The sequence below is a fragment of the Monodelphis domestica genome, chromosome 1 (assembly GCF_027887165.1).
Source record: "Monodelphis domestica isolate mMonDom1 chromosome 1, mMonDom1.pri, whole genome shotgun sequence".
In the NCBI taxonomy this organism is placed as follows: Eukaryota; Metazoa; Chordata; class Mammalia; order Didelphimorphia; family Didelphidae; genus Monodelphis; species Monodelphis domestica.
In genome coordinates, this window is record NC_077227.1 from 548,716,015 (window position 1) to 548,788,103 (window position 72,089).

The 72,089-nt window shown below is 36.7% G+C and overlaps 1 long non-coding RNA gene across 1 annotated transcript; it reads left to right on the forward strand.

Annotated features, from left to right (window-relative positions):
• The first annotated feature begins 7,630 nt into the window (after positions 1-7,630).
• Positions 7,631-30,314, forward strand: LOC103103679 (uncharacterized). The gene is made up of 4 exons (XR_008915512.1): positions 7,631-9,058; positions 27,335-27,523; positions 28,965-29,076; positions 30,217-30,314. It is a non-coding gene; the product is annotated as an uncharacterized LOC103103679 (long non-coding RNA).
• Positions 30,315-72,089: the final 41,775 nt, after the last annotated feature.

Below are 72,089 nucleotides of genomic sequence, written 5' to 3' on the forward strand. Positions count from 1 at the left end.
AATGGTAATAGTTAGCTTTATCTTGCATTTTAAGATATGCCAAGCACAGCATATGTTATTTCAGTTGATCCTCATTACAACTCTATGAGGTAGGTACTAATATCTCTATTTTACAGATGAAGAAACAAGGCAGAGAGAGATTAGGTAATTTGTCTAGAAAGATGAGAGAAATTATGTCTTGTCATATAGCTCTTAAATGTCTGACACAGGATTTGAACTCGGGCTCCCAGACTCTTACCTAGTGCACTGCCTAATTATTTTTTAGATGAATTTTGTTTTCTCTTTGTATAAGAGGGAAAGGTAAGAAGAAATGAAAATTTTGAATTTGACTAGCTTATTTCAGGAGAAGAGGAAAAGGAATCCCAGCTGACTTTGGGGGATGGTATGGAATTTTCTAGTCAGGCTCAAAAGGCAGTTGGGGGTAACCAAGAGCTGTTGTGAACATTGTAAACTAAAGGAATCAGAGGGGCCAGATTTGAAATCAATGCAATTGGCTATACAAAAAGGAGAAAAACCACCTTATTCAGATGTTGTGACAAAAGGGAGATATACAGCATGGAGCCTGAATCCAGAGTTGCTAAAGCAAGAGACTGTGTATGGGGGAAATGAATGGACTATTGTTAAAAAAGTTGGCTATGAAGATACATATTTCTCAATTCTTTTACCTGAGCAGCAGAAGATCTTATCTCTCAACTAGTGGCATCTTTAGGATAAAGACTCCTTTTTCCCTTAGGGGAACCCAGAGCTTATTTCTAATGAAGACTTCCTGGTTCAAACCCTCAAGATCTGTATAGGGAAAATAACTAGGAATTTCCTTATCCCCCTGTCCTTATTACCCTTCAACCCTTTATACCGAAATAAATAGACAAATCTTGATTTTAATAGAAATTTCAATCAGACTCAATGTGTTAGGAGGGGAACTTCAAAAATATCATTTCAAGAAGGAGGCTGAGGGTCCATTTCCTCTTCTCCTGAGATAGGTTTGTCAAATTCAAAATTTTCATTTCTTTTAACCTTTTTCTCTTATACAGCTTTCAAAAAAGCCTTGTTGATCTTCTCATCAGCAAACAGGTTGGGCAATAGCAGTAAAGATTTTAAGAATGTTTTTATAGTCATCATTATCTCTGACTTTGTTGCTTTAAGTTTAAAGAAAGTGAATTTTTTAATAAATTTCTAGGAATACCCACTGTGCTCCATACTCCAGCTTGAAACCTGTCCCTCCTTGTAACAAAGAAATGCAACTAAGCACAATACAGTGATTCCTCTATCATATAAAACTTTCTACCCTCATACTCTCCGATTTCTCTGCAGGTAGTTGTGGCTTGATAAATGCCCAACTGATGGACTGATTAATGCTCCAACATCTCTACTTCCTTTTAAAGTTGTGTTTTCATTTATGTTGTTGTATTCATTGTAGACATTGTTCCTTTGGTTCTGGTTAATTTATTCCTTATCAGCTCATATAAATCTTTCCATATTTCTCTGTATTTCTCAAACACCTAATTTCTTACTTAAAATGAGATTCCGTTTCATTCATGTGCCAGACTTCAGTCATTTGCCAGTTGATGGACATCCATTTTATTTCTAGTTTCTTATGTTTTCCGGCATGTTTCTATAAATATTTTGGCTTATATTAAGCCTTTGTTTTATATTTGATTTCCTTGGGGTATAAGCCCAATTGAGCTTGCTGGGTCAAAGGATTGGGATAGTTTAGTTACTTTTTTGGGGGCATAATTCCAAATTGGAGCCTAGAAGAATTGAACTAATTCTCAGTTCTACCAGTGGCATATTAGTGTCCCATCTGTTGCTCTTTAACAAAGGAGGTTGTTCAAAAGACCAATTAAAAATGTCTGTGCACTTAAAATTCAATTCAATAAACATTTATTAAGTGCCTGTTATGTGCCAGACACTGTGCTAAGTATTGGGGATACAAAAATAGAGAAAAGACAGTTTCTTCCCTCAGGGAGTTGATAATCTAATGAAGGAGACAACATTTAAACAAATATATAAACAGCAGGCCATATGCAGAATAAATAAGAAATAATTGATGAAGGAAAGGCACTGGGATTAAAAGGGCTGGGGAAGGTTTCCTATAGGAGATGGGAAGCCAAAGAGGTCCTTAGTCAGAGTGGAGGAGAAAGAGCCTTCTAGGCATAGGGTATAGCCAAAGAGAATTCTTAGAGGCAAGAGATGGGATATCTTATCCATGGACTAGCCAAATACAAAGAAAATTCATTCCATTTCCATAAATGATTGCCAGTTTGCCAGGTCTGAGTGGTTCATCCTATGATTCCCATTACCGTATGCTTATTTCTCCATCTTTGGATAAACTATGACACCTGTGGGAATAAAGGCATGTCCTGGCTTTTGTAGAACTGCAGCTGTCAATGAATAACATTTTTAGAAGCTCCATTTTTGGAAGAATCTAATAGGAAGCTTCGCTAGGTCCTCCAGTAGAAAATGATGCCAATAATTCACATTTTTAAGGCTTTAGTAATCCTAGAGTGAATTACATACAATAACCCTTTGAAATAAGTACTGTAAGAATTATCCCCATTTTATAGATGGAGAAACCAAGTCTCTAGGAGGTTGTGGATTTTTTTTCTTCACAGCTAGTAAATGTAAGCGCTAGGAAATGAACTTAGGTCTTCTGACTCCAAACAGTGCACAGATTTTTTTAAAGCTCTTCTATCTCAGAAATGATGACATTTTTTAATCTTTTAAAATTTCCCTTTCATATTGTTCCTAGCATTATTGTTACTTGCTATGCTTCTGATCTTACCTCCTTGACCACAAACTCTCTGAGCTCAGGAACTGTTTCCTAAGCATCTTTGTATCACCCCCAGCAGACAGCATCTAGTCTTTTACATTTCATGTTTGCAACAAATACTTAAGGATCTGACTTGAATGTTAAAAATGGTAAAAATTATTCAATAGTTTTGAGCCTTTGATATTCCCCTCCAGTTGAGCTCTTGGCTGAGATTCATTCTGGGGATTAAGGAGGGTTCCTTTTGTAGGCAGTTTTTGACAGGAGCTCATTGGAACTAGGAAAAAAAAAAAGATCTGATGGTAAGTTGCCACCAACGGTTCAGAAGAGTACAAGTTGGTGTGAAAAAGGTTTCCATCTCTTGTGGATCAATCTCATTGATTGATCTCCAGTTTAAAGAAGGACACATCAGAACTCCTATTGGGCCAGTGAAAGGGGCTTCAACTGAACTAAGAGTTATGATGCCTTCTCTTAAGGATATTATGGAGAGACAAGAGGAGGGCAGAGGAAAAAGACATAGCATCTACAAAAGTGAGAGGCAGCCTAGCAAAGTGGATGAAGTGCTGGACTTGGAATTAAGAAGACTTGAGGTTGAATTCTGCTTCCCACTCTAAGTTGCTTTGTGACCATGCTTTTGTTGTTTGGTCCTTTCCAACTCTTGGTGATCCCATTTGGGGTCTTCTTGATGGCAAAGATACTGGAGTGAGTGGTTTGCCATTTCCTTCTCCAGTTCATTTTACAGATAAAGAAACTAAGGCCAATGAGGTTAAATGACTTGCCTAGGGTCTCACAGCTAGTAAGTGTCTGAGGTCCGATTTCAACTCGGGAAGATGACTTTTCTGGACTTTCTGCCCTGTACTCTATCCATGATGCCACTTAGTTACCCCTTGTGACCACGAGGAAGTTGTTTAATTCTAAGTCTTAATTTCTTCATTTGAATAGTGGGGAAAATAAGATCTATTGTACCAATCCTGTAACAATTAAAATTCGTTTCTCTGCTAAAAGTATTATCTTTTTATGAGGTTTATTAAAGATTAAGAAATAAAGAAAATACAAAATAAGAAAGCACGTGCCTAGGAGGGCTGAAAAGCCCATTCACAGCCACTTATTCTACATCTTGAGAGACACGTGTGCTTAGAAGTGGAAGCAGGGAGAGAGGACCGAAGTAAGTGGAGAGTCAGTTTAAATACAAATTGTGTTCTTGCACTCAGGTGAAGACTCAGGGTGATATTATAGGGAATTCTGGGAACTACCATGGACTTCTGGGGTTCAAATCTTCATTTTACAATCCCAGGATTGTTGAGAGACTCAAATGAGCTCAGAGGATCATAGATCTTTTAATGGAACCTTAGAAGTCATCTAGTCCAATCCTATCATTTTGCAAATGATAAAAATGAAGTGACTTCACAGAGTTTCAGTTTTTAAAGGGTCCTATGCAATCATTTGGTCCAGTCTATATGAGAAAAGGAACCCTAGGCAAATGACCATCTGAACGCTACTTGTAGACCTCCAGAATAGAATAACTTGCTACATCTTGAAGCAACCAATTCCACATTTTGATAGCTTTAATTGTTAGGAACTATTTCCACCCTACCATCAAGCTTACAGTTGTTTCCTTGCAGCTTCCACAGATTAGTTCTTGTGTAATCCTCTGGAATCGATCAGAACAAATTTAATTTCTTTTCTACTTGCCAGAACTTAGATAAAAATTGCAAACTTTTCTTTTAATATTTACAAAGTGCTACGAATGTATTTCATTTACTACTCATGACAATCCAAAAGTAGGTACTATTTCCCTTCATTTTATAGATAAGGAAACTGAATCTGAAAGAATTTAGGAGATTTTCTTAGAGTCATAAGTACTGAAGGCAAGATTTGGATCCAGAATTTTTCTGACTCCAAGTTCAATTCTACTACACTATGTTGCATGTAGCCCATCAGTTTTTCTCAAGCTAATTAACTAACTGGGTTCCTCCAAACATGGGCTCAAGGTTCTTCATCAACATTTTTTTCCTTTTCTGAATGTTCTCCATCTTATATATAACCTTCATAAATTGTGGCACTCAGAATCAAACACAATAATCCAGTTTTGTTCTGACCAGAACAGAGCATAGAAGGATTATCATTTTATTCCTGTATGACCCTCCTAATGGCACCTAAGACTGTAATAGTTTTGATTTGGTCTTTGGTTTTTTACTACTATATCATACTACTGGCTCATTGTGACCTTGAATACACTATATCATTTTTAGATAAAGTGTTATCTAACCATACCTCTCCATTTTGTACTTTTGAAGTTGATTTCTTTAAGATCTACAACCTGGTCAGCTAGGTGGCACAATGGATAGAGCACTGGTTATGAAATCAAGAAGATCTGAGTTCAAATCCAGCCTCAGACACTATCTGTGTGACCCTGGGCAAGTCACTTAACCCTGTTTATCTTAGTTTCTTCATTTGTAAAATGAGCTGGAGAAGGAAATGACAAACCATTCCAGTATCCTTGCCAAGATAACTCCAAATGGGATTAGGAACAGACAGGACCAAGCAACTACAAATAAAATTTTAACATTTTTCTGCATTGAATTTTATCATATTAGATTTAGCCCGTTAAGATCTTTTTGTATATTCTTTTTGTAATTCAGTGAGTTGACCATTTCTTTCAGCTTTATATCATTCAAAAAACCTGAAAAACATTCCATCTATACTTTTATCCAAATCATCATAAATCATCATTTAAAACATTAAGGAGCACAGGGCCAGACATAGATCCTTGGGGGCACTTTGATACCTCTGGTCAAATTGGTATCACATCATTAATGACTAATCTCTAAGTCTGACTATTCATTCAACAGATTATGAATCCATCCAATTGACATTTCATTTAGTTCACATCTCTCTACTTTTTTTTCCATTAGGAAAATACTAATTTCCACTTAGCAAATATTTTGCCAAGATCTAGGTAAACTACATCTACCAGTGTGTCTCATATGTATCAATTTAGTAATCCTGGAAAAAGGAAATTTGATTATTCTGTCATGGTTTGTTCTTGAGGAACGTCATTGCTTCCTTTTCTATAATTTCACTACCTTTTAAATGATAATTTCTAGAATTTTGCCAAAAAATATCAAGGTCAAACTCAATAGTTTATAATTTGTAGACTATTTCTTTTCCTTTTCCTCAAAATGGCAACATTTGTTCTTCTCCAGGTGTTCAGTACCTTTTCTGATAGATTTGATTTTTGAAATATTTCTGAATTCTACCTCTCTAGACACTTGTTTTATAGCAACATCTCATGTCCTTACATTCCTCTTTTTGCTTTTGGTTTTAATCTGGTTATTTCCCTACTTCCATATATCTCTTAAAAATCCAAGTTGGTCACTGAATTCTCTGTGCATCCATATCAGTTTCTTTGAACACCTCCTACTTTTTCTTCCTCATCAGAATTCTCATTGTGTCTTTTGAATTTAATTTTTTAATTCACAAATAGAGTTTCCTCTCTTTTCTGGGCTGAATTCCTTTGGTGAATTTTAGATAATATAACTCAGATTATCCTTTCTTTGTACTTTTTGAAATATACTTTTTCCTAAATCTAGGATGAATGTAGTCAGGTAATATAGGTCCACCTTATCTCTCCTTCATCATCAAACTTTAGGAAGGAGTCAATCAATTAGCAAACTTTTATTAAGTTCATACTATCTGTCATATACTGTGCTAGGAACAGGGGATGCAAATACAAAGAATAATACCTGTTATCTTATTTATTTATTATTTTAATAAATTTCCACATACATTTTCTGAAGTTATATAATCATAGTTGTCTCTGTCCCTTCCCTGCCCCCTTCCCTCCCCCCCAAGCTGGCAAGCAATTCAGTGTCTGTTATACATGTATTATCACACAACCTATTTTCTTTTTTTTTTTTAATTACCCTTCCCTCTCCTCTCCACACCATGGAAGGCATCATCCAACAAACAGTTACTTATAGGTGGATTATGTCTTTCATGTTTCCATTTCTCAGTTCATCCTCTGGAGGTGAACGCTCACAAGTGATTCTTCAGATATTAAATCTGTGGTTGTATATAATGTTCTTTTGTTTCTACTCATTTCACTCTTCATTATCTCATGTAGTCCTTTCCAAGATTAAAAAAGATCAATCTGCTCATCATTTCTTATGGCACAATAATACCTATTTTCAAAGGGCTTACATTTTTAAAACATTTATTGTTTTTTTTCCAGATTACATTTTGATACAATTTTAAATATTTATTTTGTGATTTTTTTTTGCAATCTATGTTTTCTCCCTCCCTCCTAGACTCCCCCCCCCCCAAAGGGCTTACATTCTAATGGTTGAGCAACAAGTACATATATGAGAATAAAGAATAAGAGAATAAATACAATGTACCTAAATACAAGCTAGTTTGTATTTAAATACAAAATGGCTTAATTTAGAAGGGAGGGCCCTAGCAGTTGGAATTTTATGAAAGGCTTTATGCTGAAGGTGGCTTTTGAGCTACATCTGAAAGAAAGAGAGACATTTTATAAGGCAGAAGGGACAAGAGAGTGTATTTTAGGCAGGGGAGATGGCAGATGCAAAGACATGGAGACAGGAGATGGAGTGTTGTGTGTGAGTAAAATAGAGGTCATTTTGGCCAGATCACAGAGTGCAGGAGGTGGGGAAATGCCTAATGAGGCTAGAAAGATAGGTTGGGGCCAGATTGTGAAGGGCTTTAAAAGCTAAACAGAGGAGTGTATATTTTATCCTAGAGACATTAGGAAGCTAATGGAGTTTATTGAGTAGGGGAGTCATGTGGTCAGATCTGCACTTAAGGAAAATCATTTTGGCAGCTGTGTGGAGGCTGGACTGGAGTGGGGAAAGTCTTGAGGCATGAAGGCCAATTAGGCAGCTGTTGCAATAATATAAGCAAGAGGTAACAAGTGCCTGAATTAAAGTGGTGACTCTGGGAGAAGAGAAAAAGAAGGGTCAGAATCCAGAGATGGTATGGCGATAGAAACAGCAGAATTTGGCAATGTCGCAAATGTGGAGTAAGGGGAAAGGAGGAAGCTAGGATGATGGCATGAGGATACAAACCAAGGAGAGGGGAACAGTGGTGGTATTTTGATCAGAGGAAGGGAAGTTTGGAAGAGTACCAGGTTTGTGGGTAAAGACCCTGATTTCTGCTTTAGATCTTGTGAGGCTGAACTATCTGGCATTTTCATACTGAAGTGTTCATAATGTAATCCAGGATGTGGAAACTCAGGGAAGACCATGGGGCTGGATATACAGACCTGTGAATCTCCTGCATGAAGAAGCAGAAGCAAATGATTATGTGTCAGAGCTGATTAGAGAGAGTGGAGGAGGAGGGTTTAGAACAAAGCCTCGCAGAACACCTACAGTTGGGACCATGATAGTTGGATTATGAGCCAGCAAAGAAGACAGAAGTTAGACAGCTAGGAGAACTAAGGGGCAGTAGCATGTGTGTCTCTGTGCGTATTTGTGGGGGAGTCTCAACAGTGTCAAATATAGCAGACAGGTTGAGGAGGACTGAAAAAAGTACTATGGAGACATGGAAACATGAGGGTTGTTGGTAACTTTGGAGAGAGCATTTTAAATTGAGTGATAGATAGTCAGAAGCCAGATTGCAAATGGATGAGTGAGAGGAGAAGAAATAGAGATGATGAATATAGAAAACTTTTTTTCCAGGACTTTGGCTGAGGAAAAGGAGAAGAGATATTGGATATAGTGTGAGGGGATGAGGTCTAGATCACATTTTTAAAAGAGTGGGGCAAAGTTGGGCAATTCTGAAGGCAATACAGAAGGGAGCAAGAGATAGGGAGAGGTTCAGATTAGAGAGAGAGGAGAATGGTTGATGTAATCTGCCGGAGAAGTTGGGAGTATGTGGGAACATGGCTATGTGGAGAAAAGAAGCTGACCTTGGCAAGGTCAAAGACTATTTTGTGGTTAGAGACTAGGGGAAAGTGGGAGAGAGTTTGGGCTTGAGACAAGGAACTCTGAGATGAAAAGGAAGGAGCTCACAATATTTGACCTTCATTTTCTCAGTAAAGTAGGAGATAATATCCTCAGCTTAGAGAGAAGATAGAAGGGGAACTGTGGGAGACTTGAGAAAGGGAAAAAAAGGTTTTGAATAGCTTTTGTAGGGAACTAAAATCACTTAAAAAAGGAATAAAATTATTTCCTTATTACAGGGAGGGCCCAGTTGAAGCAAGATGATATGAATTTGCATGTTCACGGTTAATATGATCGTGGGACTTCCTCCAAAGGTGTTGACCAGCAGGTGAGCAAGGAGATGGTAAGAATAAGTCAGGGCTGAAGTTTGTTGAGGGAAAACAAAGCGACAAGAAATTCAAGTAGATGATAGCATGGAATTGAACTAAATATAGGGCCCATAGCCAATAGCAAGGGAGAACAATGATTCCAGACTAGGGGTAATGATCTGAGAAAGCACCTAGGGGTAGAAGGATTGGAAGTTGTGGGGGCACAGGGAGAGATAGAATGATAAGAAGTTACAGTTAGGTAGGGATTCTTTTTAAATTAAAGAAGTGAGATCTGGGTAGCTTTTAGCCTATTGCTTCCCTGGTATATCTATGGAAGGAACAGAAAAAGGTCACTTCCTCCCATAGTTCTCATTTCTACCTCAGTAGTCAGTTCTTTCATGTTGGTAAAAATCATATCCAGAAGAGAATTTTCCTTGTTGTTCTGCTGTTTTTTGAAAGATGAAATTTTTATTGTCATTAAAGAAAGGCAACAAGTTATTAATTTAACAGATGGAGAGAGACAGATGGAGAGAAATACACATGCACAGAGGCACACAGAAAAACAGACAAGGGACACAGAGAGAGGGAGAGAGAGACAGACAGACAGACTTTCTTCCAGCAGATGTCCAAATAATTGAGTTCTTTTACCCTGCCCCTCCCTTCCATCAATACTATATCCTAGATTTATACTTTATTATCTGTTTCTCAACTTCTCAGCTATTTCTGTTTTCTGCCTAAGTGGTCTGTAGTATATTTTTATGATAAAATTCCTGCTTCATAGGACTTGATTCAAATTCTCTTCCTTATTTGGTACCTGAATTTTTTTCACATGAATATACTTTCTTATTGTAAGAGGCCAGTGGAAAAGCCAGGCAGAACCCATGTCCTCTGATTCTAAATATCACTCTTTCTATTGCACCATTCTGATCCATTTAGGATGCATCAAAAGTCTTTGAAAGTTTTAGAGTTCTCAAAATACCAGTTATTAATAGTGGTATAACAATCTGGACAAAGTAATCTAGTTTCTACTTCTGATAGTACTGAAGATACATTTGGAATGACTTTCCATGAATAGCAGTGAGAAAGATATCCCAAAGATGCTACCTTTTTGACAACATTACATGCATAAAATTTATGATTCTTATTTGGGTTCTTTAAAACAGAAGAGCAGGGGTTAAATCATGTATAATACACACATATAAAAATGTACATATATTATTGCTGAGAGTCTGAGCACAGGGTCAGTCAGGCAATCATTTTGCAATCATTTCGTTTAATGAGAAAAAATAAACATGATCCTCTTGTCAGATGAATTCCTCCACCAGCAAACCCTCCCAAACATGTTATACACTGAATTGCTCATTTAATTCCAGACTTAAACAGTTCAGCAAATGATATAAAACCCCACAGAACATAGTGGAGGATTTCATATTTTAATTTTCTCTCCAAATAAGGGAGATATCATGGGGCTGAGTGGCTGACACCTCTGAGCATGATGGGAAAGTTAAAAGAGAGATCAAACAGGACTTCTTGTGTGGAGTTTGTACAAATTCTTATTGGAAAAGACAGATTTTTAAAGCAAAAGAGCCCTTATTTTCTATCTGAATATTTCCTCTCCTCTTTTAATGAACAAATATCTGAGGATATTCAATTACACTTGAGGGGAACAAATTATTTGGTGCCCAACAAAAGTTGAAAAAATGTCTACAGAATTGACTCTTGCTCTGGAGAGAGATCAAAGAAAAAGACACAAAGGTAACAACGTTGTCTATGAATCGTTACCCATCTTTCTGCATCAGGGGAATCTCTCTGAGGAAAACAGGGATTTATTCTGCAATTTAAGCTAATTTAATGTGAAGAGACTTTGTCATTTGCGTGTGTATCAGTTCCAAGTCAGAGCCCAAATGACACTGGATTGCTTGGGTAGCATGTGGCACTAGCAGGACATTGGTAGAAATATGGCCCCTCGATATTAGTTTACTGCTCTTGGCCTCCCTTGCAGTACATTATAAATTCATTCCATACAGTCTATGCTTCAGTCTTCTCAAATTCCAACAACAACCCTGCAGAGATCAAGCATCCTGGTTTTCTAAGGTGAAAAAAGAAATTCAAGATTATTAATATGTAGAAGACATAAACATGTTAAAGAAAAGGGGAGGGAATAAGATAGAGAAAAAAGGAGTGACTCCAGATTTCTTTGTTACTTTCCTTATTAAATGCTGAAGTAGAAACATTTTGGGTAAGATGAGGCACAGAATAATTTTTTTCCTCACCCCCTATATCTGTCTTGTTGGTTTACCTCTGTGATATCTCTCGTCTGCTTCATTTCCATTCATATGGAGACCATCTTAGGGAAGGCTGTCATTACTTCTCATCTGGACGATTACAACATCTTCTTTTTAAAAATAGTTTTTTTACTGTTGTAAACTTGAAAAATATCAACAAAATATGAAGCATTTCCTGAAATAAAGGAAAGGAGAACCTTATATAAAACCATAAATTGCAATTATCATAGTTGTTTTTGTAATAGTATATTTAAAATATAATATGTTCTAACACTGCCCTTCTTGTCTGGATTCTCTTCAATATTTTCTTCTGTTCTATTCTTTGTGTTTTAAAAATGGTTCATTGATCATCTTTTATTTTTGTTCCTTTTCTTTGGGTATTACTATTACTATTGTCCCCTTGTCTTTCCTTAACTCTTCCCACTCCTTCAAAAAATAAAAACTTTCCAAGCATAATTAGCAAAATAAATCAATACACTGACTTTGACTAGATGTGTATTTCTCACACTCTGTATCATTGGTCTATGACTCTGCCAAGAGATGGGAAATGTGATCAGTTTTTTAGAATCATGGTTTCATCATTGTTTTTATTTTAATTCTTAAATCTTTCAGAGTTGTTTTTCTTTATAATATTGAAGTCATTGTATCTGGGTTTTGTTCATTTCATTCTGAATCACTTTTTATACATTTCCCAGATTGTCCTGAATCTTTTCTTTTTATAATTAAAAAGTTAAATTAATTAATTTGTTACATTAAAATTCCCAGGCAACTGCCACCCTTCCTCTCTTCCTGCACTAGAGAAGGCATCATTTCTTGGTTGTGATCATTTCACTCTTCATACTTTCATGTAGGTCTTCCCATGTTTTTTTTAATTAACCAGCTCATCATTTCTCATAGCACCAGTAGAATTCCAACACAATCATATGCCACAACTTGTTTATCCATTCCCCAACTTATGAACATCCCTTCAACTTCTAATTCTTTGCCTCCACAAAGAGAGCTACTATAAATATTCTAGAATACATAGATGCTTTTCCTTTTCCCCCAATCACCTTAGGAAATAAACCTAATAATAGAATCATTATGTCAAAAGGTATATACATTTTATTTATCATCAGGTATAATTAATATTATATTACATTAAAATACCATCATTTGTTCAGTCATCTATCAAATGATAGGCACCTACTTTCTAGATCTTTGGTACACAAAAACTGTTGCTATAAATATTTTTGCACTATGGAATATAAACTTATTAATATTATTGCTGTGTCAAAGGGTTGAGTTTCTTTTTAGGCATTATTTCAAAGCATTTTCTAGAATGGTTGGACCATTTCAGAGTTCCACTATCAGTCAATTAATTTAGAGCACCTGTCCCTTTCCTCTCTCTAATAATGACCATTTTTGTTTTTGACATCTTTGTGAAAAGATGGAACTTTATAATTGTTTTCATTTGTATTTCTTTTATCAGTGATTTGGTGTTTTTTCTTCTATTGATCTTTTGAGAACTGTTTATATCCTTTAGCTATTCATTTGCCAAAGCCTCCTAATTGGCCTTCTGGCCTAATGGTTCTTTCCTCTCCAATCCATTTTCCACATAGCTGCCAAATTGATCCTGTACTTCTAAAGCACATGCTGAATCATTTCACAGTCCTAATCAAAAGGTTTTGTTGGTTCCTTATCATTTCTAGGACACAAGACCAACTTCTCTGGATGACATTTAAGACCCTTTACAATATAGTTCCAATTTGTTTTTCCAGACTGCTATGCTTTACATTTCAATCAAAATGACCTTTTTGCCTTTCTCTATAAGTGAAATTTCATTTCCCACCTCAATGACTTTGCATAAGTATGCCAGTATGCTCATACTTCTGTCTATTGAAATTTCTAGCTTAGCCCAAATTATACCTTATGCGGAAATCTTATTTGATCTTCTTTTTTACTGGCACTTTTGCTGGCTCCTGAGACCTCTCTTTGAGTGTATGGTTCTTTCTAGAACCTCCATTTAAGAAGGCACCCAGGCCATCCATGTCTTCATTTATCTCCAGGAACACTCTAGACTTTCCTCTTCCTTGCCTCAGCAGGGCAATAGGATACCTTTATTTTCCTGAAATTTCTTTCAATTTTTTTATGTGTTGTTTTTCCTCATTAGAATGTAAGCTCAGTTAAAGGAGGAATTGTCTTTCTATTTGTATTTGTATTTCCTCACCCAGAGTGAGTCTTAAAGGCTTGTTGACTGACAGACTGAATTGAATTGTAAATAGGGTTAGAGCTCATTCTTAAAAATGACTGGTAGGTCATATTTGTCTCTCTTTGGTTTTAATTAATTTTTCCTGGAATTTCAATTATTGATTATTTAATACCTGATGATAATTTAAATTGTAAGCATTGCTTTAGGACTATTGTACCTGATAATTATTTAAATTGTAATCATTGTTTCTGGGCTATTGATTAGAATGTATCTATGGGAAATAAGGTGGTTTTTGCCTACATGGATTCTATAAGAAATATGGGAAAAGCTCCCTTATTCCCAAATACTCCCTATGCCTACCTTAATACCTGATTTAATTTTTTTCTTATTAGTAGGTGCTTTATAATACTCTTTGATTTATTGTCACTGCAAAAATTCTATCAGATTTGCAACTAATGGATGTTGTTACACCTTTGTATGGAATTTAATTTTGTTTCTTTCCCTCCTTTACCATTCTTTGCTAAGGTCAGTGAATATAAATTTTGCAGTGAATATGGAATTATGAAAAAGAGGTAATTTTGGAATTTTGGAGTATAGGACAGGCTTGTGTGTGGTATTAGAATTCAATGCACAGTGCATTGTATTCCAATTAGTTGATGTTCAATAAATGTTTGATATATATATGAATAAAAGAATATCTTCCTTATTTATTCCCATTGATCAATTAGTGAACCAACAAGTTTTTAAAAAGCACCTACTAGTGTCAGACACTGTATTAAACTCAGGAGTGTATAACTCCTGGATAATAGGGTTTAGATTTGAAGTTACCTATTCCAACCTCCTAAAATGGTGTCTCTGCTTTTTGAGGCATAATGATAATCCATTAGAACAAAGATTTTAGGACTTCTTTCCCTTAAATACATTTCAGTGCCTAGAAGTTCTGCTGAAAATCTCAAAGACAAATATTGTGAACTATGAGAGACGGACACATATAGCTGGTTGAGGCAAGTTTGAAAGTATCAAATCATTTGAAATTCACTAGACCCAATATCTTGAGCAAAATATGGCAAAGCATGTTGGCCACTCTCTTCTAATAATTTGCTTCGAGGAATCTACCATTGTTTTTTAGTTTGACCATTTGCTTTGAGGGTGTTGAAGTGTAATGGTCACAACCTGGATGATATTTCTTTCCACAAATTCCTTAAGTTCAATGGAGGCAAATGCAGACTCATTACTAGAAACAATAGTGTCTAACAATCCATGTGTTGCAAGTAATTTCTGCAGGGCTGTTCTAATTGTAGCAGACATTTATGGGTCTAGAAATACTTTGATCATTCTAAGAAGGATTCAATTACAATTAAGCAGTTCTTTCCTTGGAATGGTTTTTGAAGAATCAGTACGGATTTTTGACCAAAATTTCTTGGTCACTCCCCATGGGAAAAGTGCATTACACTGAATAGCTTGGCATTTTACTGTATTCCTTTCCTCTCTTTTTCAGTATCAGAATCAATTCTACATGAGCAAACATAGCTTATAGCCCATGCTTCTGTGCAAAATATTCCCAGATGTTCTGAATGGAGTGGTCAAGAGAATTTGCTGACTAACTTTTAGAATAAAAAATGTTTTCTTTAGAAAAGATGTATTTTTATGGGTAGATAGCTCATATTGACAGCTTATAACAGGTCTGAGTTATTCAGATGGTTTTTCTTTTGTTTACCTTCTCTATATCTAGTTCAAGTCTGAGGTCAACCTAGTATCTCAAACAATTAATCTTGAGGTTTGATTAGTATCAAGATATCTCACAGGAATGGCTCTTAACATCAACATTTTCAGTGTTAGGAGCACAGCACAATCTGAAATCCGTAGTGACCTTTGGTTCAGCACTCAATATTGCTCTTCCCATGTTTTTAAACATGAGAAATTATAAGTTTAGAAAAGAAAATACCAGTGTTGAATCTGAGGTAACAATTAAGGTGATAAGTACTATCGAATCTGGATAGTTAGGTTATCTGGGAGTTAGGAAGACTTGAGTTCCTATCTTCTCTCTAATACATTATGATTATGCATCCTGGGTAAATCACTTAACTTATGTTTACCTCAATTTCCTCCAATGTGAAACCTTTTTGAAATAATAGTGTGAAAGGTAACACTGCTGATTTGGGATTCTCCTTTCTACTGGGTTCCCCTAAGCTCTTCCTTCTCTGATCTGTCCTGTCCAAACTGAGAGATGATGGTGGGGAAATATATTGACTGTGCTCTCACTGAAGAACCATATCTTTCATTTAGGTTATTCACCTTAGGATACATTATATTCTGACTAATCTTTGCTAGAGGTAACTAGGTGGCACAGAAGATAGAACACTGAGCCTGGAGCCCGGAAGACCCTCATGATTTCAAATATGACCTTATTACTTATTAGCTGTTTGACTTTGAGCAAGTCACATAATCTCTGTCTGTCTCCTTCAGTTTCCTCAACTGAAAAATGAGCATAACAATAACATTGACTTTCCAGGGTGGTTGTGGAGATCAGAAGAGTTTTTATTTATAAAACACTTAATAGAGTATCTGAAACATAACTCCTTCTTTCCTTCTTTCCTTCTTTCCTTCTTTCCTTCTTTCCTTCCTTCCTTCCTTCCTTCCTTCCTTCCTTCCTTCCTTCCTTCCTTCCTTCCTTCCTTCCTTCCTCTTCCTTCCTTCCTTCCTCTTCCTTCCTTCCTTCCTTCCTTCCTTCCTTCCTTCCTTCCTTCCTTCCTTCCTTCCTTCCTTCCTTCCTTCCTTCCTTCCTTCCTTCCTTCCTTCCTTCCTTCCTTCCTTCCTTCCTCCCTCCCTCCCTTCCTTCCTTCCTTCCTTCCTTCCTTCCTTCCTTCCTCCCTCCCTCCCTCCCTCCCTCCCTTCCTCCCTTCCTTCCTTCCTTCCTTCCTTCCTTCCTTCCTTCCTTCCTTCCTTCCTTCCTTCCTTCCTTCCTTCCTTCCTTCCTTCCTTCCTTCCTTCCTTCCTTCCTTCCTTCCTTCCTTCCTTCCTTCCTTCCTTCCTTCTTTTCTTTCTTCTTTCTTTCTTTCTTTCTTTCTTTCTTTCTTTCTTTCTTTCTTTCTTTCTTTCTTTCTTTCTTTCTTTCTTTCTTTCTTTCTTTCTTTCTTTCTTTCTTTCTTTCTTTCTTTCTTTCTTTCTTTCTTTCTTTCTTTCTTTCTTTCTTTCTTTCTTTCTTTCTTTCTTTCTTTCTTTCTTTCTTTCTTTCTTTCTTTCTTTCTTTCTTTCTTTCTTTCTTTCTTTCTTTCTTTCTTTCTTTCTTTCTTTCTTTCTTTCTTTCTTTCTTTCTCCCCAGCAGCTCTTTCTGCAGCTGCTCCTCTCAGAAACTTCAGCTTCCATGGGGGTTGCCAGGAGAATGATTTCAGGGATGTGGTAACGTCTGGTGTCTGGATTGTCTCCATGGGGCCAAGAAATGAGAGCATATGGTTTGGAGCATATGAGAGACAGGACAGTGCTGTACACCAGCACAGGGTGTCGCTTCCTCTGCACTGAAGATGTATCTTGTCAGGTGAAAAAAGTATATGTAAAAAGAAAAAAAAACCCTTAAAAATATATCCACAGAGTATTCTCTTCCAAAGACTGAAATTACATGGCTGAAAAAAAAATCATGGATTCTGTCAAATCAACCTAGTTATATTATTTCTGTAAGATATGTTTATTTTATATGCCTCATCCCTCATGAGTGCATGTGTATATGTGGAGCAGTATTTAGGAGAATAACGGCAGATGTCAGATGCAGAAGTGTCCATTTTACTAGCTGGTGTGTTTCATTGTCTGCTATAGAGCCAAACAAAGATCAACAGCTGTCAGCCTGTTTTATTTTTTATTTTTTATTCAGGATCTCACAGCCCAGGTTTTTCTGCCCATGTCCATCCATGGGCTCTGACTGGGAGACATGTGCAGTCATGCTCAAATTTTTTTAGCTTGAAGACCTTTGGCCCATGTATAGCAAGGGTAGGATGCTGAGTGGTGCCGGGCAGTCACAGGTTGGGATAGTTCTGTCAAACTTGGCCCTAATTGGGAACTGAAGTGAGTCCATTATCCAGCTCCATAACCCCGAAGGGAACAGTTTTGAGGAATGGTTGTTTGGCTGCTTTTCCTCCTGGCTGCATTTAGTGTAGGAATCCTAATATCCCTGCTTCTACAAGGCACCTGATTGCAGTTTAAAGGGTTGTGCTTTAGCAGTCCTGATCATCAGTGAGTCACCCTTTGTTTCAAATAAATCACATTCTGGGAACATAGAACATGGACCCCTGGCTTTTTCCCCTCTTCTATGCTGATAGCAATAAACAATTGATTTCCTGTCTAGGGTCTGGCAACCTATTAAAATTAGAAGAAAGCAAAATAATATTGTATTTGCAGGCATCATGGTAAGGGGTGGGAAGAGCTACATAAACAAAATTATTCCTAACCCAAGTTTTGGCTTGTGCTGTTCCCACTTACTCTGATGAACTGCTTAGTTCTATCAGACCCATTTTGATAAGATTCAGTCCAACTACCATTCTTACCTTTACCCTACCATTTTTCTCCCCTCTGAATTTTTAATAATTATATTTGTTCCTTGTACCCTACAGTTTCAATGTCTGATTATCATATATACTATTTGGTTCTCTGCTTGCTTCATAGACATAAATTTCCCAATGGATTTTAAGCATATTAATTGTTGTTCAGAAGTTTTCAGGACTGTTCAACTCTTCATGACCACTTTGGGGGTTTTCCTGGCTAATATCTGGGAATGGTTTTCTGTTTCCTTCTTTGGATCATTAAAAAAAATAACCTCAGAATCAATATTGTGTACTGGCTATAAGGCAGAAGGATGGTAAAGGCTAGGCAATGGGGATGAAGTGACATTTCCCAGGATTACAGAGCTAGGAAGTGTCTAAGGCCAGATTTGAATTGTAAACCTTCTGTCTCCAGGAATGGGTCTCTGTTCTTGGAACCATCTAACTACCCCTTCTCCAGGTCATTTTATAGAAGAGGAAACTAAGGCAGGCAGGGTTAAGTGACTTGTTCAGGGTCACACAGCCAGTAAGTGTCTGAGATTGGATTTTAACTTGGGTTTTCCTGACTCCAGTTCTGGCACTCTATCCTACCTGTCTCCAAATGCATTCATAGAAAATTGTATGTCTCTTTGGTTTCTTCCACAGGTTTGGAGAAGTCTTTGGGGTGAAATGGGAACATGATTGTTTTTCTAATATTCAAAAAATTACCTTAAGGAACAAGAATTAGGCTTGTTCAGTGTAGCTCTAGAGGCCTGAGCTGGTAGAGAGGAATTACCTGGAGATGATGACAGCAACTCATATTTATATGGCAATGTTTCCAAGGTACTTTCCTCCTGACTGTCTTGTGAGGGAGATACCGCAAGTATTAATATCCCGTTTTATAGGTCAGAAAAAGTGACTAAGAAAAAGGGAATGGATTGGTCCAAACTTGTTAAACTATAGAGTCATAAATGGACATGCTTTCACCTAGAGCAGAAACAATTAAAGAGGGGGAACACTGTCAGTGTACATGAACCAGAAGAAGATTCTATGTATCTCTTATCTCTATAAGAATTGGGGGAAAGCAGACTAGGGAGGGGAATATCATGGTGATGGAATCCTAGCACAAAAGAAAACCCTGAATGAGTGTTAATGGAGGCTTGATCGTGGGGTATGGTGGATGTGTCTGCACTGGTATGGGTTATAGGACTCTGGGTGTGGTGGTTGGGTTAGGAAGTAGCACAGGTAGGGGAGGAGGAGCAGGTGTGATGGTCTCAATGGGAAAGAGACTCACTCATCCTCTTTGTGGAGGTCCTATATCTCATTTTGTGTCTGTATTCAGAGCTAAAGCCCTGCTAACCCCATATACTTGCTAACCTAGAAAGCAATCAATCAATTCATCAACATTTATTAAACTCCTACTATGTGCTAGGCATTATGTTAAAGTTTGGGGTATACAAAAAAGGCCAAAAAATAACCCCTCTTCTCAAGGAGCTCACAATCTAATGGGGGAAACAAATATATATATATATATATATATATATATATATATATATATATATATATATACAGGATTAATAGGAAATTGGTTGGTTGGTTTGTTGTTGTCCTTTGTACTAGAGGAGGACCAAAAAGATATTATTGGTGAGGTCTTCTGACTTGCACATAAATTAGATTTAAGCAAGGCAGTTCTTTGATGTCTAATCAAGATTCTAAGTGCCCACTTCTGTTGCCTTCAGGGTTGTTGGAACAAATTGTTCTCATCTGTCCCTTCTGCCAGAGGAAGTTTTCACATGCTTGGTGTAAATAATCTTTAATTCAGTTGACAGTCTCATTGAGGTCACCAATAGGTAATAATTAACAGAAGGAAGGCACTAGAATTAAGTGGAGACGGGGAAGACATCCTGTAGAAAGTAAGTGTCAAGACCAAGCTCAAACCCAAGCCTTCTAAGACCAGTGTTCATTACCAGTGTACATACATCAAGAATGCCTCTGATATTTAGATTTTGGCTCAATAGAAGGGTCTTCCTCTCTATCTGTATATGCATATATTTTGTGGCCAACATCCTTGAGGTGCCAGTTGCTTTGTCCTCTATCATATCATGTTATAGGAGGCAATTAGGTGGCTCAGTGAATAGAGTAGTGGTCTGGAGTCAGGAAGACCTGAGTTCAAATCTATTCTTGGATACTTACTGGCTGTGTGATCCTTGGCAAGGAATTTACCTCTGTTTGACTCATTCCACTAGAAAAGGAAATGGCAAATCATTCCAGTACCTTTGCCAAGAAAATCCCATGGACAGATTTGACATGCTATGATCCACAAGATCATGACTGAACAACCAAATTTCCAATCAGTTCCTGCTCATCACTGTTACAGAATTATTGGCACAGTGAAATGGGAGGTATCACCATGACTGCTACCCAACCCCACTGCCTTGGTCCCCAAGCTGAGGAATAAAGTAGCTACCTTGGACCAGAAGCTTTCTAGATTCACCTGCAGCCTGCCACAAGCTTATAGTGAAGGGGTAGAAAAGAGGGAATAGAGGGAATAGGCTGAACCAGGTACATATTGTCTGGGATCAGTTGCTTTGAGACTGTCCTGACTCCTCTTGTCATTCATTCTCCTGTTGCCCACTCCGATTAACTGAATCCCTGATCACCAGGCAACTTGCTAATTGATTGACAAATTCTATCTTCTGCTCCCTTAATCTAGGTGGCTTGGTCAGTCAACAAACATTAATTAAGGCCTACTATGTGCCAAGTATTATACTAAGCACTGGAGTTTCTAGTTGTAGGGGATGACTCACACTCCTCTTACTAATATTTTCCATAATTTCATCCCAATCTTGGGCATCCATATCCATCCCTTGACCCTATTATTTTCTGCTCTTTCTTTCTACTTTGCATTCTATAAGCCCTGGTCAGTTGTTAACAAACTCTCCTTCATCCTAGAACTCTTCCTCTTATCCTCATTGCCTTGTGTTTATAAAAACTTGACTTTCTCTATGAGGTACCCTCAGCAGTGCTGGTTGTTCCTTCTATCATATCTCCTAATGTTTGAGGTTAGGAGGAAGGGTCAGCATGCTCCCCTCTCCTTATGGCTACTGTTAGACTTTCTCTATGCCTTCATCACATAGCCAGTTGTCCTACTTTGAGGTATATCATTTATCATATTCATACTGGAATCATCTTCTATGCTTCAGATTACCTTCCTCAAGGAATTCAGAATCTAGCTCATAGTCATCTCTCAGTCTAACTAGCCTCCATCCTGAGGGTTTGTAATATTTGTGTTGGTGTCCTCAAAAACATTCTAGTCTCCAGGTTCACTTGACATCTTTAACTCTGGGGACCTTTATCTCTACATTATCTCAGATAACAACAAGGATGATGCCACTGTGGGTCTTACCACCCCCCCCCCCCAAAACTATGTTGCCTCCAGGATTGAAATTCCCCTATATGATTGAAGGTTATTTACAAAATCATAAAATTACAGAGTTTGAAAAGATCTTAACAACCACCTAATCTAACCTATGCCCCCAAAAGAGCCCCCACTATAGTATATGATTTAATGATCATCCCCCAAAGAATCAGTCCTCTTTCTCTATCTTCCAAGGTAGAACACTTCATTTGGGGGATATCTATAATTATTAGGTATTTTTTATTGTCATGAAGCCAAAATTTGACTGGTTGTAACTTCCATCTATTGCTCCTGGTCCTACCCTGTTAGACTAAACATAACAATCCTAATCCTCTTCCAATAAACAAATAAACACTTTTAAAGTATCTATTTTTGTGCCAGACACTATGTTAAGTGCTGGAAGTACAAAGTGGCAAAAGACAGTCTTTGCCCTCAAGGAACTTACAGTCCAATGGTGGGGGAACAACATGCAAAAATTTTATATATATATATATATATATATATATATATATATATACATATGAAATATCTATCTACATACAAAACAAGCTATATACATAATGAATAGGGAATAATTAACAGAGGGAAGGTACTGGAACTAAGAGAGGTTGGGGAAAACTTTCTATAGAATGTAAGATTTTAGTTGATACTAAAAAGAAATGGGGGAAGAAAATAATCAGAGCAGAAGAGAGAGTATTCTAAGCATGGAGGATAGCCAGAGAGGATGCTCAGAATGTAGAAATGGAACATATTGTTTGTGGAATAGCCAGGAGGCCAGTGTCAGTAGTTAGAAGAGTACCTGTTGGGAAGTAAGGTGTAAGGTGAAGAATACATATTGGGGATTCAGAAGAGAAGAGGGGAGTGTGGTCAAGATGGTGGTGTAGAGGCAGCAAACATTCAGACCTCTGAAAATCCTTCCTTGTCAATTGCAAACTAAATGCTCCTAGGGGACTGAAAATAAAACATAACAAGACAGAGCCAAGGAACCCTCCTGATAGACTCAATTTAAAAGGTACTCCCCCAAAAGATGGAATTTGAGAATACTCCAGTTTAGGGGGAAGGAAGAAGGAAGGTCCCGGGACCCCTCCTCCACCTAGAGTGCAAAGTCCCTGGAGGCATCTGGAACCTCTGAGCAGGCAAAGGGACCGGTCTGGAGGGAGTACCTTGCAGGCAAAGCTGTGCCAGGCTCAGAGCATCCAACACAGGAGGCAGTGGGGAAGCAGACAAAGGTGAAATGCAGAGCAGAGAGTGGGAGGCATAGTTGTAGCAATGGAGAAGCTCCATATCACCCCCCCCCCACCCCATGAGGTTTGTCCTCAGGGCATATCCAGCAACCCAACCAGACCTAATCCCATCAAAGACTCCAGAGGACAAGGAAGCTCAAACTCCAAAACCCCTCCTCCACAGACTGCTGGACTTAATCCCATCAAAGCTTCCAGAGCGCAAAGAAGCTCAAACTCCAACACCCCTCCCCCACAGACTGCACTGAGAGATTTATTGACAAAACTCCAAGGGTGAAGGCAGAACAAAAAGCCCAAAAACACAAAAAAAAAATATGAGGAAAAAGAGCTCAGGCAACAGCAAGAAGTAAAGAAGGGGTAAATATGAGCAAATAACAGAAAAAGAAAAAAAGAAATTACAATCAACAGCTTCTATACAGGCAATGAACAGAGAGCAAATGGAAAACAGAAGGTTGAGGGAACTCCAAGCAAAACCATAAAACCCAGTGAATTGTATACAAGCACTGGAAGAACTCAAAATACAATTCAAAACACAATTAAGAGAGGCTGAAGACAACTGGGAAAAGAACTTAAAAACTAAGATAAGTCATCTGGAAACCAAGGCACTTGAACTAAAACAAGAAAATAGTGTCTTGAAAGCCAAAATTAATCAGCTTGCAAATGAGGCAAAGGAGATGAAATATGAGGAAAAGAAGATGAAATATGACCTCCAAAGAAAATCAGACCAGAAGAAGGATGGCCAAAATTCTAGGGATGAAATCCAGTCTTTAAGAAGCAGAATACAACAATGAGAAACAAGCAACTTCACAAGGCAGCAGGACACTATAAAACAAAATCAAAAGAATGAAAAAAATTGAGGTAAATATGAAGCATCTCATTCACAAAACAGAAGATTTAGAAAATCGTTCCAGGAGAGATAACTTAAGAATCATTGGTCTACTGGAAGACCATGACAAAAGAAAAAGCCTGGACAGAATACTACAGAAAATTATCCAAGAAAACTGCCCTGATATTCTAGAACAAGAGAGAAAAGTGGAGATTTGAAGAATCCACAGATCACCTCCTGTATTTAATCCCCAACTGACAACACCCAGGAATGTTATACTCAAATTCAAGAACTATCAGACCAAGGAAAACATATTACAATGTGTTAAGAAGAAGTCATTCAGATACCAAGGAACCTCAGTGAGTATAACACAGAATCTGGCTGCATCTACACTGAAGGACCAAAAGGCATGGAATATGATATTCTGGAATGCAAGGGAACTAGGTCTACAACCAAGAATCAATTACCCAGCAAAACTGACTATATTCTTATAGGGGAAAGTATGGTCATTTAACAAAATGGAAGAATTCCAAGCATTTGTAAAGAAAAGACCAGACCTGAACAGAAAATTTGATGTCCAAACACAGAACCCAAAAGAATCATCAAAATGTAATTAAGACAGAGGGAAAAAAGAAAAACAAAACAAAACAAAAAAACCCCAACTTTTTTAAAGAGACCTAATAACTTAAAATTATATGTATCCCTATATGATAAGAGGTCATTGGTAACTCTTAAAAATTGTAATTACCACCTGGGCAGCTGGAAGTATTACACTTAGAGGGAACAGTGACAAACTGTATAGGATGAAATACTAAGACATAAATATGCATATAGGAATATGTATGCATCATTATATACAACTAGAGCTAAAAAAAAGGTTAATACTAAAAGAAATGGGAAAAGAAACAAAAGGGGATAAATTTATATGTCACAAAGAAGCTCATGGTGGGAGGGGGGAGAACATTAATACACTGGAAGGGTAAAGAGGTTGGATATAGGAAATACTCAACTCTTACGTGCATTGAAAATTGACTCAAAGAGGGAAGAACAATCAAATACATTAGGGCAGAGAATTGAGTTGCACCCTATAGGGAAGTAGAAGGGTAACAAAGGATTAGTGGGGAGGGAAGCAGTACAAGGGAGGGAAAGGGTAGGGAGGTAGTTAAAGACGGTAAAGGGAATCAAAAGGAAGGGGGGTAGAAAGGAAAGTAAAATAAGGGTGGGTATTAGGGGGACTGATTAACAACAAATTAGTGGCATAGAAGGAAATAGTGAAAGAAGAAAAGGAAGGACTAAGAGTGGAGATAAAAATGCTAGGAAATACACAGCTGGTAATCATAACTCTGAATGTGAATGGAATGAACTCACCTATAAAACACAAGTGAATAGAATAGTAGATTAGAAATCAAAACCCTGCCATATGATATCTACAAGAAACACACATGAGGAAGATAGACATTAATAGGGTAAAAGTAAGAGGATGGAGCCAAATCTATTGGGCATCAACTGAGAAAAAGAAGGCAGGAGTCTCAATCATGATATCTGACTAAGCCAAAGTAAAAATAAATCTAGTTAAAAGAGATAGGGAAGGTAATTACATCCTGATAAAAGGCAGTATAGACAATGAGGAAATATCAGTACTCAACATGTATGCACCAAATGGCATAGCATCCAAATTTCTAAAGGAGAAACTAGTGGAGCTCAAGTATGAAATAGATAGAAAAACTATACTAGTGAGAGACCTGAACCTTCCTCTATCTGAACTAGATAAATCAAACCAAAAAATAAATAAGAAAGAGGTAAGAGAAGTGAATGAAATCTTAGAGAAATTAGAGTTAATAGATATGTGGAGAAAAATAAATAGGGACAAAATGGAATACAACTTCTTTTCAGCAGCACATGGCACATTTACAAAGATTGACTATGTACTAGGGCATAAAAACATTGCAAACAAGTGAAAAAGAGCAGAAATAATAAATGCAACCTTTTTGGATGACAATGCAATGAAATTAATAATTAGTAAGGGTACATGGAGAGGTAAATAAAAAAATGAATTGGAAATTAAACAATACGATTCTCCAGAATTGGTTAAAGAACAAACCATGAAAACAATTAGTAACTTCATTGAAGAAAATGACAATAATGAGATATCTTTTCAAAATATATGGGATGTAGCCAAAGCAGTACTCAGGGGGAACTTTATATCCTTGAGCTCATATATTAACAAATTAAAGAGGGCAGAGGTCAATGAATTGGGCATACAAATTAAAAAACTGGAAAGTGAACAAATTAAAAATCCTCAAATGAAGACTAAATTAGAGATCCAAAAAATCAAATGCAAAATTAATAAAATTGAAATTCAAAGAACTATTGATTTAATAAATAAGACTAGAAGCTGGTACTTTGAAGAAATAAATAAAATGGACAAAGTACTGGCCAATCTAATTAAAAAAGGAAAGAAGAAAACCAAATTGATAGTATCCAAGATGAAAAGGGAGACCTCACCTCTAATGAAGAGAAAATTAAAGCAATCATTAAAAATTATTATGCCTAATTATATGGCAATAAATATGGCAACCTAGGTGATATGGATGAATATTTACAAAATATATAAATTGCCTAGACTAACAGAGGAAGAAATAGACTACATAAAAATCCCCATATTAGAAAAAAAATTGAACAAGTCATCAAAGAACTCCCTAAGAAAAAAATCCCCATGCCCAGATGGATTCACAAATGAATTCTATTAAACATTCAAAGAACAACTAATTCCAATATTATACAAACTATTTGACAGAATAATCAAAGAAGGAGTTCTACCAAATTCCTTTTATGGCACAAATATGGTACTGATTCCAAAGCCAGGAAGGTCAAAAACAGAGAAAGAAAACTATAGACCAATCTCCTTAATGAATATAGATGCAAAAATCTTAAATAGGATACTAGCAAAAAGACTTCCAGCAAGGGATCATGAGGGGTATTCACTATGACCAGGTAGGATTAATACCAGGAATGCAAGGATGGTTCAATATTAGGAAAACCATCCACATAATTGACCATATTAACAAGCAAACTGACAAAAATCATATGATTATCTCAATAGATGCAGAAAAAGCCTTTGACAAAATACAATGCCCATTCCTATTGAAAACACTAGAAAGCATAGGAATATTAAGGCCTTTCCTAAAAATAATAAACAGTATATATCTAAAACCATCAGCCAACATAATCTGCAATAGGGATAAACTAGATGCATTCCCAATAAGATCAGGAATGAAACAAGGATGCCCATTATCACCTCTATTATGTAACATTCTACTAGAAACACTAGATGTAGCGATTAGAGAAAAAAAAGAAATTGAAGGTAATAAAATAGGCAATGAGGAGACCAAGTTATCACTCTTTGCAGATGATATGATGGTCTTCTTAAAGAACCCCAGAGAATCCACCAAAAAGCTAGTGGAAATAATCAACAACTTTAGCAAAGTTGTAGGATACAAAATAAACCCACACAAGTCATCAGCATTTCTATATATCTCCATCACATCTCAGCAGCAAGGATTAGAAAGAGAAATTCCATTTAAAATCATCCTAGATAATATAAAATACTTACGAATCTATCTGCTGAGGGAAACACAGGAACTATATTTACACAGCTACAAAACACTCTCCACACAATTAAAACTAGATTTAAACAATTGGAAAAACATCAATTGCTCATGGGTAGGATGAGCTAACATGATAAAAATGACAATCCTGCCCAAATTAATTTACTTATTTAGTTCCATACCCATTGAACTACCAAAAAACTTTTTTTTCTGAATTAGAAAAAACCATAACCAAGTTCATTTGGAAGAACAAAAGATCAAGGATATCCATGGAAATCATGAAAAAAAAATGTGAAGGAAGGAGGCCTTGCGGTCCCAGATCTCAAATTATACTATAAAGCAGTGGTTATCAAAACAATTTGCTACTGGCTAAGAGACAGAAAGGAAGATCAGTGGAATATACTTGGGGTAAGTGATGTCAGCAAAACAGTCTATGATAAGCCCAAAGATCCCAGCTTTAGTGACCAAAATCCACTATTTGATAAAAACTGCTGGGAAAATTGGAAGACGGTATGGGGGAGATTAGGTTTTGATCAACATCTCACACCCTATACCAAGATAAACTCAGAATGGGTGAAGGACTTAAATATAAAGAAGGAAACCATAAGCAAATTAGGTGAACACAGAATAATATACATGTCAGATCTTTGGGAAAGGAAAGTCTTTAAAACCAAGCAATAGTTAGAAAAAAAATCACAAAATGTAAAATCAATAATTTTGATTACATCAAATTAAAAAGTTTGTGTACAAACAAAACTAATGCATCCAAAATTAGAAGGGAAGCAACAAATTGTGAAACAATCTTCATAACAAAAGCCTCTGACGAAGATCTAATTACCCAAATTTATAAAGAGCTAAACCAATTGTACAAAAATCAAGTCATTCTCCAATTGATAAATGGGCAAGAGACATGAATAGGCAATTTTCAGTTAAAGAAATCAAAACTATTAATAAGCACATGAAAAAGTGTTCTAAATCTCTTATAATCAGACAAATCCAAATCAAAACAACTCTGAGGTATCATCTCACACCTAGCAGATTGGCTAACATGACACCTATGGAAAATAATGAATGCTGGAGGGGATGTTGCAAAGTTGGGACATTAATGCATTTCTGGTATTGTGAATTGATCCAACCATTCTGGAGGGCAATTTGGAACTATGCCCAAAGGGCACTAAAAGACTGTCTGCCCTTTGATCCAGCCATATCACTGCTGGATTTGTACCCCAAAGAGATAATAAAGAAACAGACTTGTACAAGAATATTCATAGCTGTGCTCTTTGTTGTGGCAAAAAATTGGAAAATGAGGGGATGCCCTTCAATTGGAGAATGGCTGAACAAATTGTGGTATATATTGGTGATGGAATACTATTGTGCTCAAAGAAATAATAACCTGGAGGTATTCCATGTGAACTGGAACAACCTTCAGGAATTGATGCAGAGTGAGAGGAGTAGAACCAGGAGAACATTGTACACAGAGACTGATACACTGTGGTACAATCAAATGTAATGGACTTCTCCATTAGTGGCAATGCAGTGATCCTAAACAACTTGAGGGGATATATGTGAAAAAACACTATCCACATTCAAAGGAAAAACTGAGGGAGTAGAAACACAAAATAAAAACAACTGCTTGGATACATAAATTGAGGGGATATGACTGGGGATTGTAGATTTTTAAAATTGCAATTATTTGTATTTTATTGTATATTGTAATGTATTTGTATTTAAAGTATATTGGCACAAACATTATCAAATGTTTTCCAGTCAGATAATATCAAATATGTCACTTATTTAAAAATCACATTTTGCACACTTATTGTTCTTCTTATGCATTTGGCACAAATAGATTTCTTGAAGATGAAGATGAAGCCTGTCCAACCACTTTCATATACAGGCATACTTCAGAGATATTGACGGTTCAGTTTCAGATACCTGAAAATGGCAAACATTGCAGTAAAGTGAGTCACAAGAATTTTTTGGTTTCCCAGGGCATATAAATGTTATGTTTACACTGTAGCCTATTAAGCATGAAATAGTTGTATTCTTAAAAATACAATGTACATTCTTTAAATTAAAAAATATTGCCAAAAATGCTAACCAGCATCTGTGGAGTTATTATCTTTTTTGCTGGTGGTGGGTCTTGCTTTGCTGTTGATGGCAGGGTGATAGTTTCTGAAAAGTGGGCTGGCTATGGCATTTTTTAAACAATATTTTATTTGATCATTTCCAAGCATTATTCATTAGAGACAAAGATCATTTTCTTTTCCTCCCGCTACCCCCCACCTCTCTCATAGCCGACACATGATTCCACTGGGTATCACATGTGTTCTTGATTCAAACCCATTTCCATGTTGTTGGTATTTGCATTAGAGTGTTCATTTAGTCTCTCCTCAGTCATATCCCCTCAACCCCTGTAGTCCAGCAATTGCTTTTCCTCGGTGTTTTTACTCCCACAGTTTGTCCTCTGCTTGTGGATAGTGTTTTTTCTCCTAGATCCCTGCAGATTGTTCAGGGACATTGCATTGACACTAATGGAGAAGTCCATTAGGGATTGTAGATTCTAAATGAACATCCTAATGCAGACACCAACAACATGGAAATAGGTTCTGATCAAGGACACTTATAATACCCAATGAAATTGCTTGTTGGCTGTGGGAAAGGTGGGGTGAGGGGAGGGAGGGTAATAATGTGATTCTTGTAACCAAGGAATAATGTTCTAAATTGACTAAATAAATTAATTCCCCCCCCCCAAAAAAAAAAAGAAGAGAGGAGGGGACTGGCTTATGAAGGGCTTTAAATGTCAAACAGAGCATTTTGAGTTTAATCCTACTGGCAATAGGAAGCTCCTGAATTTTATTAAGTAGAGGGGATGGTGATGGTGACATGATTGGACCGATTTAGGAAAATCACTTCAGTGGCTAAATGGATAGTAGATTGGAGGAGGGAGAGACTCGAGGCTGGTAGACCCCAAAGCAGGCTATTACACTAATCCAGATATGGGGTAATAAGGCCAAGCACTAGAGTGATCACAGGGTCTGAGGAGAGAAAGGGGAATATTGGAGAGATGCAAAGATGAAATTGACATGTGTTGGCAACAGATTGGATCAATGAAGGCTGAGAGATAGTGAAGAATCTAGAATGAATCTTGCCAGCATGAGGGACTTGGAGGATGATGCTGCCCAATAAAAGAAGAGATAAGGTAATTGGGGAGGAACGTTTAGGGGGAAAGATGATTACCATATGTCATTCTCTCTGATACTTGAAGACAGCTGTCCTGTATACCCCTAGTCTTCTCTTCTCCAGGTTAAACATCCTTAGTTCTTTAGACCGATCCTTAGATGACTTGGACTCAATTTTTCCCTCATAATGGCTTCCCTCCTCAGGACACACATACTTTTCAATGTACTCAGGACCAAACACAGGATTGCAGATGTCTGAGTAGGGAAGAACACAGAGTATAGTTCAAAGGAAGACCTTATCCTTATTTATGGAATAAGCGGTGCCTCTCTTTTTTTTTTTTTTAAATATATTTTATTTGATCATTTCCAAGCATTATTCGTTAAAGACATAGATCATTTTCTTTTCCTCCCCCCCACCCCCCATAGCCGACGCGTAAGTCCACTGGGCATTAGATGTTTTCTTGATTTGAACCCATTGCTTTGTTGTTAGTATTTGCATTAGAGTGTTCATTTAAAGTCTATCCTCTGTCATGTCCCCTCAACCTCTGTATTCAGGCAGTTGCTTTTTCTCGGTGTTTCCACTCCCATAGTTTATCCTTTGCTTATGAATGGTGTTTTTTTTTCTCCTGGATCCCTGAAAGTTGTTCAGGGACATTACACCGCCCCTAATGTAGAAGTCCATTACGTTCGATTATACCACAGTGTATTAGTCTCTGTGTACAATGTTCTCCTGGTTCTGCTCCTCTCGCTCTGCATCACTTCCTGGAGGTTGTTCCAGTCTCCATGGAACTTCTCCACTTTATTATTCCTTTGAGCACAATAGTATTCCATCACCAACATATACCACAGTTTGTTCAGCCATTCCCCAATTGATGGGCATCCCCTCGTTTTCCAGTTTTGGGCCACCACAAAGAGCGCAGCTATGAATATTTTTGTACAAGTCTTTGTGTCCATTATCTCTTTGGGGTACAGACCCAGCAGTGCTATGGCTGGGTCAAAGGGTAGATATTCTTTTGTCGCCCTTTGGGCATAGTTCCAAATTGCCCTCCAGAATGGTTGGATCAGTTCACAGCTCCACCAGCAATGAATTAATGTCCCCACTTTGCCACATCCCCTCCAGCATTCATTACTTTCCTTTGCTGTTATGTTAGCCAATCTGCTAGGTGTGAGGTGATACCTCAGAGTTGTTTTGATTTGCATCTCTCTGATTATAAGAGATGTAGAACACTTCTTCATGTGCTTGTTAATAGTTTTGATTTCTTTATCTGAGAACTGCCTATCCATTTCCCTTGCCCATTTATCAATTGGAGAATGGCTTGATTTTTTGTACAATTGATTTAGCTCATTATAAATATGAGTAATTAAACCTTTGTCAGAGGTTTCTATGAAGATTTTTTCCCAATTTGTTGTTTTCCTTCTGATTTTAGTTATATTGGTTTTGTTTGTACAAAAGCTTTTTAGTTTGATGTAGTCAAAATTATTTATTTTACATTTTGTGATTCTTTCTATATCTTGCTTGGTTTTAAAGCCTTTCCCCTCCCAAAGGTCTGACATGTATACTATTCTGTGTTTACCCAATTTACTTATGGTTTCCTTCTTTATGTTTAAGTCACTCACCCATTTTGAATTTATCTTGGTGTAGGGTGTGAGGTGTTGATCTATTCCTAGTCTCTCCCACACTATCTTCCAATTTTCCCAGCAGTTTTTATCGAATAGTGGATTTTTGTCCCAAAAGCTGGGATCTTTGGGTTTATCGTATACTGTCTTGCTGAGGTCGTTTTCCCCCAGTCTATTCCACTGATCTTCCTTTCTGTTTCTTAGCCAGTACCAAATTGTTTTGATGACTGCTGCTTTGTAATATAGTTTGAGGTCTGGGACTGCAAGGCCCCCATCATATGTGTTTTTTTTCATTATTTCCCTGGATATCCTTGATCTTTTGTTCTTCCAAATGAACTTTGTTATGGTTTTTTCTAAATCAGTGAAGAAGTATTTTGGTAGTTCAATGGGTATGGCACTAAATAGATAAATAAGTTTGGGTAGGATGGTCATTTTTATTATATTGGCTCGTCCTATCCATGAGCAGTTAATGTTTTTCCAATTGTTCAAGTCTAGTTTTAGTTGTGTGGCGAGTGTTTTGTAGTTGTGTTCATATAGTTCCTGTGTTTGTCTTGGGAGATAGATTCCTAGGTATTTTATTTTGTCTAAGGTGATTTTGAATGGGATTTCTCTTTCTAGTTCTTGCTGCTGAGCTGTGTTGGAGATATATAGAAAAGCTGATGATTTATGTGGGTTTATTTTGTATCCTGCAACTTTGCTAAAGTTGTTGATTATTTCAATTAGCTTTTTGGTTGAATCTCTAGGATTCTTTAAGTAGACCATCATGTCATCCGCAAAGAGTGATAACTTGGTCTCCTCCTTGCCTATTCTGATGCCTTCAATTTCTTTATCTTCTCTAATTGCTACTGCTAGTGTTTCTAGTACAATGTCAAATAATAGAGGTGATAATGGGCATCCTTGTTTCACTCCTGATCTTATTGGGAATGCATCTAGTTTATCCCCATTGCAGATGATATTAGCTGTTGGTTTTAGATATATACTGTTTATTATTTTTAGGAATGACCCTTCTATTCCTATGCTTTCTAGTGTTTTTAATAGGAATGGGTGTTGTATTTTATCAAAGGCTTTTTCTGCATCTATTGAGATAATCATGTGGTTCTTGCTAGTTTGCTTGTTGATGTGGTCAATTATGTGGATGGTTTTCCTAATGTTGAACCAGCCCTGCATCCCTGGTATGAATCCTACTTGATCATGGTGAATGATCCTTCTGATCACTTGCTGGAGTCTTTTTGCTAGTATCCTATTTAAAATTTTTGCATCTATATTCATTAGGGAGATTGGTCTATAGTTTTCTTTCTCTGTTTTTGACCTGCCTGGTTTTGGAATCAGTACCATGTTTGTGTCGTAAAAGGAGTTTGGTAGAACTCCCTCTTTGCTTATTATGTCAAATAGTTTGTATAGTATTGGGGTTAACTGTTCTCTGAATGTTTGATAGAATTCACAGGTGAATCCATCAGGCCCTGGGGATTTTTTCTTAGGAAGTTCTTTGATGGCTTGATGGATTTCAATTTCTGATATGGGATTATTTAAGAATTCTATTTCCTCTTCTGTTAGTCTAGGCAGTTTGTATTTTTGTATATATTCATCCATTTCTCCTAAATTGGTGTATTTATTGCCATATAATTGGGCAAAGTAATTTCTAATGATTGCCTTAATTTCCTCCTCATTGGAGGTGCTGTCCCCCTTTTCATCTTTAATGCTGTGAATTTGCTTTTCTTCCTTCCTTTTTTTAATTAGATTGACCAGTACTTTGTCTATTTTGTTTGTTTTTTCAAAGTACCAGCTTCTTGTCTTATTTATTAAATCAATAGTTCTATCACTTTCGATTTTATTAATTTCTCCCTTAATTTTTAGGATTTCTAATTTGGTTTTCTGCTGGGGGTTTTTAATTTGATCGCTTTCGAGTTTTTTCAATTGCATTTCCAATTGATTGATCTCTGCTCTCCCTTGTTTGTTAATATGAGCTTTCAGGGATATGAATTTGCCTCTGATTACCGCTTTGGCTGCATCCCAAAAGGTTTGAAAGGATGTTTCGCCATTGTCATTTTCCTTGATGAAATTATTAATTGTTTCTATGATTTCTTCTTTAGCTAAACGGTTTTGGAGTATCATATTGTTTAATTTCCAATTGGTTTTAGATTTGGTTTTCCATGTACCATTACTAATCATTATTTTTATTGCCTTGTGATCTGAGAAGGCTGCATTCATTATTTCTGCTTTTTTGCATTTGTGTGCTATGTTTCTGTGACCTAATGTATGGTCAATTTTTGTGAATGTGCCATGTGGTGCTGAGAAGAAGGTGTATTCCTTTTTATCCCTATTTATTTTTCTCCATATGTCTATTAATTCTAATTTTTCTAAGATTTCATTCACTTCTTTTACCTCTTTCTTATTTATTTTTTGATTTGATTTATCTAAATTTGATAATGGTTGGTTTAAGTCTCCCACTAGTATGGTTTTATTGTCTATTTCTTCCTTCAATTCTCCTAGTTTCTCCATTAGAAATTTGGGTGCTATATTATTTGGTGCATACATGTTGATTAATGATATTTCCTCATTGTCTAGAGTCCCTTTTAACAAAATATAATTACCTTCCCTATCCCTTTTGATCAGGTCTATTTTTGCATTGGCTTTATCAGATATCATGATTACCACTCCTGCCTTCTTTCTATCAGTTGAGGCCCAGAAGGTCTTACTCCATCCTTTAATTCTGACCTTGTGGGTGTCAACCCGCCTCATGTGTGTTTCTTGAAGACAACATATGGTAGGGTTTTGGATTCTAATCCATTCTGCTATTCGTCTACGTTTTATGGGTGAGTTCATCCCATTCACGTTCAAAGTTATGATTGTCATTTGTGGACTCCCTGGCATTTTGATTGCCTTCCCTAATTCTAACCTTTTCTTCTTCGGCTCTACCTTTTAGTCCAGTGATTTACTTTGAATCAGTCCCCCTTGTCCCCTCCCTTGATGTTTCCCTTTTTAGTCCCTCCCTTTTTGTTCCCTCCCCCTCCCCCCTCTCTTTCCCTCCCTTTTTGTTCTCCCTCTCCCCCTCCCCCCCTTGGTTTTCCCTTCTCCTTACCCTTGTTGGGTAAGATAGAATTCAAGATCCCAATGGATCTGGATGTTTTTCCCTCTCAGAGTTGATTTCCCTGAGATTGAGGTTTAAGTAAACCCCCCCCCCCTCTCTTCCTCTCCTTCTTATAGGAGTTTTCTTCCCCTCCCCTTCCCCTGTGAATCTTTGTGTGAGAACCATTATTCTATTTGGTCTTTCTTTACCCCCTATTTATACATTACATTTTCCCCACATATTAGTATACATAGGTTGATATAAATGTAGTCCTTATAGAAGAGAGTTTGAGTAAAAGAAGATAACATTTTTCCCCTTTCCTTAATATTTACCTTTTCAGGTATTCCTTGCTCTTTGATTTTCGGTATCAAACTTTCCACAGAGCTCTGGTCTTTTCTTTGCAAAAAGTTGGAAGTCTTCTATTTTGTTGAATGCCCATACTTTCCCTTGGAAGTATATAGTCAGTTTTGCTGGGTAGCTGATTCTTGGTTGGAGACCCAGCTCTCTTGCCTTTCTGAAGATCATGTTCCATGCCTTACGATCATTCAGCGTAGAACTTGCAAGGTCTTGGGTGACCCTGATTGGCATTCCTTTATATCTAAATTGTCTTTTTCTGGCTTCCTGTAGGATTTTTTCTTTTGTTTTATAGCTTTGGAATTTGGCGATTACATTCCTGGGAGTTGTCTTTTGGGGGTTTAGTGTAGAAGGTGTTCTGTGAGCTCTGTCAGTGGCTGTATTGCCCCCTTGTTCTAGAATCTCTGGGCAATTTTCTTTGATTATATCTTGTATCACCATGTCCAGTTTGGTGTTTATTTCTGGCTTTTCTGGGAGTCCAATTATTCTTAAATTTTCTCTTCTCCCCCTGTTTTCCAGATCTATCACCTTGTCGGTGAGATATTTTATGTTCTCTTCTAATTTCTTGGTGTTTTGGCTTTGCTTTATTAGTTCTTGCTTTAAAGCCTGGTTTTCTTTTACAGTTTGGTCAAACTGGTTTTGTAGATGCGTGAATTTCTTTTGCATCATTTCCCACTTTTCCTCCCAGAGGGCTTCCATCTTTTTGGTCCTTTCTGATTCAAATTCTTCATGGGTTTGTGGAGAGTTTCTATTTCCTTTGGAAGATTTTGGAGAATTTTCTTGTATATCTTCTTCTATCTCCTCTGTATTTTGTATTTTGGCTCCATAGAATGTGTCCAGAGTCGCCCCTTTCTTCTTATTTTTCTTGGTATTTTGGGGCTTCTGTGCTTCTGTGGAGTTTGTCATCTCTGAACGTGGAGGATTGGCTTTTCTTGTCTTTGTCTGGTGATCAGAGGCTTTAGTCCTGGGCAGATGGTTCTATGACTTTCCCTGGGTTAAACTGAATATGCCTCACTGGAACTGGAATGGAAGGGCCGGACCACGAGGCCACACTCTCCCCCTGGCTCGATTTCTGGAAGTTGCCTTCAGAATCCCTGGCCGTGAGGCTGTTTCCTCGGCCTGCGGGGGGATGGGCTGCCGCTTCCCCAAGCTCCGAGAGCACAGACTTTCACTGAGACTTGGATAGCAGGATCCAGCCCGTGAGGCTGTCTTGCCCGCCCTGAGGGTTGCTGTTGTTTTGACCAGCTCTCTGCAGCGGAGGCCCCAGGCAGTAACTTTCACCCGGACCGACCGGCTCTTTGACCGACCGGCTCTTTGCAGCGGAAGCCCCAGGCAGTAACTTTCACCCGGACTGGGACTTGGGTAGAAGACCCTGAGGGTTGTTGTTCCTCAGACCCTGCTCTCTGAGCCCGGCGCGGCTGCCGCTTCCGGGAGCCTTGGACTCTGCGCTCCTACCCCTGAGGTCCGAGGGATCTTGGGTTCTGGCTTTTAAGGGGAGCCGTACCTTTTGAACCGGGTCCAGGTCCAGGAGGAGGGTTCCCAGGGTCTGTGCTGTTGATCGTTTTGAATTTCGGCGCCTTAGGAGCTTCTAGTTTGAGATCGGTCGGGAAGGGTTTTCCGGAGATCTGAACTTCAGCTTTCTCTAAGCCGCCATCTTAACCGGAAGTCCGGTGCCTCTCTTAATACAGTACAAGAGACCGCTTTTTGTGACTGCTACATCATATTGTCAACTCCTAAACTTATAGTTCACTAAAACACAGAGGTCTTTTTTTCCAGACAAACTGCTAATGTTACCTTTGCTGAACTGTATGCATGTAAAGTTGAGTTATTTTTTTTTATCTAAGTATAAGACTTGACATTTCTCACACACTTCTCAATGTTTAATTTCCTCTTATGAGAGTCAGCCCAAATGCTCTAGCCTTGAAGCTGTGCTCTGTGCCTCAAGATCTTTTAGGTTTCTGATTGACATCTAGTCTATTATCTAGTGCCCAGAGATGACTTTGTGACACGTAAAAATTTGATAACTTTGTTATCTATGCTTTATCCATGACATTGATAACAGCATAAAATGTCACAGGGCCAAGTGCAGATCTCTGGGGTATTCCATTGGGCATTGAGACATCAATGACCACCCTTTGAGTATCTTTGAACATTAGTGGCTCCCTAGCATATATTATAAAATCCTGTGTTTGGCATTTAAAGCCTTCAAAGTTTGGCACCAGTTTACCTTCCCTAGATTATTACAAATTACTTCTCGTGAACTCTATACTTTAGCTAGACTGGTTGACTTGCTGTTTCTCACATATGCCATTCCATCTTCCATCTCCAAGCCTTTCTATATTGTATGGTCTATCCTCTTCCCTTATCCCTTTGATGCTTAGAATCTCTAGCTCCCCTCAAAAGCCCAGCTTCTAGTGCTTTCTCCCAAATTACTTTGTATGTAATAAATTTTTGTCAGTGTGTTGCTTCTTCCAGTAGAATGCAAGATCATGAGGATAGAGAGTGTTTCATTTTTGGTTTTATATTTTGCCACCTAGAACAGTGCCTAACATGGTAAATAGCTAATTTGAAGGCTTTTTGGTTGATTGAATCTAGCTAATCAATGAGATTTGAGCTAGTGGTTTAGTGGATGGAGCCCTAGACCTGGATTTGGGAAGACCTGAGTTCAAATTCAGTCCTAAATACTTTGTACGTGACTCTGAGCACCAACTGCCCCTAATCACAGTTCTTAAGGCTTTTAAGTTTGTCTTTACAGTTTTGCTATTATTGTGTAAATCATTTTCCTGGTTCTTCTCACTTCAGTCTATATTAGTTCGTAGGTCTCCCCAAATGCCTCCTTTATGATTTCTTAGAAAACATTGGTATACTATTACAACTGGTGTTGTAATTGTTATTACAATTGGACAACTTATGGTATAAATTCACATACTATAATTTGTTCAGTAATTCCCCAATTTATGGGCACCCCATTAGTTTCCCACATTTCCTCCTTTCTTACCACAAAAAGGAGTGTAGCAGGCATAATAATAACAATAGCTAATATTTCATATGTGCCAGGTACCATGCTAAGCACTTTATAATTATTATCTGTTGGATCCTCAAAACAACCCTGAGAGGTAAGTGCTATTATTATCACCCCCATTTTATAAATGAAAAAACTGAGATTGAGAAAAGTTAAGTGACTTGGGGCTAGATTGAACTTTGGTCTTCCTAGTTTCAGGCCCTAGCACTATATCAACTCCACTACCTAGTTGCCTCTCCTTCTCTCTCTGTCCCTCTCCCACCCTCTATACTTCTCTGGCTGCCTTTTTATCTCTCTCTCTCTCTCTCTCTCTCTCTCTCTCTCTCGCTCGCTTTCTTTCTTTCTCTGTCTCTGTCTCTCTCTGTCTCTCTTCCTTCCTTCCTTCCTTCCTTCCTTCCTTCCTTCCTTCCTTCCTTCCTTCCTTCCTTCCTTCCTTCCTTCCTTCCTTCCTTCCTTCCGTCCTTCCTTCCTTCCTTCCTTCCTTCCTTCCTTCCTTCCTTCCTTCCTTCCTTCCTTCCTTCCTATCTTTCTTCCTACTCAGCATCTCTTGTCAGTTGTTCAGTAAACATTTATTATACATCTACTATGTGGCAGGTTCTGTGCTAAGTCCTGGGAAAAAAAAGGCAAAAGGCAACATCCCTGTTCTCAGCATCACTAACTGACAGCTAGATATCTCCACCTAGACATCACATTAACACCTTAAGCTCAACATATCCCAAACTTAACTACTTTTCCTCTTCTCTAAAAGCCCTGAACTTCAAAATTTATGTTGAGGCCATGGGTGCTATTCCAGATACTCAAGTTCATAATCATGAAGTGTTTCTAGACATTTTTTCTCCTTCACCCACTTCACCATTAGTTAGCTTACAAGTCATGTTGATTGTACCTTCACAACATATCTCAGATCTCTTATTCTTTCCTCACACATAGCTACTGACTTAATTCAGACTCCCATTATTTATTTCCCAGACTGTTGCAGTAATACCTTACTTGGCCTGTCTTCCTTCAGTATCTCTCTAGTCTAAGCTTCCAGAATAATTTCCCCAAAGTAGAGGTCTTAGCATGTCACTGGCCTGCTTGCTTCTAGGATAAAATATAAATTCTTCATTCTAGTGTTGAAAATCCTCTGCAATCTGTCCTCAATCTACTTTTCCAGATTTATTTCAGATAACTTCTCTTCACATGTGCTACAGCTCTCCCAAATATGATTCCTTCTACTCAACATTCCATTTCTTGCCTCCATGAATTTAGAGTAGTTTCCTTCATTTCTGAAATGAATTCTTTTCTCATATTAACCTTTGAATCTTCTTTAAAGATTCTGCTCAGATGCTACTGCCTCTGTAAAGCATTCCCTTATCTTTATTAGTTTTCTCTGTCATCAAATGTCTTTGCACTTATTTATGTGTCTAGTCCATCTTGTGATCGAATAGACTGCAAACTCCTTGAAGTTAGGGATTTTTGTCATTTTAAATTAGTAGTTTAGCAATATATGGAGGATAGAATAGAGAAGGGAGAGAAGCATGACTTGTTGAGAGATTGTAAAAATAGGAGCTGGTGGTAAGGAGAGCCTGTAAAAAGAATAGTGGCAGGATAGAGAAAATGGGACTTATGTGAGAATTAACTATAACTTCTAGAATCCTAAGGAGAAGATTTTGTGGCAAAAGGGTGCTGAAGAAGAAAGAGGAATGTAGCCACATAAGAATGAGAAGGAAGTTAGGAAAATTATTTGGAGGACTTTGAAATTGTGAATCAGGTCAGAGGAGGAAGAAAAGGAGAAATCTGAGAAGCTGAGGATGTGACAGAAGGGGAAGAAATTTGAGAGAACTTAAGGGAGAAATGAAGGAGAATGACTCAAGATGAAGAAAATATGAGAGAAGAGAAAGGCTCAATCTGAAGCAGAAATAAGATTGGGGACAAGGATCTCAAGAGAGAAGACACAATAATAAGGAGAAGGTAGTTAATCGGGTAAAGTAAATGAAAAAAGGAAAGTTAAAATTGATAAGAGGTTAGTAAGAAAAGAGAAAGAAAATTGGACGCAGCTCTTAAGGTATTAAGAGATGCTTTAAAAAAGCATGAGCTGGTGCTAATTGGTACTAATAAGATGAGTTGTAATTATCCATGAGAAGTTTCAAAGATGGACAATGGTTCTCATTCCCAGTAAGTTTGTGGAGCAAGGAGACTATGAATTTGGATTTTTGATCTAGTCTAGTGACTGCTATTTTTGCTCAATATGAAGGTGCTCAAAATGTCCTCCTAATCAATCAGTTAATAAAGGTTTATTGAGCACCTGTTTTGTGCTATTCCTTATGCTAGGCACCAGGGATATCTATATCTATCTATAATCTCTATCTCTATCTATCTAGAAAGAATGAATCAATCCCTGCTTACAATGAGCTTAAATTCTAGTGAGGTAGACAATAACTATATATAAAATACATATAGTATATAGGTAAAGTTAGTAAACATAAATACACATATCCATATGTAACATGTGAATATATATTTAGATATAGTAGTCAAATAGTAGTTAAAATACAAGGCACTATCAGAGGGAGGGCACTAACATTTAAGTAATGGGTTAGGAAAAACTTTAGGCAGAAGCCAACATCTGAGCTGTATTTTAAAGAAAGAAAGAAAGAAAGAAAGAAAGGAAGAAAGAAAGAAAGAAAGAGAGAGAGAAAAAAAGAGAGAAAAAAGAGAGAGAGAGAAAGAAAGAAAGAAAGAAAGAAAGAAAGAAAGAAAGAAAGAAAGAAAGAAAGAAAGAAAGAAAGAAAGAAAGAAAGAAAGAAAGAAAGAAAGAAAGAAAGAAAGAAAGAAAGAAAGAAAGAAAGAAAGAAAGAAAGAAAGAAAGAAAGAGGGATAGCCTATGAAGTGGAGGTCAGGAGGGAACAATTTCCAGGCATGGTTCTTAGCTAGTAAAAGGGTATGGAGATGAGACATAGGAGTGCTCTTTGAAAAACACAAAAGGTGAATGATTAGATTGTAGTGTGTAGGAGAGATTGTGATGCCCACTGAGGCTAGAAAGGTAGGTTGGGGCTAAGTTGCATAGAAATTTAAAAGCTAAACATAAGATTTGATTGAGTCACTGGAATTGGTTGAGAAGCAGAGTCATATGATCAGATATGCCTTTAGGGAATATTACTTTGTTAGCTTTGTGTAGAATGCCCTGGACTAGTGAGAAATTTGAGACAAGGAGATAAATTAGGATGCTGTTATAAAAATCTAGGTGAAAAGTTGTGAGATTGAATTAAGGTGGTAACTGGGTGAGTGGAGAAGAGTAAGATGTGAGATGTTTTGAAGTTAGAAAGAAATGAGATTTGTTTGGATTTGTGGGATGAAGAAGAGTGAGAAATTGATGATACCATGATTACAGACAAGAGATACTGGAAGCATATTGGTACCTTAGAAAGAAATTGCAAAATTTGGAAGAAAGGAAGAGTTAGGGCATGAAAGACCAAATTCAGTTTTAGACATTAAGCTTGAGATGTTCCTAGGACATTCAGTTTGAGATATTCAGTAGAAAAATAGTGATATGGAACTGAGACTTGGGGAGAAATGGACTGGATATGTAGTCTTGGGATTATTTGTATAGAGACAATAGTTAAACCTCTTCGATCTAATGAAGTTACAAAGAGAGAGGAGAGAGGGAGCAGAAAGGAGGGTGTAGGAAATAATTTTGGAGAATAGCTCCAGTTAGGGGGTAAGAAAAGTCAGCAATGGAAACAGAAGAGCACCCAGACAGATTGCAGGAAACCAGAAGCAAGCAGTGTTACAAAAACCAGAAGGGCAAAGAGTATAGTGAAGATAGATGAAAGAGGATTGGGAATAAGAAAAGACCATAATATTAGACAATTAAAGGATGATAACTTTGGAGAGAGTAGTTTCAGTTGAGTGATCAGATTGAAAGCCAGTTTACAAAGTGCTGAGGGGTGAGAGTAGAGATGTGAAAGCAGTGTCTACAACTTAAAATTAAAAAAAAAATTTTTATTGTTATGTAAAACACACTTCCATACTCATCATTGTTATAAAAGCACACTCATACATAACCCCAAACCCAAAATAAAACCATAAATACGCTTATATGAAAGACAATTTCAACAGTTCTTTCTCTGGAGTAGGCAACTTTTAAAAAAAGGAATTTAAGGGGAGGATAAATATAGGATGATAATAGTTTGAGGGTTGATGGGTTGCTATTGAAAAAAAAATTAACAATGGAGAAGGAGATGAAGGGGCTCAAGGAATTACTTTCTAATGCCTAGTTTATCGGGTACAATCAAGGTTTTTTTTTTTTTATAAAGAAAATGGAGTTTCAATGGAAAAATCTGAATAGCTGATTATTGACCTGAATCAAGAGTTTGGAGAATGGAAGAATGTCCTGAGGAGTAAGAAGGAGGATTATTTTACATTTAGAACTAAAACACAAATTTAAGACATTTTCTGAAATGTAGAGAGGGGGAAGCCAGATCCTATAAAGAGGAAGCAGTTGAGTGTTTTTTTTTAAAGTAATAATAAAGTAGACTACAAGGTACTATCAAGTGAAAGATTATCTAGGAAGGGTCAGAGAAAGAAGAGAATCATAGTAATGGTTGGTGACTCTCTTCTTAGTAGGTCTTTTGTATTCTTGGGATATATATCCCAGACATGACATATCCTCTCCAAAATTGTCAAGATGGAGTATTGCCACCCACTTCTGGTGATGCATGTGGGCATAAGTGATACTACCAGAAGGAATCTAGAAAACATTGCCAAGGATTGTGAAGTCTTGGGCAAGAAATTAAAGACCATAGGGGGCACAGGTGGTATTTTCATCACTGCTGTCCATCAAAGACAAAGAATACAGAAGAGAAAAACGGATTTGGGAAATGAACAGCTGGTTAAGAAGATGGTATTTGAGAATGGAATTTGGCTTTCTGGACCATGGCTTAAAATATAGGAATCACAGACTCTTGGCCAGGCATGGAGTGCACCTGACAAAGGCTGGTAAGAATGTATTTGCCTTGAGTTTTGCAAATCTAATCAAGAGAACTTTCAATTGAAATGGAAGGGAAAGGGAGAAAACTCCAATAAGCTAGATACCATAGAATAGCTATAAGGAACGAAGAATAACAACATGAAGTTCATAAGTGATAAAACACAAGATAGGCTCTATTAAATATTTACACAAATGTTATATATACACATATGTATGTGTATGTAGACATGCATATGTACAAATATATATCTTTCTTTGTAGAGCTGTCTAGATAGATAGATGATAGATAGATAGATAGATAGATAGATAGAGTTGTGTGGTTCATGGATAACATGAGACTTGACCAAATGATCAAATGCAGAAAGTGAAAAGAGGACCCTGCCTGTAAAGATAGGATTTGGACAGTTGAGGCTAGGCTATCTTTTCTAAATCCAAGAGGATTCTTGGCTTAGAATTATAGCTATCTGCCACACTAATATTTCTAGTTTAAGTGTATTATTGGGGGGAGGGTGATTCAGAAAGAAAACTCCTTCCCTGATCACTCTTTGTTTATACTCCCAATGTTTAATTCCTTTCCACCTGAAGCAGATTATAAAATAGACAATCACAAATGGCAAATAATGAGTAAACCTGTGTGTCCAAATCAAACAGCAAATAGAAATTAGAGTTTTACAGATTAGAAACTATCAAAAAATACCCAAAAGTAATTTGCTCTTCAACAGGGAATGAGATGAGAACCCAGTTTAAAGCATAAAAGACAAAACAGTTTCACTCAGAATAGGTCTTTTGTAAAGTATGTAGTGTTGAAAATCCTATAGGTCAAGGGACATGTCCAAGATAGTTTCCCTTTAGGTCACAGGCTCTGAGGGCTTTTCTCTTCTGTTCAAAAGTTTAAGTCATTCAAAAAGTCTCTTTCTCTGTGTCTGTTTCCCTCTGTCTCTCTGCCTCTGTCTGTCTGGCTCTCTCGGTCCACTGCTTCCTTGGAGGCTCTTTCTTGCAACCAACTTAAATAAATCATTAATGGCAGATACTGAGCTCACTAATTATTTCTTGGCCAAATAAGAGTCATTTCTTCCTCTGTGTATGTAGGACCAGCGCACAGTTATTCTTCAGAGCACCACCCAAGAGAATATTACAAGGAATATTTTAGCCAATAAGGAAATTAGCTAGAGATCAAGGAGACATATTTGACCTCATAGGCATCTCCATGACTGATTGGGATGAAGTAATTTATGGTAGATATTCTTAAAAATTCTTAATTTTTGTTTCAGGGACTACTTTGACAGTCTGATGCTGCTATAGCTCTCTTCAGAAAAATATTTTTAAAAGCATAAAATGAAACCAGTTATATTAATATATTAAAAATACTAGGTCACAGACCTTATAAGAGCTCCTACATTATGGAATATGGTTCTGGATGAATATACTTTATTCCAAAGAAACAGAATCATTATGCATCTTTGTGTATGTGTGTTTGTATGTGTATGTGAACAACATACTCAGGAACAAGTACAGGAAAGCATGGTAGAGAACATTTGACTGAAGTTTAAAGGGTCAGAAACAGAAGCAATTATTTTTTCATGAAAGTATATTACAGACTACTTGAACTGAAAAGTTTGAAAAACAGATCATAAACCTAGTACAGAGGTATGGTGTAAGAGTGGTAGAAGGCTTTAATATTCTGGATATCTGCTAGAACTCTCTGTTAAAAGTAGAGATGCCAATAGTGAATTTCTTTTGGTAACATTTTTAATGCATGTTTGTCTCTATATCAGTCATTTCTGGAAAAACTCATTTCATATTAAATATTTCTTTAAGGTAAAGAATAACAATTAAGAAAAAAAATGCTACATAATTGGCCACACATGACAATGAATATGACATTCTATCCTAGTCATCGCCTGCCTTTCTTTTTGAAGGAGGTATGTTTTATTGTTTTCTCTTTTTTAATTAAATATATTTCCAGATTATATGTAGATATAATTTTTGGTAATCATTTTCTGACATTTTGCAATTTATGGTCTTTCCTTTCTTCCCCTGAGATAGCAAGCATTACATAGGTCAAACATGTGCTTTCATGCAATACAGATTCCCATGTTCATCATGTTGTAAAGAAGACATATCACTTTTATTAGAAAAGACCATGAAGAAATGAAGTGAAAAATGATATGCTTCAATTTGCATTCAGATCCTACAGTTTCCTCTTTGGTGATAGATAGACTTTTTCGTCATGGGTCTCTTGGAGTTGTTTTGGAAACTTGCATCGCTGACAATAGTGAAGTCATTCACAGTTGATCATTGTACAATATTCTCTGGGTTCTGCTTACTTTACTTTGCAGTATCTCATATAGGTCTTTCCAGGTTTTTTGTTTCATTGTTTTCTGACACCTTTATCAGTTTTTCAATTACTCAAATCCTTTTAATTCTTAGTTCCTAAATTCTATTTACTTTATTCTGTCTAGTTTATATAAATCTTTCCATTTTTTCTGAATTCCTTACATTCATCTTGGAATGGAAAGGAATGGAATGGAATAATAATATTCCATTCCATTCAGTGTTTTCAGCCATTTCCCAATCTATGGGCATTCACTTTGTTTCTAGTTCTTTGCCATACAAAGAATAGTAAAATTTCCTTAATAATAATTCCCTTCTCTAGGTAGAAGAACCAACAAGTCAGATTTTGGATCTGACTCTTACCAGTAGGGAAGAATTGGTTGTTAGGGTGGAATTAGTACCAAAAATGGTTGCTGAGGTAGAATTAATAGGAACTTTGGAAATAAGTAATCATTCCATGTAGATGTTTGTGATAGAGAAGAAACTTGGCATGGTATGATATGTCTCCTAGATTTTGAGAGAGAAATTTCCAAGGCTTTAGAGGAAGGATATATAGGAATCCCTGGACTGGATTTCTACAGGGGCATTTTCTATAGCTCATCTCTTAAGAGGCAGTGTAATGTTGTGGAGAGAGACTTGCTTTCAGAGTTGGAGAGATAGCGAGATAGTCCAGGCAGGATGGGAAGCTGTCAAAGATGAAATTCTGGAGACATTAAAAACAATTTGAAGAGGAGGAAAAAGAGGACTTTTCTTTAAAATTAATCAATACAATGTCCTCTTTTTCTGAATATCTTTTCTGTTAGGGTTTATGACCTTAGAACTTTATGCCTTTGCCCTTTTCCAAGTTGTTTTTCCCTCTCTCAAAGAAGGAAACAATAAAATTACAGTTGAGTAAGCACTGGTTGGAAGTTAAGAGAACTGTGCTATGCTCCTGTTACTATCATTATTTTGTTTGGTGTGCTGAAGAAGAGATGTATAACCTATCTGAGATCTCCCTACCAGAAAGTTAGAGCCACCAGAAAGTTTCCTGAGGTTTAAGGTAGCTGGTGGATTAGCAGCTACTCAAAACCAGAAATTATTATTCCTTATCAAGGTATTTATTTTTTCTCGACCAACCAGAGGATATGTTAATTCAAAGTAAAACATGTGTAATCACAGAGCATAGCAAAATAATTGACAAGAAGATTTTTACTCTATACTTAATAAGGCTACACTTTGACAAGTCACTGAACCACCAGTGGGGGGTGTATCCACACGTATAAATTGAGAATATGTATGAAGAGAGAAATACATCTAAAAATTATATATGGTCAGAGCACTTATGTAGAAAGGTTTCAGTGTTTCAGTCATGAATGTCCTCAGGTGAGTTCATTGAATGATTTGTTTTCTTTACTGAATGGGGCTTTCTGCTGATTGCTTCTTGCTGTATTTGGGACATCTGAACTGCTTTTTCAAGCCTCCACTACCATCTGCTAATCTTTGGCTTCTCTCTGCTTGTAGCTACTATGCAGTATACTATGATTATTTCCCATAGTGGGAGGAGGGTCTATTAGCCTTTCAGTTATAATCTCAGAACTAGCCTCCAATTGGGCTGGTGCACTTCACATACTCCCCTCTATCACCTTGCTCGCCTCCCTCTTTCACTAACACTCCCATTTTGTAATGTAGTCCCACCAAAAAACACCCCCAAACCAAACCATCAATTCACCTGTAGGTGGAATATTTCAAGGCTCCGTTTATAATGCTCCAGGCCTGTTTTTCCATTGTTACCTCCATCCTATTTCCTCCTTTTCTCCTGTCCCCTTGGGTACATTTAGAAAGCAGAGCCTTACTGGTTTCTCTGCTATCTTTTTGTTGCTGTTGCTATTCTTGGCTGTTGTATTCATTTGCCTCTCCTACATTTCTATTGTCTGGGGTTCTTGAGATGCAAATTATCTCTTCAGGTCTGACTGTTCTTTCTAGGAATGTTTCAGGTACTTCCTTATTATTAAATGTCCATCTCTATTCATTTATGATTAAGCTCTTTTTTTTTTTTTGCAGAATAGGTCACCTTGATCTGCACCCCGAGTTCTATTGCTTTTCAGAATGCATAATTCCATTCCTTCCTATTTTTTCTGATGGGTGTAGAATAGTCTTGTTCAAATTTCCTTTCCTTTCTATCTGAAGTTTTTTTCTCTGGGTAGTTTGCAGAGCTTGTTTCCGAATTTAATTGCTAAATTTAACTATTATGTGTCTTTGAGTTTATGGTCTTGCATTTTTAATAATACTTTTTAATTTTTTCCAGATTACATGTCAATACAATTTTTCTATATTCATTTTCTGATATTTTAAAATCCATGTTTTCTCTTTCCTTCTCACTCCTCTCCCTTTCCCAAAGGCAGGTAATATGATATACATATATTATCATATAATGCATATTTCCGTGTTTGTCATGTTGTGACACAAGACACACATTGATTTGACTAGAAAAAAAATTTATGGAGGAAATAAAGAATGATATGTTTCAATTTGCCTTCAGATTCCATCTGTTCCTTCTATGTCAGTGGATATACTTTTTTCTTTCTTTTTTGTCACAAGTCTCTTGAGAGAGTTATCCTGGATCCTTGCCTCATTGATAATAACTAAATTATTCAAAGTTGATCATCATACATTATTGTTGTTACTATGGATAAAGTTCTCTTTGTTCTGTTCATTTCATTTTTTTATCACTTCTTATAGGTCTTTCGAGGTTTTTTTTTTTTTTTAAATAAACCCTTACCTTCCATCTTGGTATTGGCTCCAAGGCAGAAGAGTGGTATTTTTTTTTTAATCACTTCTTATAGGTCTTTCGAGTTTTTTTTTTTTTAAATAAACCCTTACCTTCCATCTTGGTATTGGCTCCAAGGCAGAAGAGTGGTAAGGGCTAGGTAATGGGGGTCAAGTGACTTGCCCAGGGTCACACAGCTGGGAAGTGTCTGAGGACAGATTTGAACCTAGGACCTCCCTTTTCTAGGCCTACCCCTCAATCCATTGAGCTACCCAGCTGCCACTTTTCGAGTTTTTTTGTGATCATCTTTCTTATCATTTCTTATGACACAATAGTATTCCATTACAAGCATATACCACAACTTGTTCAGCTATTCCTCAATTTATAGACATCACTTCATTTTCTAGTTCCTTGCCACCACATAAAGAGCAACTATAAATAAATATACAGGTAGTTTCTTTCCTTCTATTTTTAATTTAAAGACATAGTAGTGGTATTGCTAGGTCCCTTACATTTTTTTCTGGAAATGATCTATTTATTCTTTCAATTTTCAATTTTTAGATGTTCTCTTATATTATTTCTTGCATTATACTTTTCAATTTGTGCTTGTGGAGACTGATAATTCTTAGGTTGTCTCGATTCATCTTGTTTTTGAGATCATATGCTTTGCTTGGATAATGGATAAAACACATATTTTATTTTAATGTAATTGTTTTTTGCTTCTTTTCTTCTAGATTTTCTTTAACTTCTGCATATTTGCATTCCCAATGGATTGTTCTCTCTTTTGATTCTTTGGTCATATTTGTCATCACATTTAAGTTTTTCTATTCTGTCAATTATTTTTCTATGAAGGCCATTAATTCTGCTCTCATAATTTTTATTTCTCTTTTAAACAACTCAGAAACAACATATGGTTTCATATCCTCCTCAAATTCCACAGGGTCTTCTCAAGTATTTCCTTTATTTTGCAATGTTGATTAATAAATGCCTAAACTAGTTTACTAGATTTGGAGGTCATATCTCCTTCTTCTGTTAATATTTTTCTTTTTGATTTATCTGTGTATGTTGAAGGTTAAGTTTTCTTCTTCCTAAGATCTTTCAACATTTCAGTCTTTTTTTCCCCACTTATTTTCCCCTATTGATCTGCCCATGGCTCTGAAGCCTGGAGCCCAGATCTCCAGGAGACTAGAAAGAGGGAGAGCAGATCAGGACCTGGCGTGGGGCTGGGTTTTATTGGATGTCACCTGTGTGTTAGGACATCGGGTTGACTAGTGTATCCTTGCTCCTGATAGCCCAACGAGTGCTAAGGAATAGATTATTGAGTGATTTCAAAGTAGATATCAGTTCATTGTTTTAAACCTTTGTCAACATGGAATCTAGAAACCCCAAGTGACTCTTTAGCGCAGTAGGTGGTGTGTCAGTCTCGTAAGCTGAAGGTCCTGAGTTTGATCCTTGAAAGGAGGGTCTGATGGTGGGAGAAGCTTCTGAAAACAAGAAGAGTCACTTGGCTTGCACTTGGTCCCACCTGAAAGTGAAATGTCTTTACATTCAGTCTGAAACTGCTAGCCTGAAATTCCTTTCAGGATGGATTCTCACAGGAACAGAGAACAAGTACAATCTTTGGGGTCTCCAATTTACAAGCTAGTCCTAAAACTTGGGGTTCATCAGATCTTATTGGGCTACAAGTTTGAGTTTTCTAGATTTCATGTTAAAACTTTAGGGTTTTGGGTGTCTTAGACCATGGAGGCAGGTGAGGTAGCTTTATCTTTGGTGGATAATTTCTGTTCTGGAGAAATTGAGAGGTTATGAAGAGCAGAGAAATATCCTTCCACTAGTTAGTCATGTGACCCAGAGGTCCTTCTTTTGCTTTTTTTTACTCAGGAAAATATCTGTACTATTCAGTGAAGCACATTTAACACTTTAATGATAATTGCTTGACTAAGCTAACCTTGACGCAGAACATAACACACATAGGGAATGGGACAAGTAAGTTTTGATGGGGATACAGAATAAAAGGATTAGGAAAAACCTAAATTGTGTCATCTTAGTAGTGAGGGTAAACCCTGTAGGGTAGCATAATGTCTTTGGGCCCTTGATGAGGGATTCTCTGATTTTGCTGCCACCACCTGAAGGCTTGGGGCTCTTTATAGTTCTCCCCTTCTGCTGTTTCTCTTCACTGTATAATAATAATCATAAAGAACTCATACTTATGCAGTCAATTACAGTTTGCAAATTCTTTCTTTACTCCAGCTTCAAAAGGGAGGTTTTGATAGTGTTATCATCTCTCTTTCACAGATGAGAAAATTAAAATTTAGAAGAGTCAAGTGACTTGTCTCAAGGAACATTACTAATGTGACACATCTTGTACTGGGACCCATCCACTTAATCTATGATCTATTAATTTAGCACTAGAACACCACAGATTTAGTGCCTTAAGAAAAAAAATCTTTGACAGTTTTAGAGTTGGAAGACACTCAAGGATCAGTTAATACACATTCCCCATTTTACAAGTGAGGAAAGAGTTTGAGGGAGACACTAGTGTAGTGAGAAAAGTACTTTGGAATGAGAGAACTGGGGTTTGGGTTCTGGATGTTTGTTCTTGCAACATGAACTGGGGCAAGCCATTCTCTGTCTCTGTCTCTGTTTCTGTCTCTGTCTCTCTCTGTCTTGGTCTGTCTGTCTGTCTCTGTCTTTATCTGACTCTGGGTATCAGTCCACTCATCTTTCAAATGAAGGGTTTAGTCTAAATTATCTCCAGATTCCTTTTCAACTTGAAATCCTTTGAAGATTAAGTGACTTGTCCAAGGGCACAAGTGAAGAGGGTTCCAAGTCTCAGCCTCTGTATCTGGTGCCTTTTGACTATTACTTTCATTACTCCCCTTTAGTAGCAAGTTGGTACTGACAAATTTACTGATTTTAAATGGAGCTCATGTAGGGAAATCCTAAAAGAAGCAAAATTCAGAAAAACCTCTGATTTTGTTTAGGAACCCTCCTGGATAGTGTGGCTGCTGTTTAGGCATCTTTAAAAATGTTTCAAATCCTTCCTGAGTGCACAGTCTCACATTCTAATCTCTCCTGTAAATAACTGAGCCCATAGGATAGCTTCAGATATTTTGGGCTTTCACTGTCTCTTCATTATTGATATTTGGTGGAATAAATCAGAAAGGTGCTAGATCAATTGTCAAGGCTTGGTCTCCTAGTTTGAAAAACTGGATTCATGTTGTGCCATTTCTTCTCCTTCTTGCCATTCTTTTCTAAGGGGATGTGGTGTCAGAATTTTAGTGCCTCATATTTTCTACAGATGATGGCAGTGATCAAAGCACAGAATGGTGACAATGCCCTGTGCTACATGACTTGATTTGTTAGGCTTCCAGACCCCTTCTCTTCTTTTAAACATTAGTTATCTGCAAGGAAGGGATGGCATCCTCATCTTCTCCCAGAACGGTCTGTGTCTATGTTGAGGCATCTGTTCTCCCTGGTTGAAATATAGGTCTTGGTTGGTATTCACAAAAATTTTCTGAATGTCATCAGGAGAAAATATTCTGCTTGGAGTGTATTTTCAAAGTCTAAAAAATCTTTGGCATCTATTATACTCTTTTTTTTTGTTTTCCTCCTCCCCCTTTGGAGGAGTACAACTAATGCTGTACAGAGCAGATTCAATCCTAAGGCAGAGGTTGGCTTAGTCTTGATCACTCTGTTATTTCCACTTTAAAGTGGTCATGACAGAACCAATGGCAGGTTTTGAATTCTGTGAAGCTGCCTACTTGTCCATCTAATATTCATTAAAGCATGCTTCATATAAAGCACTGTGTGATGTTTTGAGGGAGATACATTAATAATATAGGGTCCTTGCCCTCATAGAGCTTACAGATAAATGAACTTAAAGATATATTTAGGAATTTGGGACTAATAACCATGACAGGACAGGATAAACTCAGAAAAGAGGCATGCACATTTATTCATGATTTAAAAAATTATTTAGGGCTAAGTGCACTGAAATTATTCCTGGAACACAAGCCTGAGCATGTTACTCTCCTCTTTAAAAAGTTATTGTCTCTAGGACACAATAAAAACTCCTGTTTGGCTTTTAAAACCCTTCACAATCTGGCCCTAACCCATCTTTGCATATTTATTACACTTGATGACTCCCCCTCATTCACTCTATAATCTAGCCAAACAGATCTTATTGCCCTTCACATATGACATTTAAACTACCACTTCTGTGCTTTTCTATAAGCTATCCTTCATTCCTGTAATTCCCTCCTTCTCCCCTCTTCTTCTTGGAATCTCTGCCCCTTTCAAAGTTTGTCTGAAGCACTTATTTCTATTTGAGATCTTTCTTGATTCTTGCCTCCAACTGCCCAGTGTTAGTGCTTCCTTTATTATAAAATTATCTTATTTTTCTTTGAAGATGTTTTGTTTTTTAAATGTTTATTTTAACCTTTATTTAAAACATTTTGATTTCCAAATTTTCTCCTTCCTTCCATCCTCTCCCTACTGTTTGAAAAGGCAAGCAATGAGATATCAATTATACTTGGGAAGTTATGCAAGACACATTTCCGTATTAGCCATGTTGCAAAAAAAAAGAAAGAAGAAAAAACACCAAGAAAAATAAAGTGAAAAAATTATGCTTCATTCTGTTCTTTTAGCTCACCAATTCTCTCTATGGAGGTGAATAACATTGTTCATGGAGTCCTTTGTAAGTATCTTCGATCATGTATTGATAAGAGTAGCTAAGATTTTTACAGTTGATCATTATAATATTGCTGTCAATGTATACAATTCCCCCTACTTCTGCTCACTTTGCTTTGTATCAGCTCATATAAGTCTTCCCAGGTTTTCCTGAAAAATCCTGGTTTATCATTTCTTACAGCTTATACTATTCCATCACAATAATCATATGTCATGACTTGTTTGGCCATTCCTCAGCTTATGGGCATCCTTCAGTTTCTAGTTCTTTGACACCACAAAGAGCTGCTATAAATATTTTTGTACAAGTAGATCCCTTTATCTTATTTCTGATCCTTTTGGAATTTGGTCCTTGGAGCAGTTTCTTGAGTCCAAGGGTATACACAGTTTTTTAGCTCTTTGGGCATAGCTCCAAACTGTTCTCTAGAATGATTGGAGTCATTATACATATTTTGTATTTGCCATATGAGTACATGTTGTTTCCCCAAATAGAATGTAAACTCCTTGAAGATAGGATGTGTTTCATTTTTGTTTAGGACCAAGCATAGTGCCTTATACATAGCAGATACTTAATTAACATTTAATGATTAATTGAATCAATGAAGTCATCATTTTAGGCACTACAAAAATCCAGAGAAGGGAAAGATGGTATTGTTTATGGCATTTCTTCACTTGAAAATAAAATCATTCTGGTAACCTAATTAATTATTATTTGATATTTTATGGTCAATGATTTTAAACTAATTAATTTAAATTTTTGTATTCTTTCCTTGAAACTTTGGTTTAAAAAAATTCTTAACTTCCATCTTAGAATGGATACTAAATATCAGTTCCAAGGCAAAAGAGTGGTAAGACATTTAGAGTTAAGTGACTTGCCTAGGGTCATATAACTAGGTCTGAAGCCAGATTTAATCCCGACTTCTTGTCTCTACACCTGGTTTTCTATCCAATGAGTTACCTAGCTGCTCCCCCCAACATTGCTTTAAAAATATAATCCAGTGAATTTTAAATGAAATGAATCAATGAACAAAAATTTCAATTCTGGAAGTGACCATAAGAGGCCATCTAGTTCTACCCATCCCTGAACAAGAAAGGATCCTCACTACACTACACTAAACTAGAATGAAGTGCTTTGACTGACAGTCACTTATAAGGAGAAGATCATTTTTCAAATACCCCAGATTAGCTTTTGAATGATTATTAATGCCTACTTTGGTTATTTCATTTTCAAACAGGATTGTGGGTAAGGTAACTGTGTACATACTTTAAATAGGACTAAGAACGTATCATCGTGTATGGGGTATTTCAGTGTAGTTCTATATCTTAGAGCTGTTTGAAGAGGCAGGTTTATCCATTGGCCAAATAGATAGCTGCCAATGTGGACCGATTTTGAGAGTATCAAAGGGACTTTTTAAACAAAAGCGTCTGCCCCCCCCCCCAACCTTGCCTTCTTTTTCCCTCCCATCCTCAAGTTCAATTATTAGGATCAATACTTAAAGGGCATTCTTAAGTAGAAATATTTAAAAGAGATATTAATGGGAGGAAGAAGGAAGAAATCAGGGAGCTAGATAGAGGTATCAGTATATATGCATCAACTTAGAGTTTTAAAAAGAAAGAGGTTGAAAGTCAAAGAGGAAGATGGAAGAAGAATACAAAAATATTGCATGTTTTTATAAAAAGAATGTCAAGATGATTAAATCTCACAAGTAGTTGAGGTGTGGGGAAAACCAAGGAAAATAAAAGCTATATATAAGGCAGTCATGTGGCACAGTGAAGAGAATATTGGACCTATAGTTAGAAAGGCTCGAGTTAAAAATACCATCTTGGACACTTAATGGCTTTGTGACATGGGTAAATCACTTAATCTCTATCTCAGTTTTCTCATCTGTGAAATACAGATAACAATAGCAACTACTTCTAAAGATTGTTCAAGGATCATATATGATTTAATATTGGTGAAGTACTCTGCAAACATTAAAGCACTATATAAATTCTATATTACTATTATTTCATTAGGAAAAAGAAGGGGCAAGAATGCTCCTTAGATTGTTTGGGACAAATTGGACAATATTGAGTGAGGAACAGCAAGGAGACCAATGGTTCTAGATTGCAGAGTGTCTGGAGGGGGATAAAGTATAAGAAGGCTTGAAAAACAGGAACCGTCCAGATTATGAAGAGGTTCAAAAGTCAAACAGAGAATGTTATATTTGCTCCTAGATGAAATAGGAAGCCAATAGAATTTATTGAATAGTGGGGGTGAGATGGCCACGTCAGACCTGTGCTTTAGGGATGTCAATTTGACAGCTAGAGTAGGGGATGAATTGGAGTGAGAAGAGACTTGTGGCTAGGAGACCAATGAGAAGTCTATTGCACAGGTGTGAAGTGATGATGACCTGCACCAGGGTGATTGCAGTGTCAGAAGAGAGAAAGGAGTATATAGGAGAGTTGTGATGCAGGTAAAAATGAAAGGACTTGACAAATGCCTTGTAAGTTTTCCCTGTGTCTCCTCAGGCTTCACTGAAATTATCTGTTATCATTTCTTATGGCAAAATAGTTTTCCACTATATTTATATATCATAATTTGTTTAGCCATTCCCCAATTGATGGGCATGCCTTTAGTTTATAGTTCTTTTTTTACTACAAAAAGAAATGTTGTAAATATTTTTGTATACATAGGTCTTTTTTATTTCTTTCTTTGATCTCTTTGGAGTATAGGTCTTAAAATGATATCCAAAGCTGGTGCTCTTTGAAGGATGATAGAGATTGGGAGAGGTGGTACAGGACTACAGTGGGATAAATGGTGTCTTTTTATTTTTGAAAGTGAGAGAATTGAATTTATAAACTATTATTAATTTAGCTTGTCTTTGATTCCTGGCAAAATTCTAGGGTTTTAAAAAATTAACAAGATAGCTTGAGAATGTCTAGAAAATGAAGAAATGATTACAAAGAACCAGTATGACTTCATTAAGGACAGATCATTCCAAATTAACTTTATTTCTTTTATTAGCAGGTTTATTAGAATGGTAAAGGTAATAATGTATATAAAGTTTATTTAGATTTTGGTAAAGCATGTGAAAAAGTTTCATATGTTATTTTTATGGGAAAGATGGAATAATGTGGCTAGATGCAGGAACAGTCAGGCAGATTCTGAAACAGATAAATGACAGGACCAAAAGGATAGTTATTAATGATTCAATATCAATTTGGTAGGAGATTTTCAGTGGAACACCCGAGGAATGTGTGCTTGGCCCTGTGCTATTTAACATTTTTATCAATGGGTTTAATAATGGTGTAGATAGAGTGCTTATCAAATTTTCAGAGAACACAAAGCTAAGAGCAGTGCTGACACACTGAATAATAGAGACTACATCCAAAAACACTTCAGTAGGTTAGCTCGTTGGAGCGAATCTAGGGGTCAATGTAAATGTCCTATATTTGAGTTCAAAAACTCAACTTCACCAGTTAAGGAATGTAGATAGAAAATAGTTTGAAAAAGAGTCTGAGAATTCATATAGACTACAGAATCAAAGAATCTGAGTTAGAAGAGCCCTCAAAGACCATTAAATATAAACCATCTCTGAGTGACCAAGGGAGGGTATGAGGACCCTAAAGAGGGGACCATATGGAAAGCATAAGTCCCTTGAAATAAAGGGGTAATGGGCTACAAAGATGAATTGTGCCAACTCACATAATCTGTCCATTGTATAGCATCCAACCCTAGTCACCATCCTTCTACTTAAGTCTCATTTTGTGCAGAGGAGTCACTTTCTACATCATATCCAACACTGAGTCTTTCTGCCTCTGCTTGGTGATTTCCAGTTGGGAGAAACTCACCATTTTCTGAGGCAGCTCATGCTTCTCATCATGAGAGCGGGTCAGCTCTCATGGCTAGGAAATGGTTCCTCATCCTTAATCCATGCCTCTGAAGCTCCCATCCATTACTTCTGGTTCCATCCTCTGGAGACAGACAAAACAAATCTCTTCCATCTACCACATGACATTCCTTTAAATACTTTATGGATTCAGACGATTAGAAAGTCAGAACTGGAAAAGTCTTATACCCATACACAAGGAAACTGAGGCTCAGAGAAGTTAATTAACACAAGGCCACATGAGCCATAAGCAAAAGAACTGGGGTTTAAAAACAGAATCTCTGACTTGATATCCCCCTCTGAATCATGCTACTACCTCTGCCACTACTTCTCTTCAACTCTTTTAGAAAGGGATGCTCATTAGAAGGTTTTAGCTTCTTTCTAAATATTTGGTTTTATTTCCTCCTTCCTTCAAACAAATTTTTCTTTTAAAAATATTATCAACAGCATACTTGAATTAGGATATACATATATATATATATATATGTATATCCTAAATTTCTTGGTTGTGATCTAGAAAAATAAGTAATTGCCCCAAATGCCCCAAATTTAAATCATGAGAATCTGGGTTGGGGACATTCTTTGTTTTTTCTGATGTTTTGAGGACACAAATGAGGCACATGGATTGCACATTTATTATCTCTCATGATCTTCATATTAGTAAGCCATATTTTTTTTTAAGTACACATTTCTTTGATGAAACCCTTTGCAATCGCCACACAACTTCCCATTGCCTTTTGGATGATTCTTAATCTAGTGTTATAACTGAGAATCATTTAGTGAAATTTTACTGTTTCTTGATTCTCAATTATAAAACTAGAAAAGTATTGCTACTAAAAAGATGAGTATTTGTTCAGGGAGAAACTGAGCATCATTAAAATAAACATATTGTCCCCAAAGGCGATTCAATCTATTGTCTTCTTTCTGGTCAATTCTCAGTCTGATTCATTGTTCATTTGCAGTTCCTGTCCAATATATCGGAATATATACTCTTGGGTCATCAATATAATTTATTTACCCAACGTTGTATCACAGTCTATACAAGGAGCATTCTTAGATTTTCTTGATTTTTCCTGTAGGGATAATTGAATCAAACCTCCCAGCCCCTTTTTAAAAAAACCCTTACCTTCCATCTTAGAATCAATACTGTGTATTGTTTCCAAGGCAGAAGAGCGGTAAGGACTGGGCAATGGGGGTCAAGTGACTTGTCTAGGGTCACACAGCTAGGAAGTGTCTGAAGCCACACTTGAACCTAGGACCTCCCATCTCTAGGCCTGACTCTCAATCCACTGAGCCATGAGTGATTATGGAAATTATTTAGGAAATTCCTGGGTGTTGCATTGCATTTTGTGATCAGTATAGTATCATCTACATCAGAACCATTTGAAGGACTTCATTATCTACCTGGAATCTCTTTTTTATCTGAACTCTCTGCTGGTGGTGAGCACTTTCAATAAGCAAGCATTTGTCTCCCTGTTTTATGACTTACCTGATATTGGGGATCACAGACCCCTGAACAAACTGATTCCATCATGCTAAATGATTTAGATAAGGGGCAAAAGCTTTTTTAAATGTTGGAATTATCCCAAAGTGGACTGAGCTGCCTCAAGAGGTAATGAGCTCCCTCTTATTGGAGATCCTCAAGCAGAGCCTGCAAGACTTCTTGTCCATCATATTGTAGAGGAACATTTTGCTTTCATTTCTAGGTTCCTGTAGTTCTAAAACATGTGCAATATAACTGGGTGATATCCTTAAATTTCCTGATATGGTTGACATCCTAGTTAACTAACACATTAGTTGGCTTTAGTTTATTTGAAAACTTGGTATTGTCCATGGTCTTTGGTGGCTATCAGGAAGCAAAGAGTAGAACTGTGTGGAATGATGCTTTCCTGAGAGAAGTGGGGTGAGGGAGATGTCTAGAGTGTGGGGCACTGGATGGCTTTATTAGGGAGTCACAACTGGGGTCTCAGAGCCACAGAATGCAATGTGAGAACACTGGGCATGGGAGTCAAGGTATAATTAGAAAATAAAAGTTCCTCAAAAAGAGACAAACTATACTAATTGAATAAATGTGTCCAGGGCTATAGGCTACCCACATATAGCACCAAACTCTATTTCCTGCATTTTTGTGATCAGAATTTTTTTCCCTTTAATACAAAATTATTTTATATATCCTAGTACTCTAAAGAAGGAAACATCAAATGGATAAAGAATGTCTATCATAAAGTTTACGAATAGATAACCTATAGAGCTTATTCTTAGGATACTTTGTACAAACATTTTTAATGAACAGTAAGCTGGGCTCAGAATTGGACAAGAGAAGGAAAGTGAGTTGGATTGCCTTTGGTAAATTGCACAGCTCTTTTAATGACTTTAATTGTCCTGTATAGCCAATAAAATGTAAAGTTGACTAGGAGCTCGAAAATAGCAGGGGCCCTACCTTTTTCTTTAGAAAAAGCATAACAGATAAATGAGCTAATTATTGTTTTTGAATTGATGGGCTTTTCAAGTTTTGATTTGTAATTTAATTGGGCTGTTTGAGGTACTTTCCAATTTTTAACTGGGTAAATATAATAAACTTGTAGATCCAGCTAAGTATTAGCCAAAGGGAAGATTAAAAAGTACGACAGAGAGTTTGGTAGCTTTGTAACAATAGCATAAAATGTGGAATAATGAACTGTAAATGTGTCTAATTACATAAATAATGCATTTGTGTAATTGTCAAGTAAGGGGTGTGCTAATGAATCAATTATTTTTAATTGTAGGATGCTTGATTGTTTCAGAAATATAATTGATTGTAATCAAGAATCAATTAAATGTTGATAGTAATTATGTTGATCAAGTTTAAATACATGACATCATTATACTGTAACTGCTTTAGGAAGAGGAAACTAGAATGAAGTTGGTATAAGAGGAGGAGAAATAACTCTTGTTTATGCTGCAGTTTGGTACTGGTAGCATGGCACTGTAATGAGGGGGAAAAGGAGAAACAAATTCCTCAAAGCTTAGCAGTTTATGGCTGATGAAGCCAAACTCTTCCAGCTGTGAGCTCATCATACCTCTGAAGCACTGCAGGTTTAGGCCTGGTGAGTATCTGAATCAGAGACTTTCAAGATCGACAACACAGGTGTGCAGTAGGCGCTTGCATTGCCAGAACCATAATAAGCTCTTATCCTAGTATTGTTCTGGGGGCAAAAGTAAACCTAACTTCCCTGATCACTTAGCAGTAATTAAAGAGCTGGAGCCATGCATGGCCTGAAAGAGCATTGGTCTGGCCTCACCCATCGACCTTCTTGTGTCTTGCTCAATTTGGCATCTGGGGCTACTGTGTGTGTATGTCTATATGTAGTATCGTCACAGGTGGGAATGTGCACTCTCCACAAGTCAACACACACTTATTAAGCCCTTCTTAGGTATAAAATTTGGATATGATTATGTTACTAGCCATTAAATAGCCATGTCTATCCAATGACCGCCATCTAGCTAATTTACTCATTGATTTTATGTAAATATCAAGATTAGTAGATCTCTATGTTCCTTCCCTACCTAATGGGGTGTTTTGTATATAGTAAGTACTCAAAAATACTTGTTAAATTGGTTTATCTGTTCTCAGTAGGGGCTCTCCTTCCATTCTCCCATAGTTCTGCTAATGTGGATAATAATCCACACTGAATCAGATCACAAATCCTCACTTAAATAGGTGGTTTTTCAAGAGGAATGACTGAAGAATTCATCACCAACCTGGAGGCCAGACTGAGAGAGACAAACCTTTGGGTACTTAGTAGGGTTGTTTCTCAGTCAACAAACCATCAGCCAGAGCAACATTTTAAGCCTTTTCAGAGTAATAAGACCTTTCAGAGCTTTTGCTCTACCAGCACATTAATCAAAAACCCAGGTTTATCTGTGACAATGAGAATTGGAGGGAAATGTTAATGGAGAATTCTATTAGTGATTTTATGTATATTTAAAAGAAAGTAACAGCGACCCAAGTATGTAGGTTTGAATTCCAATCTTCTTGTTCCCTAACTGTCTTTTGAAAGATCATTTCATTCTGAAGGATTTGTACTAGGGGATCTTTATGAACTCTTCAGAAAAAAAAAAAAAACATAACAAAGTTCATTTGGAAGAACAAAGATCAAGGATATCCAGGGAAATCATGAAAAAAAAATGCAAAGGAAGGAGGACTTGCAATCCCAGATCTCAAACTATACTATAAAGCAGTGGTTATCAAAACAATTTGGTACTGGCTAAGAGACAGAAAGGAAGATCAGTGGAATAGACTCGGGGTAAATGATTTCAGCAAGACAGTCTATGATAAACCAAAAGATCCCAGTTTTGGGGACCAAAACCCACTTTTTGATAAAAACTGCTGGGAAAATTGGAAGATAGTATGGGAGATTAGGTTCGGATCAATATCTCACACCCTACACCAAGATAAACTCAGAATGGGTGAATGACCTGAATATAAAGAAGGAAACCATAAGCAAATTAGATGAACACAGAATAGTATACTTATCAGATCTTTGGGAAAGAAAAGACTTTAAAACCAAGCAAGACATAGAAAGAGTCACAAAAGGTAAAATAAACTATTTTGATTAAATCAAACTAAAAAGTTTTTGTACAAACAAACAAAGAATCCAAAATTAGAAGAGAAGCAACAAATTGGGAAACAATCTTCATTACAAAAACGTCTGACAAAGGTCTAATTACTCAAATCTATAAAGAGCTAAACCAGTTGTACAAAAAATCAAGCCATTCTCCAATTGATAAATGGGCAAGGGACATGAATAGGCAATTTTCAGTTAAAGAAATCAAAACTATTAATAAGCACATAAAGAAGTGCTCTAAATCTCTTATAATCAGAGAGATGCAAATCAAAACAACTCTGAGGTATCACCTCACACCTAGCAGATTGGCTAACATGACAGCAAAGGAAAGCAATGAATGCTGGAGAGGATGTGGCAAAGTTGGGACATTAATGCACTGCTGGTGGAGTTGTGAATTGATCCAACCATTCTGGAGGGCAATTTGGAACTATGCTCAAAGGGTGATAAAAGACTGCCTGCCCTTTGATCCAGTTGTATCACTGCTGGGTTTGTACCCCCAGAGAGATAATAAGGAAAAAGACGTGTACAAAAATATTCATAGCTGTGCTCTTTGTGGTGGCAAAAAAATTGGAAAATCAGGGGATGTCCTTCAATTGGGGAATGACTGAATAAATTGTGGTATATGTTGGTGATAGAATACTATTGTGCTCAAAGGAATAATAAAGTAGAGGAATTCCATGGGGACTGGAACAACCTCCAGGAATTGATTCAGAGTGAGAGGAGCAGAACCAGGAAAACATTGTACACAGAGATTGATACACTATGGTACAATCGAATGTAATGGACTTCTCCATTAGTGGCAATGCAATGACCCTGAACAACTCAGAGGAACCTACGAGAAAAACCACTATCCACATCCAGAGGAAACACTGGGAGTAAAAACACCAAAGAAAAACAAGTATTTGAATACATTGGTTGAAGACATATTGTTGGGGATGTAGACTCTAAATGAACATCCTAGTGTAAACAACAACATGGAAATGGGTTCTGATTAAGGATACATGTAATACCCAATGAAATTGTATGCTGGCTGCGGGAAGAGTGGATGGAGGGGAAGTACGAAAATAATGTGATTATTGTAACCAAGGAATAATGTTCTACATTGACTAAATAAACTTATTCAAATGGAAAAAAAAGAACTCTTCAGACTTTAAAACCCATGATCCTTCTTTTTTTCCAGTTAAATTTAAGAATCATGGAAGGAGGGGTCAGTTGGGTAGCTCAGTGGATTGAGAGCTAGGACTGGAGAAGGTGGGGGTGAGGACCCTAGGTTTAAATCTGGCCGCAGACACTACCCAGCTGTGTGACCCTGGGCAAGACACAACTCCCATCACATAGCCCTTACCACTCTTCTGCCTTGGAACCAATATACAGTATTGATTCTAAGGTGGAAGGTAAGGGTTTAAAAAAAAGAATTATGGAATGGTAATTGGACATAATCCAACTAGTTACCAGACTTAAACATATCTTTTTGATCCGTTAATAGTCCATTAATAAGAGCAGTGACCATTTGTTAAATAAATTAGTTTGAGAATTTAAATATCTGTATATATACATATTCATATATATAATCTGCTAGATTATTGATGGACAACAGACATAAGCTATTGGATAGAAATTAGCTAAGATCTCTATTTTTCTCTGTCCTTTTATATGTGATCAGATCATTATTTCTGTTTATATGAAAAAAAATAGTGTCATCATCTTTAAAGAAACATTAACTTGCTTTCAAATGTACTTTTCAAAATAAGTAAAAGCAAGTTATAAGTAGAAGTGGAGTTGCTACCAGAGAAGTTTTCAAATAGTGGTTACTGCTAAAAATCCAGGGATCTTCAATTGACTTACGCACCTGCATAACCTTGGCTAAGTCACTTCTTTTTCTGGGCTTCAGTCTCCTCATATGTAAAATGACAATCTAGATCACTTGTAAGGCCCTTTATTGATTTAGAATTCCATATGAAACCTAAGGAATTTTATGAAGTAAAAAGGATAAATAATCAGCATTGATCCTTTTAGTATAATCAGTGAACTATAGCAATCCCCTTAATCATTGTTCTCAAATTTGAGTGAGAAAACCAATTTATTTTCATTCAATCAAGTGATCAGTAAGTATTCATTAGTTGTTTTGTATGTATAATAAGTGTTTAGGGATGTTTTGGACAGTATTGGGGATATAGTATGAAATATTTAGCCTGTACCTGTAAGGAATTCATCAATTATATTTTAATATAATTGGTAAAACATGGCACACACTTGTGAAATGGTTAGTGTGTTAGTAAAGAAGCATTTATTAGGTACCTATTTTTCCATATCCCTAAATTATACTCAATGAGTTTTAACACTATGTATACCTTTTGACCTCTCATTATTATTAGGTTTATTTCCTAAGGTGATCAGGGAAAAAGGAAAAGGGCCTATATATTCTAAAACATTTATAGTGACCCTTTTTGTGGTGGCAAAGAACTGAAAATTGAGGGGATGCTTATCAATTGGGGAATGACTAAACAAATTGTGGAAAATTACTGTGATGGAATACTACTGTGCCATAAAAAATGACAAGTAGGTTAATTTTGAAAAAAAAAAAGAATGGAAATGATCAGAATCCAGAAAACCACATATACAGCAACGGAAATATTGTTCAAAGAATGACTTGGGTAAGTCCATCTTCAGAGAAAGAATTGACAAATAGAAATAAGCAAGTCAAATGATGACTTGTTTAATGGAGGAAAAGGGGATGGAGAGAAGGAATTACTTATATATTTTAAATAAAGAATATATATTTTAAACAAAGAAATAAAAAAATTATTTATTAAGACCTCATTACATGGAAGGTACTGTTCCACTGGGATACCAAGAAAAAGCAAAAATGATCCCTGTCTTCAAGTAGTTTATATTCCAAGGAGAGAGACAGTTGGAAAATAACTTGGCACATACAAGATATATGCAATGTAGAAAGAAGGTAATCTGAAGGGGGAAGACACTGGCAAGCAGGGAGCCTGGTAAAGGTCTGCTGAAGAAGATGGATTTGAATTGTCTTAAAGAAGGCAGAGGTTAGGAAAGAGTTAAAATAGAGATTAGAAAAGCTACTGTCTAGTACCAATAGTGGTCTAGGATTTCAGGAAAGGGGCAGATAAAAATGGACTTGGAGATCCAGGGAAGAAGTAAGAATTGAGGTTGGCCTTCAAAGATTTAGATGGTTAGAGAGAAGAACTACATTTGGGTTAAAGAAAAGCAGCTTCACAAATATAAAATGGAGGAGAGATAGTCAGCCAGTGGAATTTTGAGGATTTGGGCATGTGGAAAAATCAGTGTTAACCATCAGTAAGAAGTTGTAGCCAAAGGAGTAAATGCTATCTTAGGCTACTGTTGTTGTTCAGTCAAGCACAACTATTTGTGATCCCATTTGGGTCACAACCACCCCATATTGGGTCACAGGTCACAACCCTGTCAAAGATATTAGAGTGAGTTGCCATTTCCTTCTTCAGCTCATTTGACAGATGAGGAACAGAAGCAAACAGGGTTAAGTGACTTGCCCAAGGGTATCCATCTATTAAGTGTCTCAAGCCAGGTTTGAACTTACAAAGATGAGTCTCCTGACTCCAGGACTCACAGGCCACAGACTCCATCATGTCACCAAACTGACACTGAATTTGGAGGCAAAGTGTCTAGAATCAGAGAGGTAATGGCTCTGCTGTATTTTGACCTAATCAAGTCAAACTCAGGATATAACATTTGGTCCTGGAGACCACATTTTGGGAAAGACATAGACTACCTAGAACATATCCAGATGAGGGTAATGAGTATGATGGAGGCATTAGAAAACATTACATGCAGTGTTTGATGGAAGGAAATGGCAATGTTAATCATGGAGAAGAGAAGACTTGATGGGAGAGGGATTGAGCAATTGCGATTAAATATTTGAAGGACCTTCAGGTAGAAGAAGACTTGTTCTTGATCTCAGAATACTGAGAAGTTGAAAAGTAGTCAGTTTGAACCTGATTGGAGCTGGCTGAAAGTTGAATGGGCTCTGCCACTTACTCTGATAGTGGACAAGTATTCTTGGTGTCTCTGGGACTTTAATTTAGTAAGGGGGTTGAATGGGATAAGGAGATAATGTAGAGGAAAGGCTTCTTGTAGAAAGTGTCTTCATTATTGTGATATAATGAAAATAAAACCATACTAAGCAGTGGCCAATTCCAATCTTAGTTCCGCCATTTTTATAGCTTTGTTGCCCTCTGCAAGTGTTGTTACTTGGAGAAGCATAGGTGGAAAGATATTAGACTCAGTGATCTCTGAGGTTTCTTCCAGCTCTAAAGACTGATTCTATGAAGCCTGGTTCTTGCCATTAACGAACTTATGATCTGTTGGGGAAACAAACATGTCTAGACGGAAAACAATTTGATCAAGAACAGTTATAAAGCAATGTTTGAATGATGCAATTTAAGATAATATAGGCTGTACAGAGATGAACATTCTCAGGGGATACAGAGCAATAAGGTGATCAGAGGAGGGTCAGGTTAGTCAGAAAACGCTTAAAAGGAATACTGAATGCTTCATAAATTTGCATATAATGAGTTTGCTCAAATTGAATACAAACTCCAAGTCTGGTCTCTATCCCAGCTGGGTAGAAAGGGACTATAAGCTCTTTGCTTTGTAATGGGGTCCATCTTCATATTTAGCATTAAATTGCATTCTCCCCCCTTTTCACTGGAGCATAATTTCATATCTAATTTGCTTTTCACTATCACTCCAAGGCATCTTGTGATGTTAGGGCTTTCCAGCTGTGTTCTTTCCTCTGATTATATGTCTTTCTCTTTCTTCCCTTCCAAATATATTTCTCTCTATTTTCCATGCAGGATGTCATTTTTTTCATATATTTCAAATCACTCATGACCTATAACATGTGTTTCTTTATTAGTTTACAATACCTTCTTGGTTTAGAGAAGGCATGTGTCTTTGATACACTGACCTTACTTGTTTTCCCAATATGTATGTTCCAGTGAGACTCCGTTGCATGCCCCTTCTTACCACTGAGGATCCATGTATTTATGGGAAAGTGAACTCAAGGTTTATGTTGGGGGGTAGTGGCCAAGGACAGTTATTTTTATTACTATGCTATTTAATTAAATGCATTTTGAACTAAAAGGACCCTTTGGTTGACTGGTAGAAGAAGTAAACATGTTGGCAGAGGCTCTCTAGTTAAGCTTTGTAAAGGATTCTGACCCACAAAATATTGGGGGAGCTTCCTGAGGTCCAAGGGTAAAGAGCAAGGCCTAGAAGAGAAATGGGTGTTACTGAAATTTGGTAGGATGGGACTCAGGACTAGAATAAGGATTTCTTAGGGAATACATTATTCAAAAGAAACAAGTTAGGGAAATAGGGGCATAGAATTGCTATATATTATTAATACATGCTTATACATAGAAATTCAGGAACAAGTTGGGTTAGTGATGGAGCAGAATCAAAAGCATATGAGTAAAGCTCAGTAGAAAAGTGGAAGCATATTGTTAAATAAGGATATATACTTTAGACCTCCTCAGCAGAAGGAAGAAATAGATGAGAAGTCTGAGAAATAGTTCACAATCCTGACAAGCTTTAGCAATGATGGGAGACTATAATTTTCTAGTCATCTGTTGGAGAAATCTCTTTTGCCAAAAGCAAAGCAAGTGGTAATTTTTGGCTTATTTTAATGGTGACTTCATCCCTCAAATGATTGAGAAAGTGCCAAGGGAAGTAAAATTCTGGATCTGATTTCAACCAAAAAGGAGAAACTGTTTTTTTGGAGTATAGGATATAATGGAAACCTTGTGAGGAAGTTTTAAAATATGTGATAGAGGAGAAGAAAATTGGATATAATCTGAAAAGTGCATTAGGATTTTTTTTTGGAGAGGATATTCAAAGGGTTCAGAAAAAAGATAATGGGATCTTATCTTAGGGAAAGTCAGTATAGGTAGAATGGAAAGTTGCCAAGAATGAAATTCTTGAAGACAAAGAGAAACACTTTCAATGAATAAGAAAAGTGGAAACTGTCTTAAAAACACAGACACATATGTCTGATGTACAGACAACTTAAGGACCAGCTTAGATTTGAAAAGGTATATTCAGAAGACAAGTGTAAGGATGAGTAATGGAGAATGAATAGAAAAATATGGGATGGTGTCAGAAGCACTAAAAATCAGAGTAAGCTGAGGTTAGCAAGGAATGCTAAGGAAAACAAAATGGGTTTTTAAAAAGCTATTTTGAAAAAAAATAGAAAAATCAAAAAATGGATTAAATCATTTCTCTGGGAGGATGGAGAGATGGAAATGGATGATAGAGTCAAGGCAGAACCACTCAACTCTGATTTTGTAATTTTTTTTTCCTCAATGAAGCATGGTGATCTCTGAGAAAGAAATAACATAACAAAATGATTAAGAAGGATTATAATTAAGAGAATATCTAAGGGACAGGTAGATGACTCAGTGGAGGGAGAATGAGGCCTAGAGACAGGAGCTCCTTGTTTCAAATTTGGCCTTTGCAAGTCATTTAATCCCAGTTGCCTAGTCCTTACTGCTCTTCTGCCTTGCAGCTGATACTCAACATTGATTCTAAGTGGAAGATAAGGTGTAAAAAAGTAAAGAGGACACTTAGCTACTCTTGATGGGTTCCAGTCACAAGGCCAGGCTGAACTATATTTAAGGATATTGAAATAACTGGAGAATATGATTACTGTACCACTATCATGATCTTTGAAAGATTATGAGAAATAGTTTGAGATACTCTGAGGTTGGAAAAGAGTATTTAAATCTTCAAGAAAGTGAAGATTGGAGAAATAAGTTCAGTAAAATTTCTTTGCAATTTTCTAAAGATGATCCAATCTGATCTCTCATTCAGTTTTAATCTATGTTCCATCTTCCTCTTTTTTCCAGAGTGTGTGTGTGTGTGTGTAAAGACTCTATAGATTGTCCACCCAACTGCATATAATGGTCCGATCAACAGATATTCTTTGTGTATTTGTTTTTTTTTTCCCTTTGTACATAGATAGGCCAAACTCTTTTGAGTAATTGTGGATATGGCTTAGGAGTTTCTGTAGAAGTGTGCAGCTTAATGAAATGAGTACAATATAATTTATAATTAGTAGCAACTTAAGAGTTCTTTTATTTATTTAGAATCCTGCTTCAATTTTGACTGTGCAAGTCCCTTCCATGACAGTGGTGAATTCCTATGTTTCTATTTATTGCTTTACTTATATTAATGAGCAAAGGTTCACTGAACAAAAGAACCTCTCATATCTTTCAAGGAATCATATACAGTTTTCACATACACAAGCATACCTTGAAGAAGAGGTTTTAAGGTGGACTTTGTTGAAGCAAATACTGTTGCATAGTCAACAAATAGTAAATACAGTAGAGTTGTGTATTCTCTACATTTATCAGATAATTGTGTGATAATAAAGATGTCAACCAATAAGACAGCTAGCATTTATTTATTAAGTACCTACTATATAATAGGCATTGTGCTAAGCATTGGGGATACAAATAAAATAAAATAAAAAGATAATTCCTGCCCTTAGGGAGCTTACCTTCTAATTGGAGAAAACAACATATAAAAGGAAACTGAAAAGCAAGGAGAGGTACCCCCTTAGGGGCATGAAACAGTCTAGTCAGAAACAGATATAGTTTATAGATAGGTAGAATATGATTTACTGAAAATTTTAAGGAGATGGGAAAGTAAATGTGGATGAGTAGTAACTGTTCTCTTGGTCACCTTTAAAAAAGTAATGATAAGTCTTTTCCCATGCCTTTGATATCTTCTCCTTCAGATACCTTAGGCATCAATTCCTCAAAACTTTAAAAAATTTATTGCCTTCATCAAGCATCTCTCTCTGTCTCTCTCTCTGTCTCTCTTTGTCTCTCTCTCTGTCTCTGTCTGTCTCTCTCTCTCTCACCCAGCTGTTTTGCCATTTTTTTCTTGTGTTTTTTCATTTCTTTTTAAATTTTATTTCCATTATCATGCAAAAATACACTTCCATATTGGATATTGTTGTAAGAGCACACTCATACAAAACCAAAACCCCAAAATAATGCCCTCACCCAATTGGAAAGATAATATGCTTTGATCTGTATCCATCCAACTCTAATAGTTCTTTTTTCTGGAGATGGATAGCATTCCCCATTCCCTGTCATGTTTTACAGGATTGTCCCAAATCATTGCATTGCTGAGAGTAGACAAATTTTCACAGTTGATCATCATACGGTATTGCTATACCTGTGCCCAAAGTTCTTCAGGTTCTGCTTATTTCACTCTGCATCAGTTCATGAAGTACTTTCTAGCTTTTTAGGAAATTGTCTTGCTTATTATTTATTATAGCACAATAGTATTCTATTTTTATGTTCTTAATGAGCATATCTAAAACTGTAATTTTAGAGTCCAAATCCAGTGACCCTAGTGTATTTTATTCTAAAAAGAATTTGTTTTAAAAATTATTACAATGTTTTTTTTCCATTTTTTGTTCCTTTATTGTCTTTTTCAATTTCATCCTTAAAGGCCTGGAGGAGGATTTTATTCAACGGAATATTTTCTGAAGCTACTTTTAAACTTCTTTCAATTTGTTTTTCTTTTCACTGTTTTGTGATGTGATATTGCTAATAATCTACTTTATTTCTTCACAAGGTTTTGTGAATGAATTTATGATATAAACTTATGTTGCCTATAGCTGTCATAGCTCTTCCCTTGGCAAGGGTGTCAAATGTTTTCTAGCTAAGGAAATTGATTTACATTGGATAAAATTTCTGTGCAGAATAATAATGTTCTCTGTTAATCTCTCACTTCAAATCTAACTTATTTAAATAAATCAGATTAGAATGATTTTAATTATACACTATATAATTTTCTCATTCTTTGAATTTTGTTAAGTTTAGTCTTTTCCTAATAAAGCAAAGCATTACATTGATATTTGATAAGCACAGTTCCCACATTAATAATGAGTTATTTTCTGTGTTAAAATATGATCAATTTAATTTTTTAAACATTATTTTATTTGGTCATTTTCATACATTGTTCATTGGAAACAGATCATTTTTTTCCTTTCCCCAACCCCCCATTCCCCCTTCCCTAGCTGACACGAGATTCGTCTGGGTATCACATGTGTCCTTGCTCTGAACCCATTTCCTTGTTGTTGGTATTTGCATTAGGGCACTCATTTAGCATCTCTCCTCTATCATGTCCCCTCAACTTCTGTAGTCAAGCAATTGCTTTTCCTTGGAGTTTTTACTCCCTCAGTTTGACCTCTGCTTGAGGATAGTTTAGTTTTTTTTTTTCTCATAGATCGTTGCACGTTGTTCGGGGACATTGTAAAGACATTACTGGAGCAGTCCATTACGTTCTCTGGTACCACACTCTGTCAGTCTCTGTGTACACTGTTCTCCTGGTTCTGCTCCTCTCACTCTGCATCACTTCCTGGAGGTTGTTCCAGTCTCCATGGAATTCCTCCACCTTATTATTCCTTTTAGCACAATAGTATTTCATCACCAACGTATACCACAATTTGTTCAGCCATTCTCCAATTGAAGGGAATCACCTCATTTTCCAATTTTTGAATACCACAAAGACTGCAACTATGAATATTCTTGCACAAGTCTTTTTGCTTATTATCTCTTTGGGGTACAAACCCAGCAGTGCTATAGCTGGATCAAAGGGCAGACAGTCTTTTATCGCCCTTTGGGCATAGTTCCAAATTGCCCTCCACAATGGTTGGATCAATTCACAACTCCACCAGCAATGCATTAATGTCCCTACTTTGCCAGATCCCCTCCAGCATTCATTACTTTCCTTTGCTGTCATGTTGAACAATCTGCTAGTTGTGAGGTGATACCTCAAAGTTGTTTTGATTTGCATCTCTCTGATTATAAGAGATCTAGAACACTTTTTCATGTGTTTATTAATAGTTTTGATTTCTTTAACTGAAAATTGCCTATTCATGTCCCTTGCCCATTTTTCAATTGGAGAATGGCTTGATTTTTTGTACAACTGGTTTAGCTCTTTATAAATTTGAGTAATTAGACCTTTGTCAGAGGTTTTTGTTATGAAGATTGTTTCCCAATTTGTTGCTTTCCTTCTGATTTTAGTTACATTGGTTTTGTTTGTACAAAACCTTTTTAATTTGATGTAGTCAAAATTATTTATTTTGCATTTTGTGACTCTTTCTAAGTCTTGCTTGGTTTTAAAATCTTTCCCTTCCCAAATTTCTGACATGTATACTATTCTGTGTTCACCTAATTTACTTATAGTTTCCTTCTTTATATTTAAGTCATTTGTCCATTCTGAGTTTATCTTGGTGTAGGGTGTGAGGTGTTGATCCAAACCTAATCTCTCCCACACTGTCTTCCAATTTTCCCAGCAGTTTTTATCAAATACTGGATTTTTGTCCCAAAAGCTGGGGTCTTTGGGTTTGTCAAAGACTGTCTTACTGTGGTCATTTACCCCAAGTCTATTCCACTGATCCTCCTTTCTGTCTCTTAGCCAGTACCAAAT